Source organism: Littorina saxatilis, unplaced genomic scaffold, assembly GCF_037325665.1.
Source record: "Littorina saxatilis isolate snail1 unplaced genomic scaffold, US_GU_Lsax_2.0 scaffold_144, whole genome shotgun sequence".
Taxonomy (NCBI): Eukaryota; Metazoa; Mollusca; class Gastropoda; order Littorinimorpha; family Littorinidae; genus Littorina; species Littorina saxatilis.
Window position 1 is genome coordinate 210,001 of NW_027127561.1, and position 57,500 is coordinate 267,500.

General features: G+C 42.0%; 2 protein-coding genes across 2 annotated transcripts; one reads left to right on the forward strand and one right to left on the reverse strand.

Moving 5' to 3' along the window:
* Positions 1-27,598: 27,598 nt before the first annotated feature.
* Positions 27,599-28,486, reverse strand: LOC138955984 (uncharacterized). Its single transcript, XM_070327468.1, has one exon. It carries the CDS (start codon positions 28,484-28,486, stop codon positions 27,599-27,601), a length of 888 nt encoding a protein of 295 aa, XP_070183569.1.
* Positions 28,487-32,013: 3,527 nt separating this feature from the next.
* LOC138955985 (uncharacterized) lies at positions 32,014-35,119 on the forward strand. Its single transcript, XM_070327469.1, has 3 exons — positions 32,014-32,019; positions 34,020-34,236; positions 34,794-35,119. The coding sequence occupies exons 1-3, from the start codon at positions 32,014-32,016 to the stop codon at positions 35,117-35,119; spliced, it is 549 nt and encodes a 182-aa protein (XP_070183570.1).
* The last annotated feature ends 22,381 nt before the right edge of the window (positions 35,120-57,500 follow it).

Below are 57,500 nucleotides of genomic sequence, written 5' to 3' on the forward strand. Positions count from 1 at the left end.
ATCGGGATACACTTGTAAGCAACTGTTTTCAAGTCTGTTCGAAGGAAGAGTACTCAGTTAACACTCTGCAAATCTGCTAAATGATTAGGAATCAAAAGAAAACAAGTCGCGTAAGGCGAAAGTACTACATTTAGTCAAGCTGTCGAACTCACAGAATGAAACTGAACGCACTGCATTTTTTCACCAAGACAAGACAGGAAGTCGCACACTTTTCACGTGCAAAACGAAGGGAAAGCGACAAGTCAGAATAGCGCGGTAGCGTATTGCGTTGAGCAGGAAAGCGCGCTTTACTGTATTCTTTTTAATTTTCTGAGCATGTTTTAAATAAAACATATCCTATATTTATGTTTTTGCAATCACGAATGATTAAGTATCAGATGAAACAAAATTTGGATCGATTTCTAAAATATTATTCGTAGTACTAATTAACCTAATTTCGTTAATTGTGATCACATTTTAAGAGTAAACATGACATATGTATATATTTTTTATTCAGAATTTGATAAAAAAATACGATGCAATCAACTTTGAATCTGTTTGCGAAAATTTGATGTCAATGACAACCTTAATGAGCAAACTCATGTATCAATTTGTAAGCCTCCAAGCTGAAATACAATACCACGTGGAAGATTATTTGACAAAAATGTCATCGAAATCGGTTAGAAAATGGGAGCGTGACAGTGCCGCCTCAACTTTCACAAAAAGCCGGATATGACGTCATTAAAGACACTTTAAAAAAAAAAGTCTGGGGAAATTATACTGAGGAACTCTTTCAGGCAGATCGGTTTAGTAGTTTTCCTTGAACCGATCTATATACACACACACACACACACACACACACACACACACACACACACACACACACACACACACACACACACACACACTCACACACACACATCACCACAACCCTTGTCTCGATTCCCCGTCTCTATATAACTTGACTAAATGTAAAAAAAAAAAACCAAAAAAAACCAAGAACGCGTCGCAGGGGAAAGGGCTTTTTCCTATTAAGAGTCACATACGCCATCAGGTAAAACAAAATAAAAATTGTAAAAGCATAATAAATATTAGAGTTATTTAGTCATTGTTGCTAAAGGTTACTCGGTCAGAAATGAATTTCTCGCATACAATTACTAAAGCAGAACTCAGCAAGGACTGTTGTTGTGATCGGTCACTATTTTGTGACAAGCATTAAGAAACAAGAAAACATCGCCAAAACACAGCAACTTCCCTTACTGTGTTCTGCCGTTGTTTTTAACAAACTTGAGTTCAAAGAAAACTCCGGCAGAAGACAGTAACGTCCCTTACTGTGTTCTGCCGTTGTTTTTAACAAGCCCGAGTTCAAAGAAAAACTTGGCAGAACACAGTAAGTCCACTAATTGGCTCATAATTCTTTAATCTTACCACTATTTTTGAAATAGACTAAAGCTATACAGTCAGAAATCATCCCGACGCTTTATTGCAGTTAAATGTCCAGCGAGAATGCTTTTGTTTTAAATATAGAGCAGAGAACAGAAAACCGCGTTTTTCTCAAGTTCAAGTTTTATTTATTCCAATAAAAACCCCGTGAGGGTACATGGAAAATTAAAAAACACAATAAAAACACATTTCATTCAACACCAAATAAAAGGAACTAAAACAAAAAGAAATCAGACTATGTACAGAAAAGGGAGTTGAGGGGTGAGGGAGAGCAAAAACAATACAAGAAACAATTCAACAATAATAATAATAAATAATAATAATAATAATAATAATAATAATAATACTAATACTAATAATAATAAAACACTACCAGTGCAAAGTGATTACATACATTTCTTTACTATGGGAAATGGGGGGAAGGGAGAGGGGGGGGGGTGATGGGTGGGTTAACATAAGGACAAAAATACTATTACAAACAACACAAAACAGATAACGGAGTATAAAGCTAAAAGAGAATTAAATTTTACTCGCTTCTCAAACAGTCCATGACAAGTGTCATGAACTTTGCGAGTTTTAGCAATAAACTCTTTTTTGTAGTGGAAAAAAGCTCTCTGAATTTAACTGAATTGGGGCGGGCATAATAATAGCACCGTAACAACTGTTTTCTATAATTGGTAAAAAAAGGACATACAAAAATATAATGGAACTCGTCCCCAAGGTCACCTGATGAACATTTGTGACAGATTCTGTCTTGTCTGGGAATACCAAGAGTCCTACCTTTTTGTATGGGCAATTTATGATTCAGTGTTCTAAATTTTAAAACAGCGTTTGCTAAATTAACCGGCAGGATGGACAAGTACTTTTCAAACTCAAAATTCTCTTTATACATTCTATAATTATAATAAAACTCATTGTTATTTATTTCTGAATGCCAGGTTTGGACAAATTGGTCTTGCAGCCTATTTTTCATCAGTGCTTTGAAAGTATTAAAATAATCACCATCCGTTACATTATTGATTGTTTGATTGTGCCAAAAATCACTAAAAACGTGATTGTTGGACTTACTGTGTTTTGTCAGAGGAGGGCACTACTGTCTGTATGCATTGACTGACCGGATGGTGTCAGTATGGAGTGAGAGAAGGTGTTGTTGAAAACTGGTTCTATGTTACTGAAGAAACGGAAGAAACTAATCGCCTAAGCTGTTTAAGACGAAGGTGTGATGTGGACCCGATTAGGTACGCCGATCAAATAGACAGACTGAAGCAACACATCGAGGCGTGTTGCCATGTCATGCTAGACTGCAGTGACTGTCGCGTTTTATAGAGTGTTTCATAATTGAATGAGAAAGAAATGAATAATTCCCATGATCTGGAGCAGGTTAAGAATAAAGAAAGAAAAGACAAGAATAATCACTCGATCATATTGCACTCGCTTTTGTTTTTTTACTACTAAAAAAAATACCACTGGTTAATGATGGATGATATTTATTACAGATACGATGAAACTTGTGATGGTAAGATTCTTATGATTCAATATAACGTCTTATCTGTAACTCCACAAAAGAAGTCTTGATGTTAGAATTGCGCAGTGGTCAGACTCCTGGGTTGATGAGGATTATGATGTATCTTCCAGGTCCTCGTTGGTTTCAGAAACAGTTCTCCAGAAAGTTCAGAGTAAAAGAAAAGAAAATTCTTTCCTCCACAAAAGAAGCAGGTCCTCGTTGGTTACACAAACACATGTGTCAATAATGATACGATCGGTTTAGAAAGGTACGACGATAGGTTAGTTAAAAAAAAATCCGTCCTTCTTGCTACATGGCGTCCGCTCGAATAACGTTCCCCACCCTCGACCGACCAATCGAAGGCACAGTTCATCAACAAGCCATGGTAACCCGAAGAAACGATCCATGGCGACTCACACAACTTATGATGAAAAAGAACAAACACAGACAATGGCGGAACACTACGTCAATAAACCGAACGACGTCATTGAAACAATGACGCGTAAATAAAACACAGGCGTAGGGAATATCGCGTATCGCGACAGTGACACACAGTGAGGGCGAGCCGGCCACGCCTGCACGCATGACGCTGCTGACGGACACGTACTTCACGTGCCACCAGGAACACGGACTTTTCTTCGCTGACCCAGATCTCTACACTACACGCTTTGTTGAACTATCCCAAATGTGCTTTCGTGGAAAGATATCGAGAAAAAACTCTGTTGCCAAACAATCGGACTATGAACAATAACATGGCACACCATATGCTATTCGACTCACGGTACACATGTTACCGTTGTCCCGTCGCGTTTCTTTAAAGTGTTGTTTCTCATTATTACATATCTTTTTGGTCGTGTTTATTGCAACACATTTTTTTTCAATTTTTTTTTAGAATTCATGTTACCCTAGGTTTAAAAAAAATATATTGACTTGACTTGTTACACTTTCCACAGTGCGAGGATCAACACGAGCATCACATGTTTTTTTAGCAGACAACCATATGCGGGTGAGGGGTCTGCTGCTTGACTGCTGAAGCGAATCTATGTCCCAAATGTTCCCATTGTTTCCAATCCTGTTTGTGCTCTGTCGGTGATGTGGTGTGTGTTTGGAGGGTGACGAGGGGGGGAAGGTGACACATGAACCAACCTGTCCATAACGTATATAGATACTGACAGGGAAACATGTTAAAAAAACGGTGTCTTTCATTGATTATTTTTAACCAGAGTGGAACCTCAGTTGGGTCGGACACGTCCCCGACCCTGAGTCCTGACGCCAGCGACACGTCAGACCTGTCCAACAGGACGGGGTGGTGTTCGTCATCATGGACCATGCCACTGACCTCTGGCACCTACAGCTACGTCGTCGTCGCTTCACCTGGAGGAACACGACAATTTGCTGGCAGCGTGAGCATCGGTGAGTTGTTTTAGCACGCACTACTTGGGTATTTTCTCTCTACGTTGCTTTAAGGAGGTGGGGGATCTAGAAATATGGTTATAACCTAAACCATTCTATACTACCCGTCATAAAAAAAAACTATACAGATGCGGGACTGGGTGGCCGAGTGGTAACGCACTTGCGCTCGGAAGCGAGAGGTTGCGAGTTCGACCCTGGGTCAGGGCGTTATCAATTTTCTCCCCCCTTTCCTAACCTAGGTGGTGGGTTCAAGTGCTAGTCTTTTGGATGAGACGAAAAGCCGAGGTCCCTTCGTGTACACTACATTGGGGTGTGCACGTTAAGGATCCCACGATTGACAAAAGGGTCTTTCCTGGCAAAATTGTATGGGCATAGATAAAAAAAAAAAATGTCCACCAAAATACCCGTGTGACTTGGAATAATAGGCCGTGAAAAGTAGGATATCCCAGCCAGCAAGACATTAGCGGCCGATAGTCGGCCGAACACCCTTCAAAAAGTCGGGCCGGTGACGTCAAAAGAGACGATGCGGGTGTTGGCCCGACTAACTTTTGCAAAGAGGCAACGAGGCGGCCGACAGGCGGCCGAACACCTGTACTATGGCGGCACGCATCCGGTCCGATGTTAATCGGCCCGATGACTTATTGGACCTGCGGCCCGACACCTTATGCCGACATCGAGAAGATATCGATTTCAGCGGGAAGACATCGGGACGATGTCGGCATAAGGTGTCGGGCCGCAGGTCCAACAAGCCATCGGGCCGATTAACATCGGACCGGATGCGTGCCGCCATAGTACAGGTGTTCGGCCGCCTATCGGCCGCCTCGTTGCCTCTTTGCAAAAGTTAGTCGGGCCAACACCCGCGTCGTCTCTTTTGACGTCACCGCCCCGACCTTTTGAGGGGTGTTCGGCCGATTATCGGCCGCTAATGTCTTGCTGGCTGGGTGCAGCTACAGATACAGCAGTGTGTACAACCCCCCCCCCCCCCAAGTGTAACAGTGCAAAATTCACTTACAGCTACAGCTACAGCAGTTCAACCCCCCTCCCCCCAGTGTTAAAGTGGAAAACAAACCTACACATACAGATACAGCAGTATGTACAACCCCCCCCCCCCCCCCCAGTGTAACAGTGCAAAACACATCACCAGCTACAGATACAGCAGTATGTAGAACCCCGCCCTCACTGTAACAGTACAAAACACACCTACAGCTACAGATACAGCCGTATGTACACCCCACCCACCCCCCCCCCCCTCAGTATTACAGTACAAAACACACCTACAGCAACAGATTCAGCAGTATGTACAACCCCCCAAGTGTAACAGTGCAAAAATTACTTACAGCTACAGCTACAGCAGTATGTACACCCCCCCTCCCCCCTTAGTAACAGTACAAACAAGAAGGGCAAAGCCCATACGACTCACATGCTTGACCTTTACATGACCTTGACCTTCAGCTAAACCTAGCAATGACATCATACACTAAGAACTGCTTTACACATTGTTCCTACCAAAATACATGTGACCTTGACCCAAGGTCAAGGTCATCCAAGGTCATGCAACACAAAGCTGTTAATTCAAGACATAGGAAGTACAATGGTGCTTATTGGCTCTTTCTACCATGAGATATGGTCACTTTTAGTGGTTCACTACCTTATTTTGGTCACATTTCATAAGGGTCAAAGTGACCTTGACCTTGATCATATGTGACCAAATGTGTCTCATGATGAAAGCATAACATGTGCCCCACATAATTTTTAAGTTTGAAACAGTTATCTTCCATAGTTCAGGGTCAAGGTCACTTCAAAATATGTATACAATCCAACTTTGAAAAGCTCCTGTGACCTTGACCTTGAAGCAAGGTAAACCAAACTGGTATCAAAAGATGGGGCTTACTTTGCCCTATATATCATATATAGGTGAGGTATTAAATCTCAAAAACTTCAGAGAAAATGTGAAAAATGTGAAAAATAGCTGTTTTTTAGACAACATTTATGGCCCCTGCGACCTTGACCTTGAAGCAAGGTCAAGATGCTATGTATGTTTTTGGGGGCCTTGTCATCATACACCATCTTGCCAAATTTGGTACTGATAGACTGAATAGTGTCCAAGAAATATCCAACGTTAAAGTTTTCCGGACGGACGGACGGACGGACGCCAGGACGGACGGACGGACGGACGGACGGACGACTCGGGTGAGTACATAGACTCACTTTTGCTTCGCATGTGAGTCAAAAACCTACAGCTACAGCAGTATGTATACCCCCCCCCCCCCCCCCCCCCCCCCGAAGGTAAAAGTGCAAAACACACCTACAGCTACAGATTCAGTAGTATGTACAACCTCCCCCCCCCCCCCCCTCCCCCAACCCAAGTGTAAGGCACAAAAAAAAATAGGTCTGTTTACGGTAACATAGGGTGAAAAAATAGGGTCGGAAGGTCGGCTTTATTTTTCTTCATTTTTTCATTTTTTCTCTCTTTTTTTTCCCCCCTCTCTATGATGTTTCAGAGTTCATTTCTTCTCATCAATCCCTCTTTTTGCCCAACATAACTAAGATTATTGTTCAGGAATTTATAGCTGTAAGTGTAACTGTTTTAGTTTGTTTTAAAACTTTGAGCTTACCTCCCTTCTGTCGTCTGCTGTTTGAGCGCAAACAGCTCTATTTTGGATGCGGGTTGTTTTTTTCAGACGATCCAAAAAAAGATTAGGGTCGGGCCTAAAAACTAGGGTCGGTCGGGTTACCGTAAACAGACTTTTTTTGGGGGGGCCTAACAGTGCAAAAAACACCTACAGCTACAGCAGTATGTACACCCCCCCCCCCTCAACTGTAACAGCACAAATCGCACCTACTGCTACAGATACAGCAGTGTGTACACCCCCCCCCCCCCCCCAGTGTAATCAATCAATCAATCAATATGAAGCTTACATAGCGCGTATTCCGTGGGTACAGTTCTAAGCGCTTGTCGAAGAGTTTTCAACACAGGACTAACAAAGAAACAAACATCTACAGACGGACACGAACCCTATCACACACTAGCAGTGACAGTGTAACAGTGCAAAACACACCTACAGATACAGATACAGCAGTATGCACAACCCCCAACCCCCCCCCCCCCCGCCCCCACTGTAACAGTACAAAACTCATTTACAGCTACAGATTCAGAATTATGTACACCCCCCTCCCCCCTCCCCCCGCTGCCACCACTGTAACTGTACAAAACATACCTACAGCTTCAGATACAGCAGTATGTACAAAACTCCACCCCCTTCCCCCGTGTAGAGTGCAAAACACACCTAGAGCTACAGATACAGCAGTATGCACAACCCCCCCTCCCCCTCCCTGTGTGCAAAACACACCTACAGCTACATATACAGCAGTATGTTCAACCCCACCCCCCTCCCCCCTACTGTAACAGTACATAACACACCTACAGCTACAGATACATCAGTATGTACAACCCCCCCCCCCCCCCCCTGTGTGCAAAACACACCTACAGCTACATATACAGCAGTATGTTCAACCCCCCCCCTTCCCCCCCCTACTGTAACAGTACATAACACACCTACAGCTACAGAGACATCAGTATGTACAACCCTCCCCCCCCCCCCCCCAAGTGTAACAGTACAAAACACACCTACATCTACAGCAGTATGTACAACACCCCCCTCCCCCACTGTAACAAGACAAAACACACCTACATCTACAGCAGTATGTACAACACCCCCCCTCCCCCACTGTAAGTGTAAACAGGACAAAACACACCTACATCTACATATACAGATACAGCAGTATGTACTCCCCCCCCCCCCCCCTCACTGTAACAGCAAAACTAACATTGAGAGCCAAAAAAACCGAAATCACTTACTTGCTCCATCCGTCGGTTGTCCTCCACTGTCACAGCTGATTGTCACTGCCAAGATGCTACACAACTATCACTGCCACCACGTGGCACTGGGACCAGCACTCAGATTGAGATCCCGAGGCGACATTCGTCTCGGATAACATATCATCAATGTGCTGTCCAACATTCGCAAGAATGTCTCTTCTTTCGATATTAACTTGAACTAAGAAAACAAATAAAATTCGCTCACGCGGGAAAGTAGCAGCCATGTTCAAAACTCAATCTTGTTTACCGCAAGGAAAGCTATTTCAGTATTTTGATGGCGTAATTTTAAAATGTAAAATTCATGGTTTGAGCTCATGCTGTATTTGATTGCAAATATACAAACAAAACTTACAATTAATTATCCTACTCCTATGTGAAAAAGTCAACAAATATGAATAATTTAGTTTCGCATTTGCAGGGTCATGTCACATCGTTGATGTCCCGACGTTTGAACAGGGGACGTAACAAATGTTAAAATAATGATAATAAATTTGTTATCTCCCGTAACTCTGCATATTTTTATCGACAGCAACATTGCGTCGGGCCGATGTCGGGGTTTATTACGTACATTTGCCGAGTTTTACACACAGTCAAAACGATATCGGCGGGACAACGGACGACGACACACGACATTTGACGACGTCACCCGACTGAAATCGTCAGTCGGCCGACGAAAGCTTGCTAGCTGGGATGCGCCGAAATGGTTGCGATCTGCTGGTCGATGTGAATGCGTGATGTATTGTGTAAAAAAAATTCCATTTCACACGGCATAAATAGATCCCTGCGCCTTGAGTCCGAGTCTGGAGATACGCGCGCGATATAAGACTTCATATAAAAAAAAAAAAGTGTGAAGGCTGATCTTTCTGATGAGGCTGTTGGTTGTAAAACCAAGTATATGACTGGAAAGTCCTTTGATTTTCCTACCTTGTTCAGAAAACAGATTTAGTTTACATGACGTAGTGTCAATAGAGTGGAACCTGCAACACATATAATTGGTTTTACGATAAACGGCCTCATCAGAAAGATCTGCCCTTAAACGCATCTGTGTCGGTGTTTTTTTTATGACGGGTAGTATAGAATACTTCAAGGATACTGTATTTTCACTAACGCCATTAATTTTTAAAAGGAAAGTGCTCTCTTCAAATCCACAGTTCAATGTCACAGTGCAATTTTCTGTTTTTCAGCGAGACCCGCCAGTCCGTCGCTTGGAAGCGGGTGTCCAGTTGACTACGTGCCAGAGTTGTCTGCCGTGACGTGTACCTGTATCACGAGCAGCCCGGGCTCCCCGCCAGGTGTCATCGGCTGGTCCCACGACATGTCATCCTCCGTACTGACCTTACCTAACGTGACCAGGAGTGACCACAACACCACCTTTACCTGCGACCTCAAATGGAGTTCCTCAACTCAAAACACTTCTTTGAACCTAAAAGTAGCCTGTGAGTTTGATTGTACCTGTTCATTGTCAACTTAATATTAGCTAAGCTTGTTGTGTGGTCACAAATGGCTGTATCGCATCTACATGCCACCCTGTATTTCTTTAATAAAATCTTGTTTAAACCAACGGACAACGTCAGTTCTCTTGAATTAACCGTATGAGATTAAGGGCAGAGATGGCACGGCAATTAAGATTTGGTTCTTTTGGCAAAATTGTTCATTGTTCAAGGTTCTTGATGACAATCAAAAAGTGTAATTTTCCTAAAATGTGATCATTGAATGAATTATGGGTCAAAATGGCTTTTTGGGATAAAACATGTAGTTTTGGGGAAACATTCATCTTCCATAAGATAAATAAGATAGAACTTTGAAGTATGTTTTATATTACTCTAAACAGGTCCATAGATGCAACAAGTCTTTCTATTTATAGATTATACATCTTTAGATTTTGTTTTCTGGGTTGTTATCATGCATAGGCAATTTTGTGTATTTTGACAGATTTTCTAAAACGATCCCTTGGTAATTCTTAAAATTCTCTCTGTAACTGCATAAAACACTTATTACTGGTGAAAATACAAAAAAAGAACAAGAAGATTAGACAGCTTGTCTGGAAGATGAGTAGTTCCGAATGAAGACACTGATATTCAAAAGGCGATTCTGAGAAAACAGCGTCAAACAGTTTTCAAAATGGTGTCTGATGTTAAAATAAAACACTTTGAAAATGATCGATTGATTGCAAGAAAGAGGTTGACGATAAATAAAATTACATCGCACAATGTTAAAAGTACCTAACAACGCTTCGAGCCCAAAACACGTTTTTGGACCAAAATTTCGTACCATCTCTGGACTTTAAAGATAACTTAATCAGGTGTAGTTAGCATTTATACTGAACTGCACATTGACTGTTCCTGTACTTTCAGATGGTCCTGACCCCGGCACTACCACCATCTCTAGGGCTGACGTCGATAACGCCGTCTTTGACACGGATGGATCACGTGACCTTCAGCTCACATGCAAAACTCGAGACAGTGCTGTCAACCCTGCACCTTCGTACAGCTGGACACAGCCCGCTGGGTGCAGAGGTCAAGGTCAAGGGTCATGCAGCTTTCGCCCCCAGCCTCCACAGAATGTCACAGTGAACTGTACAGTTACCAACCAGAAAAACTCGAGGAAGATGCAGACTGTAGACAGAACTTTCATACTGAACTGTGAGTTTTGTGTATATATGTGTGTGTGTGGGGAGAGAGAGAGAGAGAGAGAGAGAGAGAGAGAGAGAGAGAGAGAGAGAGAGAGAGAGAGAGAGAGAGAGAGAGAGAGAGAGAGAGAGAGAGAGTAATCTTCAGTCTGAAGATTGCTTTGGTTAGATGCATACAATCCATCTTGGTGCATAAACTGATTTTTGTCTTACATCTTTTTATCTATTTTTATTATACATACATGAAAGAGACCACCCATTAGATAACTAAACCATATACCCACACGTGTGTATATCACGTAAATGAGGTCGTGTCAAACATCTGGCAGGGACCTAATGTTCCACTGCTCGTGAGGTCAAAGTCACCGAGACAACGCAACGAAGTCAGTTACGAATAAACCGATTATGCAATTCGCATTGTTCGTAATACTGCTCTTACACTGTGCCGAATTTCCATTGCGAATAGAATTCGCCAATAATTCGCAATGACCGGGACATTGTCGCAAGACATTCGTAAATGTTCTTAACCAATCGCCCCCATTCGTCTCTTGTTGCGAATATTAGCAGCATGCTCCCAATATTCGCAAGGAAGGCATATTCGTAAGCCATTCATAATAATTGTAAAGGTATTTGTAGCGCTCGCAAGGCATTCGCAATGATCGGTAGACATTCGCACGCACTCGCAACCATTCGTAAGAGATTTTCAAGACATGTGTATATGAAAATGTTGTATTAGGCAACAAAAAAAGACGAATAGACAGAACAAATATTTACCATTCGAAGCCTTACGAATCCTTGCGAATGTCTTACGAATGGTTGCGAGTGCTTGCGAATGTCTACCGATCATTGCGAATGCATACGAATCCATATTCGCAAGGATATTCGGCACAGTGTAAGACAGGCATAACGAATGTTTGCGAATGCCTTGCGAGCGTTACGAATACATTGCGCGCATGCGATGTTTACGAATGTTCGCAAGGATATTCGGCACAGTGTAAAACAGGCATAACGAATGGTTGCGAATGCCTTGCGAGCGTTACGAATACATTGCGATGATTACGAATGTCTTGCGAATACTTACGAGTACGTTGGGAAAAAGTTAAAAATATGACTTCCTTGCGAATATTTGCTATGTTCGAAACAAGAACGAATGGTGGCGAATGGTTAAGAAAATTTACGAATGTCTTGCGACCATGCATGTCCCGATCAGTGTGAATTATTAGAAAATTCTATTCGCAAAGGTAATTCGGCACAGTGTAAGAGTAGAAATTAGTACGGGAAATGTTACATTTTTGCGGGAGAAACCGCATACAGTTATGTAAAGTGATCTGTTCAATAGTTGTGTAAATGTGTTGACTGTTTATATCCTTATTTGTGACAACAAGACAAATCTTGAGTTGATTAATGCTCTGAGCGGAGCTGCATCTTTCAAATGCTCTTAGTGTGTTCTTAGTCGAGTATATCTAGATCTTAATAACCGTATTAAACAAAACACGATAAAAAGGAAAATAAATTGATGTTTGGACATAATATGCAGTTTTAAAGAGGATGTCATTCTGGTCTTTGTGTGAGTCTTGTTTTGAAAAGGTCAGCAATTTATCAACATCCCTCAAAACCCCTTTGTCCGTATGCAGACCCTCCTACCCAGTCGCCAGGCATCAAGGGATACACAACAGGTCACGTGCTCTACATGAACGACCCTCTCAGCTTGACGTGTGACGTCACTGGGGGTTACCCTGAGGTCAGCCAGGTGACCTTGAAGTGTGACAACCGCTCCGACAACGTGACAGCCGGACAGCAAGGAAAGCTGAACATAGCGACCCTCACAGCCAGTGATCATCGGTCCACCTGTACCTGTAGCGCCACCTGGAAAGTGACGTCACTCTACACACGGACAGGCAACGTGTCTCTCACTGTGCACTGTAAGTGTGTTATGCAAAATTGTGTGTGTGTGTGTGTGTGTGTGTGTGTGTGTGTGCGTGTGTGCGCGCGCGTGTGTGTGTGTGTGTGTGTGTTTGTGGGTATGTGTGTGCGCGCGCTCGTGCGTGTGTGTGTGTGTGTGTGTGTGTGTGTGTGTGTGTGTGTGTGTGTGTGTGTGCCAACGTGTGTGTTTGTGGGTATGTGTGTGTGCGCGCCTGTGCGTGTGTGTGTGTGTGTGTGTGTGTGTGTGTGTGTCAACGTGTGTGTTTGTAGGTATGTGTGTGTGCGCGCCCGTGTGTGTGTGTGTGTGTGTGTGTGTGTGTGTGCGTGTGCAGGGCCGGACTACCGAGGGGGGGGGGGGGGGGGTTATGGGAGTTGCGCAACCCCCCCCCCCTAGCCTAAACATGTACCTCACTTATTTAAAACATTTTTCATTATTGTTTATTTTATGCCGTTTCATGCAAGGAGCGACCATTTTTCTATCTCAGAATATGACCTACCCATCAGCTTCAGGGGGGTCGAGAAGTTTCAAATGGAAGTGTTCTGCGCGAACTTAGAATCCGGTTTCATTCTAGAATGGACCGGGTCCAGGTTGGAATTCTAACCCTGCGCAAGTACAGGGGTGCCATTCTAGAATGAAACCCTTGAATAAAGGGGGCCGTAATGTTTGTAGGTAAGACAGAGTTGTCTTCCCTTGAATTATCTCCACCTGCACCTTCCCTTTGATAAAATGGGGCTGATTTGTCTACCCCTGAAAAAAATCCTTTGGCGATCTTGCGATGTCATGTCATGTCAAGAAAGTTGACACTCCTGAGTACGCAATAAACAAAGGCAGACCATAGCAAGGGGGACTACCAGGGCGGTATTGTTTGCAGGGCAGTTGTTTTTGTGATGAGAGCCGGTTGCGGCCGCTTGCAATGTCAGCGCTGTCTCCCTCTCGGAAATGTCCGGTTTTTTGACAATTTTTTTGACAGACACTCAGACAGACAGACGGTCAGACCGACTAACCGACAGACAGACCAACAGAAGGACAGAGTGAGTTATAGAGCTGTTGTCACAGGTTTAAAAAAAAGTTGACATTATATCTTCACAATTCAGAAGACCAACTTCATGTAGGCCTATATGAATAAGATTAAAAGTTACAAGCGAGATCGGCAAAACACTGTCAGTCCGGAAATTTCCGTTCGTAGCGATCAGTGCTGAGTGTCTCTCAAAATCGTAATCACTTTCAGAACATCACAATCCCAATTCACGATGTCTTTGAGTAAAGTGTAAAAAACCCGAATAAAAACACCCAACCAAACACACAAAAAACAAAAACAAACAGAAAATCCACATTTGTGGCTTTGGCTGTGTGATAGTCTAACTGAAATGACTATTCCAACTTGGACCCAAATTCCAACCTTGCGCACGGCCGATTCTAGAATGGACCAGCAACAAGGGTTTCATTCTAGAATGGCACCCCTGTACTTGCGCAGGGTTAGAATTCCAACCTGGACCCGGTCCATTCTAGAATGAAACCGGATTCTAAGTTCGCGCAGAACAGAAGCATGTCAATGTTATTGTAATTCAATCTGACGACGATCTCTTTCCTGCTTTCATGCGGTTGTAAACAGACCAGAATTGGTTCTGTTCTGTTCACATACTACTGTCCGTCTACCTACCTGCAAGGGTCAAGTCCCAAGAAACATATTTCTGTATTCCAATGTTATCACTCTGCTCCTTGTTTTATTTCTTTCACATATATTTTCCCTTCTTTTTTGACGGGTTTCTAGACAGCAAACTCTAAACAATATCTTTTTTCCCAAAAGCGATCTTTGGAATTGACTGACGTAGTCTGAAAGAATACATGCATCAAGTTACGTCAAGTACAATGTATTCGACGTCATCACTTCACAACTTATGGTCTCGGTATTTCGTAGGCCTTGCATATTTTTTACTTGTAAAACGACCCTCAAAGCTAACCAAGACTAGTTGAGGCTGTGTCAATGCGCCTGGCCAGCAGTTGATCATTGGTGTTTGTAACTGGTGTTCATCGAGAACTTATGACCGGTAATGTGTAATGAGTTGGGGCATTCTGACCAATCATAGAATATGTTTGATTTGAAACGCCAACTTGAATTACAATTACACTTGTTTTATGGTCGTTACGCGGACAGTGTTATGTAGAGGACAGTGATGTCAATCATAAAACTAAACTTGGCCAAACAATTATTGCAACAAATTTCGCACCCTCAGAAAAGCATTCAAATGCAATTCATTTTAGTTGAACTTTACATGCTGAAAAAGGTAATTATGTCAGCCGTACATGTCATTTGTCCGATTGATGGTACTTTGTATAGGCATCCCGTGACAGCCTGTCAAACAAGGCCACCCCTAAAATCGACCTGACAAAAAACATAGCCCCGCATTTTAAAGTCTGAAAAAACCCAGACTATGCACAAACCAAACACTGCTCACTACCACTGGAAAGGCCATTCCATTTCCTTCAATTTAGGGGTGACCTTGTTTGACAGGTTTATCGTCCCTATTGTAAAAAAAAAAAGGCCTAGCCTCAAATCTCATCTCTCTCTCTCTCTCTCTCTCTCTCTCTCTCTCTCTCTCTCTCTCTCTCTCTCTCTCTCTCTCTCTCTCTCTCTCTCTCTCTCTCTCTCTCTCTCTCTCTCTCTCTCTCTCTCTCTCATGTTCGCTGCAAGTGTCGTCCGATTACCGTGCACAAAAACAACATACAAGTCGCGTAAAGCGAAATTAGGACATCGCTCACTTTTCACGTCCAAACGGAGTAAAATTGACAAGCCAGTACATGTATAGCGCGGTAGCGTATTGCGCTAAGCAGGGAAGCGCGCTTATCATTAATTTTTTTATAACTTTCTGATCTTGTCTTTAAAGGCACAGTCAGCTTCCCGTTAACCATCACAGACACTGTCAGGCTTTTACACACAGTACAAACACCCTTTCGTTTAAACACTCACCGCTTGAGAACATCCCAGGTGCCCTCCGTAAAGAGCGAGCATTTTTCAAAGAATTTATTTTTGCGTGGCCAGCCGGATTGTCTAGTACCACAATCGGACGCCTCGTTTTGGCGCTAGAACTAACTTTTAAAATCTAAATAATAAATTGACAGCTTGTAACACAAACATTCTTAAATCATAACAGATTTCTTTTTTTCATCAAGACAAGATCAGTACAGTTCGAAGTTTTAAAAGTGTTAAAAAAGGGAGCCTGGAAGCAGACCACGCAAAGTCATGTTTCCCCAAGCATACGGATTTTTTGCATGTCGCTACCTTGAAGCCAACCGCCGCCGAAAAGTTCGTTTGACTCGCAGTAGTTTGTTGCATTTTTGGGTTCAGAGGTACACAATTACGTGCTATTGCAAATACAGCGAGTCGCATTGAAATCACAAACTAAAAAGAAAATTGTAAAAAAGGAAAGTGTGTGACACGGGTCCACGATGGCTCAGGGGTAAAATAAACCACGAAATCTGGTGTGTGGTTTACGCAAGCTAAATAACCATTAAAACGAACTGTGCCATTTAATGCTGTTAAATGGTATTGCAAGTGTGTACCATACGGTTAGAACTGCTTTTTTCGTGAGAAAATTTAAATCGTTCTGTAAACCATTTGAGGCAGACTGGGCCTTTAATATAAAAAAAAACACCATACTATATCTACATATTTTTGAAATCGGGAAATGGTACAGAATACGATGACATCTTTTTGGGATCGATTTATAAAATTTTAATTGTTGTTCCTAGTTAACCTAATTGCGGTAATTGTGATCACATTTTTAGAGTAAACATGACAAGTATATATTTTCAGATTCAGAAGGTGTTGAAAAATACTATGCAATCAGTTTTAAATCTGTTTGCGAAAATTCAATTTCACTAACATCTTTAATGAGCAAACCCATTAATTAATTTCACTGCTTCCGAGCTGCAATGAAATCCTATAGTCCGGACTTCGTCGAAAATTGCTGGACCAAAATGTGAACCAATTTGATTGAAAAATGAGAGCGTGACAGTGCTGCTTCAACTTTCACACAAAAATGATTATGACGTCATCTTAAACATTTATCCAAAATAGGAAAAACAATCGACTGGTGATCATCTTTTCTCAGGAACTCTCATGTAAAGTTTCATGAAGATAGGTCCAGTAATTTCTCTGAATCACTCTACACACACATACACACACACACACACACACACACACACACACACTTAAACACACGCGCGCGCACGCACGCACGTACGCACAAACGCACACACACACACACACACACACACACACACACACACACACACACACACATACACCACGACCCTCATTTCGATTCCCAGTCTATGTTAAAACATTTAGTCAAAACACACTTATATTCACAGCGCCCCCCTCAGCCCCGTCCATCAGCCAGGTGAGCCCCGCCCAGTTCCCCTACATGGAGGGAGACACGCCCACCCTGACGTGTAGAAGCAGCAATCCCGGCGTCCCGCCAGCTACCTACACCTGGTCTGGTCACATGAATCAGGACAACGTAGTTACCTCCCCTGGTGTAAGCCAGCTGAGGATGGCGCCACTGACCCGTCACGACAACCACCGCAGCATCGTCTGTAACGCCACCAACGACTACACTCAACACCGTGGTGACGTTACGCCCACTATCCACAACATTACCGTCTACTGTAAGTGGGAATTTTTCATTTTCTGCTCTCTCAGATGTGCAAATGTTGTGTTAACCGGCGGCCTCCCAAACAACCCTTTGACGGGGACATTATAGCTAAAACAAGACAGGTCGCGTGAAGCAATATAAAACACTGGCAACCAGTCATCGCCAAGACTACATATGATGAAGCTTGGCTAGCCGAAACCTGAAGAGTAGCTGACACGGGTTGCGCTCGTCTCCGTAATGGCGGAGTCACACCAAGACAACGAAAGGCCAGCGCACTGAAAATGAATCAAAAATGGAAAATAATGATCAGTGCGTCGTTGTGTGACCGCGGTTTTGTAGAAGCACATTTTTTTGCATGCTCAAAAAATCCCAACGCACACAGCGAATGACAACGAATGCATTGCGTTGGTCTAGCGCGCTCGACGAACAAGTAACGCATATTGACGCACACCCAGCGAACGACAACGCACTGGCCAAAATCACAATTGTTCGCGATATTTTCAGTGCGCTGGCCGTGCGTCGTCTTGGTGTGACGCATGCGAACGAAGTACCTAATTTGCATAAACCGATTTTCATTATTTACGAGCAAACTTTCAGAGTGGACATAACGTATTTATATATATCCAGAATTGATAAGAAATACAACGCAAACCTTCCTAAATCTGTAATTGAAAAAAATATTTTATGACAACTTTAATGAACAAACTAATTAGTCGGTTGTTAACCTTCTGAGCTAAAATGCAATCCATTAGTCCGGACTGTTGGATCATAATTTCAGTGGATGTGTTTAAAATGGGGTTACCACAGTGCGGCCTCAAATTTTCCAAAACACTGCATGTGAAGTCGTCAAACATGCAGAGTTTCATACAAATCTGTTGATAAGTTTTCTATAAATCGCTGTTCACACACAGACACACACACACACTTACACACCCACACCCACACAAACACACACACACACACACACACACACACACACACACACATTCACACACAGACACTCTCACACACATATGCACACTCACACACGCACTGGCCAAAACTGCGAGTTTATCAGTGCGCTGGCCGTGCGTGTCGTGTATGTGTGACTCCCACATAAAGGAATGCCTTATGCGGGAGTCACATATTCCTTATGCGGGAGTCACACATACACGACGCACGGCCAGCGCACTGAAAAAAATCGCAATTTTGGCCGGTGCATTGTCCTTCGCTGGGTGTGCGTCAATTATCGTTACTCGTTCGTTGAGCGCGCTTGACCAACGCTATGCATTCGTTGTCATTCGTTGTGTGCGTTGGGATTTTTGAGCATGCACAAAAATGTGCGCGGAGGACGCCAGAAGGACGCCAGACACGCGCAGAGCGCGCTAGACCAACGCCAGACACACGCGGAGCACACGCTGTATATTCGTTGTCAACTCGCTAGTGTCAGTGGAACCCCTCTTTTACGATCTAAAAATAATATGAGAAAATCGGGTCTTAAAAAAGAGAGAGTCTTAAAATTGGAGTAAACCTACAGAGGATTTGAACAGAAAATCTTAAAAACAAAGGTCTTAAACGAGAGGAAGTGTTAGATTGAGGGGTCTTTACACGGGGGTTGCACTGTAATAAACAGCGACGAAAGTTGGGCGCACTACAACGCACTGATCTTATTTTCCATGTTTGGATTAATGGCAGAGTCACACCAAGACAACGCACAGCCAGCGCACTGAAAATGAATCAAAAATGGAAAATAATGATCAGTGCGTCGTTGTTGTGCCCGCGGTTTTGTAGAAGCTAGCGAGTTGACAACGAACGCACAGCGTATACAGAGCGCACATCCAACGAATGCATAGTGAGTTGCTAGCATGCAGAACGAATGCACAACCAGCCGCGCAACGGCAGCGGTCACGTGACTCGGCGGCTTGTCTTGCTTGCTGTCATTTCAAAGTAGAGCAGTGACGAGTGAACAACTTAGCTGTTCAAGATGCCACCCAAGAAAAAGAATCCGACGTCCCCGGCGAACCCCGAGGGTTTGAGGAGAAGTCATCAGGATGTTGCGAGCGGGACCCGTTTATATACCCCATGGCGACACGCTGCGTACACGCCAAGTACACGCTAGGAACGCGCTAGAAGAAAGCTGAGCGCGCTAGAGACTCGTTAAGCACTCGTTCTGCACGCTACATGGTCGCTGGGTATGCGTTAGAAGCACGCTAGGTGTGCGCTAGGTGCTCGCTAGTGTCGCGACCAACCTGATAGGTAGGACCTTAACTTCTCACACAGAAGGAGTCAGGAACTCAAATGGTAAAGTTCAACAAAACGAAGACTTTATTGCTGCTAGAAAATAAAGGATGAGTGGATGAGAATGAAAGGATGTTGATGAAATGATGGGGAAATGAACAGGAACTGCTGGGCTCTGCTCTGCTGCTGCACAAAGAAAGTTAGTGATGATGATGATGATTGATGATCAGGAATGAAGGGTGGCGGCAATGATGATGAGGCAAAACATCATGTCAACACAATTGCACATCAACATACATGTGGCTATGGCAACGACATACATATGGCCACGCACACATGTGAGAAAGCAAAAATAAACAACACAACTGTCACTTTTGTCAATGAAATACTAAGGTAGCTGAATGTGCGTCAATGCCACACGTACGGCCTTAAAGGTAAGTGCAAACGTGCTCTTCACCAACGTATCTACGCCGAACTTGGGTTATAAACCCTCGAGCAATGACTGGCGCTTGTTCAAGCTAGAACGACATGTGAAAGTTACTTCCCTTTAAATCAGCCAAGATGCGAATGGGGAGTGTGACGAACGCCAACTAGATGCTTGCGCTGATGACACGGAGTGAGTGCGAAGATGATGATCTCCCCTGCCTACCCCCTTACTTGCTTACTGCAAGCGTTGAGCAGTAACGTTGAAAGGGGTTAGACAGACGAACAGACGATGAAACATCTCCCCCTCCTTCTACCCCTTTACTGCAGGCGTTGAGCAGTACCGACGAAGGGGGAAGGAAGACGAACAGACGCTGACGATAGACGATGGCCTCCCCTGACCCAGTGCGCTGAGAACGACGAACAGCCTGCACTGTCAGGGAAGCAGTGACGGCGATGATGACAGACGAGTAGATGACGACAGATGACAAGACGATATCGGCGACGGCGAGGACGGCCCACGACGGGCAGCGGGACTCCAGACGACAATCTCGCCCTTGTGACGAAGCTCCACGCAGGCACCCTTTTCAGTTTGCAGATGAGGCCGTGCTCGACAAATAAATGAAAGAAAACCACAGGCCTATAAGGCCATAATTAGAACACATGGTACTCAAATGCGAAATGATTCACAAGGCAAAAAGAGTTTAGCCAACAACCAAGAGGTCACTCCATAATATTTACACAAAAGCTAACTGGAGTGTGTGACCAAAAATCAACCTTACTGTCACTTGCAAGTCTTGCAACTTTAGACTCATTTCACAAATTCATGTAACATTTTCCAACCAGAAAAACACGCTCATTTCAGAGCATGGAATGATAACCAAAATGAGCGTGAATGACAATGAAGGGGGAATGAAATAAAGTGAAAAGGCCATGAGCTAAATTCTACCTCCCTTTTACCACCCTCCACCCGACCTACAACACAAACTAGAGACCAAAACCCGTGGACAACAGAAGACATTTACACACACAAAAATACTCACATGGAAGAACCTCTATCCTTCCCCTGGTGAATATTTCCCTTTTCACGGCAAAGCCGACGTCAACAATAATGTTGAAAACTTGACCGGGTTGACATGAGTCACACCACGTACTTGGGCCGACAGCAGTCGCGCCACATTCCAGAACACACAATCGAGGTGTTACTGCTTCCAAAGTTCTTTGGCTTCTGCCCCGAATCCCGTTCAGCGCTGAGCGCAGACGACGGGTGAGCGCTAGCGACGCACCAAATTCACGTGCTCCCCGCAATGCGGTCACGAAACGGACACACTGCACACCGCGGCTGGCGGTTTGTCGATTTAGAAACTACCCGCAACCCATCTCGCGACAGCTAGACTTCAGCCGACTAACGTACACCGTATACCCAGCGTGTGTCTGGCGTTGGTCCAGCGCTCTGTGCGTGTCTGGCGTCCAGGCGTCATGCTGGCGTGTACATTCACGCGTCGAGCTCCGCGCACATTTTTGTGCATGCTCAAAAAATCCCAACGCACACAGCGAATGACAACGAATGCGTAGCGTTTGGTGTAGCGCGCTCGACGAACGAGTAACGCATATTATAGACGTTGCGGGGAAGACCGGACCGACAACGACGACTGAACCGAGACAGGTGTGTTGTCGTTCGGCATCATCGCTCGTGCTGACAGAAGTAGCGCTTTGCGGGGAAAACGAGCGCCAGTGGCCTGAAGAAGAAAACTCCTGGACACCCGAACGACGTGTAGAGGCGGAGCCCCTCGGGGCATGTTTTGGGTGGTGCTTGGGGAACACGCATTTCAGTAATATGAATTATTCGTCTTGCACCTGGGTCTTCCAGGTGTGTGACCTAATAAAAAAAACCAGCTGTTGCGTGTTAGCCCATACATTTTATGTGTGTGTGTGTGTGTGTGTGTGTGTGTGTGTGCGTATGTGTGTGTGTGTGCGTGCGCGCGCGTGTGTGTGTGGTGTGTGCGTGTGCGCGGGTGCTTGTGCGCGTGTGCGCGCGCGCGCATGTGTATGTATGTATGTTTGTGCCCCGCGATTTGTAAAATGTTTTACAAATCACGTAAATGCGCCCGATATTTAACTCATCATCTCCAAAGTGAAGGGATCGACTGAGAAAAGAAATGTCATTACTTTTTTGTCCCATCGCTTGGAAATTTGGGTCGCTTCCTCCTAGTGGAAAGCTAGCAGTAACAGAGTCACGCTACCCCAAAGTCAAGAGATCTATTAGTCCCGTTTCGCCGTTATCCCCGTTCACCCCATCCCATTTTCGCGACATTTCACAGGCCAAGTGTCATTTTACCACCATATCATGTACCATTAGCTCCACATCCCATTTTGGCGCAATCTCGTTTCGCCGTTAGCCCATTTTGCCCCCATCCCATTTTTGCGACCATTTCACATGCCAAGTGTCATTTTACCACCATGTCATGTACCATTAGCTCCACATCCCAATTTGGCGCAATCCCGTTTCGCCGTTATCTCATTTCGCCCCATCCCATTTTTGCGACATTTCACAGGCCAAGTGTCATTTTAACACCGTGTCATGTACCATTAGCTCCACATCCCATTTTGTCGCCATGCCGTTTTGCCGTCATCCCATTTCGCCGCCATCCCTATTTCGCGACATTTTGGATTGTGGCAAAAATAGGATTTCGCGTAAACGGAATGTCTCCCTAGTTGAATAACGCAGTATAGTAGTATAGTGAGGCTTGGCAAGAAGAATAAATCAAAATGGGATGGCGGCCAAATGGGATGGTGTCAAAATGGGATGTAGCGCTATTGTTATGACACGGTCGTAAAATGACGCTTGGCTTGTGAAATGTCGCGACAATGGGATGGGGGCGAAATGGAATGGCGGTGAAACAGCATGGCGGCCAAATGGATATTGTGTCAAAATGGGATGTCGCGCTATTGTTATGACATGTTAGTAAAATGACGCTTGGCTTGTGAAATGTCGCGAAAATGGGATGGGGCAAAAAATGGGAGGGCCGCAAAATGGGATTGCACCAAAATGGGATGTGGATCTAAAACCACTCAGCGTAGAGGCTCTAAACAACAAGTATTAATAATAATAAAAGGCATGCATTACTTTGTGGAATGCGATATTTTTTTAATTTTTACATTTTTACCAATCGCGGTTTTAGGTTCGACGTGATTTGTAAAATGTTTTTACATTTTTACAAATCACGGGTTAACACCGCCAGGCAGCAGAGAAATATGCCCAGCATATGAAAAACATATCACATGGCATGTGGAAATCATATAGTAAAACCATATGTCAGTCACAGATAAATTGCAAATGGTTTTGGAATGGCTACCATATGGTTTTTAGGTAAAAATGACATGTCAAAAACACTAGTTTGCCACATCACAAGTGACATTGTCAGATGAAAACCTCATTTACACCACATTACAAGTGACACTGAAATATGAAAATCATTTGTTTGCCATATCACAAATGACATTGTCATATGAAAATTACATGGTTGCCATGACACAAATGACATTGTTTGCTATATGTCATATGTTAACTGTATGAATGACATGTCTTCTTCATATGTTTGACCGATACTTCGCACCTCACAGACACACACTCAATCACACATTTACACAACAAAAGACAAAACAACAGTCTGAAGATCATACTTTATATTCAATATCATAATAATAAGCCAACTTGTATCTTTTCTCCGTAAGGAATCAATGAAACAAAGTCACAGCAGGAATAATACTCCCAAGTCAGCCAAACACACATGCACATGAAGGGAAAAAAGGCTTTAAAGTATAGTTTAAAAAACAAAAACAAAAAAAGTACCCGCAAACGCTTATAAAACATAATATGAAAACTATTTAAAAACAAGAGGCGAAGCCATCAAGGCTCACCTAAGAAATCGACAAACAGTAACACAAACTCAATCACTCCGTCACACATACACACACACACACACACACACACACACACACACACACACACACACACACACACACACACAGAAAGAGCATAGGTGAAACTGTGCAAGAAAGTGAGACACTAGATCTAGATCTGTCTGTCTGCATGTAGCCTACTTACAGGACACGACTGCCAACTAGTCTCGGCGCGCTCAAAATAATAATGACCGAGACTTTCAGTACTTCCTTCGCGTGACGTCTAACCCTCTTACGTCATAATGTGACGTCAATGTAATGTGACGTCTTCAAATGTTAGAGTTTCTACCACAGACATACACACACACGCACGCACAAACACACACACACGCACAAACGCACAGACAGACAAAGTTACGATCGCATAGGCTACACTTACGTGAGCCAAAAATTACAGGAGCACATAAACAAGGATTAGAATCTCACAATACAGTGATTCACTTCTGTGCATTCTCCTGTTGCTGCATTTGCAAGAATTGAAGTTTCACAAAACTTCACATCTACTTTCAAAGAGCTCTCACTTTCTGCATATAGTCACATACAAAAGGTCAATATCACTTGGCACATAAAAAACGTCAAAATCACTGGAGAGTCACCTTAATAGTGCCCTATCATGTAGCTGCAGTGCTAGAAGTATCACCACAAAAAACTCATTACTAGCAAAGTGCTCTTATATTTTGTACATACCATTGTATACAGTCACATAAAAAAGGTCAAAATCACTAGAAAGTCACCTTACAGTGCCCTATTCTGTAGCTGCAATGCTTGAAGTATCACCAAAAAATACTCAGGGACTAGCAAAGTGCTCTTATATTTTGTACATAATTATATACTATACTGTATAGCCATAAAGGTCAAAATTCCTGAGCACATAAAAAAGGTCAAAATCACTGGAGAGTCACCCTAATCAATCTAAATGAACATGCTGACAAACCGTTTGTAATTGAAATAAATCAGTAAATCCTCTCACTGATCAACAGACAAGCAAATTAATTATTTCATGTGAAATCAATGGGAAAAAGTAAAGTGAATGCCTAGGGTATCTCAAACAAAATCATGCAAAAATAATTTTCAACTTCAGTTTGTCTATTTGGAGTCAAATACACTGTGATACCCAGAGATGCATCCGAGAGCTTTGAAACTTCCTCTGCCATCACATCTCTTTATTTATTTTTGGTAAACAGAGACACACACAAAACGCATGAAGATTTTTTACTAATAAAATCCCCATATACTAAAACAAACAATACTTCATAATTATAATGCCTAAACCCACTATTCACTGGTTCCCTCTAAAACAAAACCAGTATGCAATGTGAACCCACTTCGATCTACATAAACCTTCACACACGCACACCCCTCTCCTCCAAAAAAGCGCTCTCTCAGGCGCTCTCTCTCTCTCTCTCTCTCTCTCTCTCTCTCTCTCTCTCTCTCTCTCTCTCTCTCTCTCTCTCTCTCTCTCTCTCTCTCTCTCTCTCTCTCTCTCTCTCTCTCTTCGTACTGGTACGGGTCACAATTTGTGTATGTAAGTTGTTTAGTGTGTGTGCGTGCGTGCGTGCGTGCGGGCGTGTGTGTGTGTTTGTGTGTGTTTGTGTGTGTTTGTGTGTGTGTGTGTGTGTGTGTGTGTGCCTCTGTGTGTGTGTGTGTGTTTGGAAAGTGAGAGCTAATCGGACATTTGTAAATGCTCGACTGTCATCGCATCGCCGCTGGTGTGCCTTGCTTTCGTGCTTGACTGAATGGTTAATTACGCCTCAGCGTTCTTGTTTTGTCTTGCATAGTGTCTCCAGCCTTTCAACAAGAATGCAGAACACAGAGTTAATTGTTCTATTTTGGCCAGTCAATACCATAATGGGACTGTCCCGAGAACATTGGGATTTCTAGTTTGGTTTAATATGTCAAAGAGTCGCAGAATGAAATAATTCAGGTAGGTGGTTAGTTCTTGTACTTAGTTAAAAAAAAAACCAAAGGAATAATGTACTCACCAATACAAGAACGAGACAAGACGGTACAAATTTTCGCTTATGGAAGCTTCATCAGGAAAAACAAGAATACAAAAGACAACAAAAAGCAGACGCAACACGGAACGAACAAGGTTTGAAAGAAAATGGAGGGGAAACACGCAAAAAAGGGAAGGAACTCTAGGAACGGAAATGAATGAAAGGGGAGAGAAGTGGTTGGATGATGTCATGGGCACAGGCATACTAGACTAAAAGTGATACACATTCATAAAAAGGGGGGGGGGGGACAGAGGGGGAAAAAAGGGGGAGGGGGGGGAACAAACGTACACACGCACACATACACACACACACACAACCAAAAACATGAATACACACATAAACACACACACACACACACACATTCACACACAAACACACGTACCGTAAATCCACAGTATGTTTGGGGAATACAAGTACATCACATTTTCGCATTCAAACCGTAAGGTGTGGATGTGCCCAGGGATAATATGAAATCGGACTCTACTTGTTTTCTGTCTGTGGAGGTGCTGTACATTTGCCAGACACCTTTCACACGTGCATCCAGGGAGGTGTGGTTGCTGCTGTTGAAATGTTGGGCAACAGACCTACAGCGGCGATGCCGAATATCTGCCAGATGTTCGGTGAAGCGGGTAGAGAGGGTTCTTTCGGTCTCACCAATGTAGAGTACTTTGGGGCATTTGAGACAGGATATGGCATAGATGAGATTGCGGCTGGTGCAAGAGAACGTTCGTTTAATGTTGAAATCTTTTTGGGGGCCGGTCAGAGTGGTAGAATGGCAAATGTGGGGGCAGGTGTGGCAACGAGGGTTCTGGCATGCGTGTGTGCCGGGTTGTAGGGGAACTGGCGAACGAAGAGAGGATCGAACCAGGGAGTCTCGAAGGTTGCAGTCCCGTCGGGAGGCCAACAAGGGTGGCAGGCTGAACGTTTCACCAACAGAGGGGCTAGACTTAAGGATGAACCACTTGGTTTTCAAAATGTGGCGAACAGGTAGGTTGTGGGGATGGTGGGTCAGAACTGCCACAGGTCTGTCTGATCTGTCTGAGGTGGATGATGGCTGCAGAGCTACTTGTCTCGGTATGCAGCGAACTTTATGTAAGGCCACATTCAAGAGGCTGGATGGGTAGTCACGTTGAAGGAAGAAGTCAGACATTTCTGCTGCTTTTTCTTCAAAGTGATCTGTGTCAGAACAGATGCGGCGCAGTCTGAGAAACTGGGAAAATGGAATGCTCCGGATGGTGGAAGAAGGGTGAGAGGAATGGAAAGTAAGGTAGGTGTGGGCATCAGTGTCTTAGTAATGAACACTGGTGGAAAGAATGCTATCAGACAGGGAAATGTTCAAATCCAGAAAGGCGACTGCGGAAGGAGAGATATCAAAGGTGAATTTGATGGAGGGATGGTAGTTACTGACAAAGTGTATGTAATCAGTGAGGTCAGACAACGAGAGAGAGGTGGCACCGAGGCAATCATCGATGTAGCGTTTGCACAGTTCAGGCTGAGGTCCAGTGTAAGTGGAACGAATCTGGGATTCCAGGTGGCCCATGAATAGGCAAGCATAGGAAGGTCCCATTTTAGTGCCCAATCATGGCGACACCACTTATCTGATGAAAGACTTGACCATCAAACTCAAACGTATTGAGCGTGAGGACAAGCTCCGCGAGACGGAGGAGGATCGGAGTCGGTGGGTCGCGAACAGAACGATTGTCCAGGAAGAACTGAAGTGCTTGAAGTCCGTCGGAATGAGGGATGGAGGTATACAGAGAACACACATCCATGGTGAACAGAAGGTTGGGATGAAAAGAAGGGTTGTTGTTGATTTCACCCAGAAGGTGAAGCGCATGAGTGGTGTCTTTGATGTATGAAGGCAGTGTCTGAACGATTGGTTGCAAGAGATGGTCGAGGTACTGAGACAGATGCTCAGTGGGGCAACTGCAAGCGGACACAATAGGTCTGCCTGGAGAGTCAGGTTTGTGTATCTTGGGCAAGAGATACAATTTGGGTTGTTGAACTTGAGACTTGTTCAAGTGTTTTGCAGTAGGAGGAAGCTTGTTTTGTGTGACAGCAGTTTTAATGGTCTGGGAAATGAGTTTTTTGTCTGACAGAAGTGTTGGTTCCGTTAGGGATTGATAAGCAGTAGTGTTGTGGAGCTGCCGATTGGCTTCTTGGATGTACATGCCGCGGTCCCAAACCACAACAGCCCCTCCTTTATCTGCTGGTTTTATGACGATGTCAGATCTTTGTTGTAAGGACTTGAGGGCGACACGTTCTGATTCAGAGAGGTTGCTTTGCTTGATGGGTTTGGGTTTAAGAGCTTTGATGTCTGCCTGACATTGTGAAATGTACAGTTCAACATGGGCAGACTTACCACATGGTGGAAGGTTGCGGCTGCCTGGTTGGAAGAGTTGAATGAAGATGTCCTGTGATGTAGGAGGTCTAGGGACTGAACCTAACACAGCCATCCATCTGAGAGTACGGAAAAAAACCGCTCACAGTCAAGGAGTGTTTTGTACTTGCTTGTGGTTTTGGTTAAAGGAACAAACTTGAGTACTTTGGACATGACTGAGCGTTCATCCTCTGATAAAGTAAGTGTATCTGGGATACAAACTACGCGCGGGTTGGGATCCACGTTAGCAGAGTGGACAGACGCAGACGATGAATGGGGGGATGAAGGCTGTTGGGCAGAGGCAGGTGTAGTGTCTTTGAGTGCACACAGTTTTTTAGTCTTAGTGTTTTTGCAGTTGTTGAAAGTCATCTGGTTGTGCGTGTGAACAATCTGTTTCACAACATGAACAGTGGGAGGAGGAAAGAAAGTGACTAGTTGTCGCTGAAGGGTGCATAGTTTGACCGTAAGACCACGTAATTTACGATCAAGCGCTTTGATCTGAGCAGAGATAAGGTGTTGACTGGCAGCTGCGAGGCAGCGGTTAGTGTCATTCAGCAGTAACGAGTCTGAGCGATCAGCCGGAGAGTGAGTCAAACGAAACCCCTTGGGGATAAGTTTAGCTCGCTGACAGTCTCTCAGAAAAGTGAGATGACTGGAAGTAGTTGTTTTGCCTATTGTCATCCTGCCATAAGAAGTGGTTGGATGATGTCATGGGCACAGGCATACTAGACTAAAAGTGATACACATTCATAAAAAGGGCGGGGGGGACAGAGGGGAAAAGAAAACAAGTCGCGTAAGGCGAAAATACAATATTTAGTCAAGTAGCTGTCGAACTCACTGAATGAAAGTGAACGCAATGCCATTTTTCAGCAAGACCGTATACTCGTAGCATCGTCAGTCCACCGCTCATGGCAAAGGCAGTGAAATTGACAAGAAGAGCGGGGTAGTAGTTGCGCTAAGAAGGATAGCACGCTTTTCTGTACCTCTCTTTGTTTTAACTTTCTGGGCGTGTTTTTAATCCAAACATATCATATCTATATGTTTTTGGAATCAGGAACCGACAAGGAATAAGATGAAAGTGTTTTAAAATTGATTTGGACAATTTAATTTTGATAATAATTTTTATATATTTAATTTTCAGAGCTTGTTTTTAATCCGAATATAACATATTTATATGTTTTTGGAATCAGCAAATGATGGGGAATAAGACGAACGTAAATTTGGATCGTTTTATAAATTTTGATTTTTTTTTACAATTTTCAGATTTTTAATGACCAAAGTCATTAATTAATTTTTAAGCCACCAAGCTGAAATGCAATACCGAACCCCGGGCTTCGTCGAAGATTACTTGACCAAAATTTCAACCAATTTGGTTGAAAAATGAGGGCGTGACAGTGCCGCCTCAACTTTCACGAAAAGCCGGATATGACGTCATCAAAGACATTTATCAAAAAAATGAAAAAAAACGTATGGGGATTTCATACCCAGGAACTCTCATGTCAAATTTCATAAAGATCGGTCCAGTAGTTTAGTCTGAATCGCTCTACACGCACACACACAGACAGACAGACAGACGCACATACACCACGACCCTCGTTTCGATTCCCCCTCGATGTTAAAATATTTAGTCAAAACTTGACTAAATATAAAAACGTACGCACGCACACGCACACATGCACACACACACACACACAACCAAAAACATGAATACACACATAAACACACAAAATGTACTTAGGTCAAAAAAGCCGTTAAACACATCCTTCACTTCGGTATCGAGTCTGATTTGTACATCCATCTTGCATTGAAAAGCACTCTTCCGACAAAAAGAGCAACTTTGTTACGGCGTAGCTTCGCATGTCAAAACTTGCGAAGCAAAGTACTTTGCCGCAGCTGCGGGTTTCTGATATGAAGACTTCAAGACGCTTTGGGAAGTCGACTTCGGTCTCAATTAAAGACAGGCTTTACCAACAGTTTCTGGTTGTGCTAGAGAACATTCTGGCTGCTCTATATAAAGAGCTAGCATTTTCAAAGAATTTGATTTGTGTCGACATACCAGTGGAAATGATAAGCGTCGTTATGGCGCGAGATCAAACTTTTGAAATCTAATTGACGGCTGGTAAGACAAACATTGTTTAAAAAGGAACAAAAAGTCTTGTGAGTTGACTGGTGCATTTTAGATGCAGTTATATTCACTTGATGACGGGAAATTAAGCTACCGAAAACCATGCAACTTTCCCTTGTTACTATTCTAGTCAACTTGGATTTCCATGCATTCGATACGGTTTGATCCTGTGAATATGTATATTGAGTATTGGGCGCATAAAAAACGTACTGCCCGAACAAGGCTACCATCACACATGCACACGCACACGCACACACACACACACACACACACACACACACACATACCCACCCACCCACACACACACACACACACACACACACGCACACACACACACATTCACACACACCGACTGTGTTTTTTGGCATGACTAGGTAAACTTACAATGCTCTGCAAAATGGTTTTATTGAAAACTTTGCAATGCCAAAGAGATCAATATTATACTGGCATGGGTATCGGAAGTGAATGTTAAAGCAGCATGTCTGAATGATAAATAAATTGTTTAAACACACATTCATGTTTGAACACTCGTTGAACTTTTTGTTCCCACGTAACCTTGCAGTACCGGTTTTGTGTGTGCATTTTAGAACACTCATTCCTACATTATCAATTCAGAAAGGTAGAATATTGAATATACCGCATGATGAGAGAGTATGTGTTAAATGCAAGTCTGGTGATATACAAGACTAATTTCATTAAATGTGTCAATGTACGTTTTTGAAAGTTTAGGATAGAAGTTAGTACCTGTGTATTTTCGGAGGAATTCAAACGCACTAAAATGTAAAGATTTATTTCAATAAACAAAGAAGCGATTGTTTTTGAATTCAATGTATTCTATTAAACACATAATGAAACAATTCAGATTTTTGTTTTCATGATGATTTATTTTACCCATCTGGAAGAGGCATATCTGACATAGTCTCAGCGTCGATCTTGTTGTAGCTTATCCTCCTTTCTGAAACAAAAGGCAAAATGCGATTAGTTGTGATGACTACAACCTACACAAATATAAACAGTGTTTTGATACTGAATGGTCGGGTTATACAAGCCACTTTACCTATGCAGCATGGGAACCCTACAATATGCGAAACATATCAACTGACTGCAGCAGCCTGGTTCTTAAAATAATTCTGACGGTCAACACAGTCAACACACTATTCACAGTCCATTTGTTTGGACGACTGTCGTTGTCTCAAAACTCGCATTCTACCTGCTGTCCAAAAGAAGCTAATCTTACGTTGTGCTGCCTTGAAAGAAAATGCCAACAAAGACAAGGAAGCTGTTGCAATGTAAGTTTACCAAACGTTAGCGAATCATGATAGTGCGTAAACAGCAAACAGTACAATCAAAGAATGAAACGCGATGCAGATTTATAGATCTAGCATTCAAAAACTGTCTTTCAAATTTAAGGAAGTTGTTGCAAGGTACCAAATTTTACAGACAGAACCTTGACAAAGCATGTTTTGAAGAGGGTCACCATGGGGGTCTGTGCACGTGCACGTTGAGGCCAAAAGTGCCACGCACGGTGCACGTTACGAAAAAACTCCATGCACGGTGCACGCCGGTGTAGCAGCCTATTTTGAAGCAGACCAATTTTGACCCCCCTGCAAACTTCAAGAATGAGTACATTAAGACCTTTAGAAACAATAGTTATGCATATATGTATATAACTACATAATTATCCTCCCGTCAAAATCAGCTAGCCCAGAATGACCCCCCCGTCAAAACTGACTAGGCCAGTCAGTTTTGACCTCCCCTTCAAACTTCAAGAATAAGTACTTTAGGACCTTTTTAAAACGAAATATGTACATTTCGTTTTAAAAGGTCCTAGTGTACTTATTCTTGAAGTTTCAAAGGAGGTGTCAACATATTTTTTTTACTTTTTAAATTTTGTTTAGATCATTTTTCCAGCAAATATTGTGCACATATACATATATTTCGTTTTAAAAGGTCCTAGTGTACTTATTCTTGAAGTTTCAAAGGAGGTGTCAACATATTTTTTTTACTTTTTAAATTTTTTTTAGATCATTTTTGCAACAGATATTGTGCACATATACAAATATTTCGTTTTGAAAGGTCCTAACGTACTTATTATTGAAGTTTGAAGGGAAGGTCAAAACTGACTGGGGGGGTCAAATTTGGCTAGCCCAGAATGACCTCCCGGTCAAAATCAGCTAGCCCAGAATGACCTCCCGGTCAAAACTGACTATGTGTCAAAATGGCCTGTTACACCGGACCTCTGTGCACGGTGCACGCTACGAGAATTTCCCCATTCCCATGCACGTTACGTCCAAAAAGCCCATTCCCGGTGCACGTGGTAAAGCATCGCCCCCCTCTTTGAAACTGAGGCAAAATCGTAATAATTTTGACTTTGAGAAAAGATTCTTTCCGTTTCCTTATATCTGCATGTTCAAATAAATGGTATTATCAGTAAGCTTAGGTGATACGTTGTAAGAGTGGGAGACACTAGATCTGTACTGTCTGTACTTACCGGGGACACGGCTGCCAGATCGACACTGCGCTTTCGACAGCTCTTCCTCGCGCAGACACTGGAAAAACGCTGTGCAGATCAAACTGTAGGAAATCTCCTTTGGTATCTTCTGTATCTGTTTTTTTCTGGAGCTAAGAAACCGAACAATGTGAAATCGTCTTCCCCGAATCGGCGAATGCAGAGGTGAGAACTGAAAAGTGAATCTAAACCACAATCCTTCACGCGACCTGACCTGATCTTGACCCTTGACCCACCCGACACAAACCAGTCGCCTGCTTTTACCCCCCAAAACGGTTAACCCCCCCCACCACCCGTTTTCTTTGGATAATTATACACTTTAACTACACACATGCCGACGAAATGTTGATCATTGCTTCAATACTCTGAAGATGTTGCTTGAATAACTACCAGGTGAAATTAGTATTTCGGTGTTCAGTAAAATGTTAAAGTTTCTATCACATACACACGCACGCATGCACAGACAGACACAGTTTACCATCGCATAGGCTACACTTACGTGAGCCAGAAAAAACACAAACAGCGATATAGTCCCCATGGTTAAAGAAAACAAACTTGTCATACATTTACAATAATTCCAAATTATTCTTTTGCAACAAAGAAGGTTAAGAGACATTTACAGAACATAGAGCTTGGTTGATAAAGCCGAAATATCAATGTACAAATTGGATCACGTGGCTCCGAACAGCTGGTTGCGGAAAGCCCACTCTACCTGTGAAATTATGATAACTGCGCGTATATAATTATATACAACTCGAGGTAAAAACACCACTATGTCGTCATTGCCTAGTTATCTTATTTTCCGTGAGTTTCAATCACACAATTTGATTTTTGACATATTTATTTATTTATTTTGCAGATTTACCCAATTTGAACTTAACATCGTCTGCTGACAACAACTGCACCTTCCAACGTGATATTGACCGTGGTCAGCGAAGCTGTGTAGTACATGAAGGTCAACCAATCAGATTTCAGTGCAGCGCCAGCAGTAACCCGACGGTCGCCAGCATCACGTGGACTTCTCCATCAGGATTGGCCAACGGACAGGGTGGTAACGGACAACTGGACATCCCGTCTGCTGACAGACACACTCACAACACACAGTTCAACTGCACGGCCACCACAGGAAACTCCCCGTCTGACTCGCGTCTGCCCCTGACAAACTCCACGTCTCTCCGTGTCTATGTGACCTGTGAGTGTGGCCCCTTGACAGTGTGTGTGTGTGTGTGTGTGTGTGTGTGTGTGTGTGTGTGTGTGTGTGTGTGTGTGTGTGTGTGTGTGTGTGAGTGTGTGTGTGTATATATATATATATATATATATATATATAAAACATCAGAAATTGTGAAAGAAACAATTGAAAGTCAGCAGAGACTTTCTTCCGAGATTTGTTAAAATCTCTTAGCAGAGATAGAGAGAGAAATAAGTATCCCTTCACAGACAGCCTATTGGGAGCATCAGACCCTCCTCAAGGGGGACCGAGATTTACAGAGCAAAGTCCCTTTGTGGGGGACGTATCGCAAGGTAATCTAGTCCTGAGGAGGACCATTGTATTTGTACCTAGACCAAACACGTGTTTCGACACTATTGTGTCTCATCAGTGGTCAGGTGGTACTGATGGCGAGATATATATATATATATATGTGTGTGTGTGTGTGTGTGTGTGTGTGTGTGTGTGTGCATGTGCGCGTGTGTGTGTACACTGATTTTGTTTGCGAACATGCACACACTTCCTGGGTTTGTTTTGTCAAGACCCATCACGTTTATTGGCCTTGGAACTGAACAACCTTGCCACCAACCTTACGGTGGATGAGAGTGTCACTTCCGTCAACGTCACGTGTCGCTCTGACGGGCGTCCGACTCCCAGGATGCAACTCGTCAGAAAGCATGACGGGACGGTGCTGAAGACGGTGACCGGGGGCACGTACACAGATGTTGATGACGACACAGTTGTGGATCACGTGATCAGCCCTGCAAGGTGTGAGGACACCGGGACCTATATGTGTGTCTCTGACAACCAGCTGGGACCAGAGGAGCGGAGGGCACTCAGCTTGTTTGTCAACTGTAAGTGTTGCTAGGTATTCTTTTGGAATGTGTTGACACAGGTTAAAGGCACAGTCAGCTTCCCGTTAACCATCACAGACACTGTCAGGCTTTACACACAGTACAAATACCCTTTCATTTAAACACTCACCAATTGAGAACATCCTAGGTGCCCTCCATAAAGAGCGAGCAATTTTCAAAGAATTTATTTGAGCGTTGTTTATCTTACCCCTGAGCCATCGTGAACCCGTGTGATCCAGTTTCCTTTTTACATTTAGTCAAGTTTTGACTAAATGTTTTAACATCGAGGGAAAATCGAAACGAGGGTCGTGGTGTATGTGCGTGTGTGTGTCTGTGTGTGTGTGTGTGTGTGTGTAGAGCGATTCAGACTAAACTACTGGACCGATATTTATGAAATTTGACATGAGAGTTCCTGGGTATGAAATCCCCTTGTCGGTTCCTGATTCCAAAAACATATAGATATGATATTTTTGGATTAAAAACACGCTCAGAAAGTTAAAACAAAGAGAGGTACAGAAAAGCGTGCTATCCTTCTTAGCGCAACTACTACCCCGCTCTTCTTATCAATTTCACTGCCTTTGCCTCGTCGCGATATAACCTTCGTGGTTGAAAACGACGTTAAACACCAAATAAAGAAAGAAAGAACTGCCTTTGCCATGAGCGGTGGACTGACGATGCTACGAGTATACGGTCTTGCTGAAAAATGGCATTGCGTTCAGTTTCATTCTGTGAGTTCGACAGCTACTTGACTAAATATTGTATTTTCGCCTTACGCGACTTGTTACATTTAGTCAAGGGGGAATCGAGACGAGGGTCGTGGTGTATGTGTGTGTGTGTGTCCGTCTGTGCGTGTGTGTGTGTGTGTGTGTGTGTGTGTGTGTGTGTGTGTGTGTGTGTGTGTGTGTAGAGCGATTCAGACTAAACTACTGGACCGATCTTTATGAAATTTGACATTAGAGTTCCTGGGTATGAAATCCCCGAACGTTTTTTTCATTTTTTTGATAAATGTCTTTGATGACGTCATATCCGGCTTTTCGTGAAAGTTGAGGCGGCACTGTCACGCCCTCATTTTTCAACTACATTGATTGAAATTTTGGTCAAGCAATCTTCGACGAAGTCCGGACGTATTGCATTTCGGCTTGGTGGCTTAAAAATTAATTAATGACTTTGGTCATTAAAAATCTGAAAATTGTAAACAAAAATAAAAATTTATAAAACGATCCAAATTTACGTTCATCTTATTCTCCATCATTTTCTGATTCCAAAAACATATAAGTATGTTATATTTGGATTAAAAACAAGCTCTGAAAATTAAATATATAAAAATTATTATCAAAATTAAATTGTCCAAATCAATTTAAAAACACTTTCATCTTATTCCTTGTCTGTTCCTGATTCCAAAAACATATAGATATGATATGTTTAGATTAAAAACACGCTCAGAAAGTTAAAACAAAGAGAGTTACAGAAAAGCGTGCTATCCTTCTTAGCGCAACTACTACCTCGCTCTTCTTGTCAATTTCACTGCCTTTGCCATGAGCGGTGGACTGACGATGCTACGAGTATACGGTCTTGCTGAAAAATGGCATTGCGTTCAGTTTCATTCTGTGAGTTCGACAGCTACTTGACTAAATGTTGTATTTTCGCCTTACGCGACTTGTTACATAGAGGGGGAATCGAAACGAGGGTCGTGGTGTATGTTTGTGTGTGTGTGTGTGTGTTTGTGCGTGCGTGTAGAGCGATTCAGACCAAACTACTGGACCGATCTTTATGAAATTTTACATGAGAGTTCCTGGGAATGATATCCCCGAACGTTTTTTTCATTTTTATGATAAATGTCTTTGATGACGTCATATCCGGCTTTTCGTGAAAGTTGAGGCGGCACTGTCACGACCTCATTTTTCAACCAAATTGGTTGAAATTTTGGTCAAGTAATCTTCGACGAAGCCCGGACTTCGGTATTGCATTTCAGCTTGGTGGCTTAAAAATTAATTAATGACTTTGGTCATTAAAAATCTGAAAATTGTAATATAAAACGATCCAAATTTACGTTCATCTTATTCTCCATAATTTTCTGATTCCAAAAACATATAAATATGTTATATTTGGATTAAAAACAAGCTCTGAAAATTAAATATATAAACATTATTATCAAAATTAAATTGTCCAAATCAATTTAAAAACACTTTCATCTTATTCCTTGTCGGTTCCTGATTCCAAAAACATATAGATATGATATGTTTGGATTAAAAACACGCTCAGAAAGTTAAAACAAAGAGAGGTACAGAAAAGCGTGCTATCCTTCTTAGCGCAACTACTACCCCGCTCTTCTTGTCAATTTCACTGCCTTTGCCATGAGCGGTGGACTGACGATGCTACGAGTATACGGTCTTGCTGAAAAATGGCATTGCGTTCAGTTTCATTCTGTGAGTTCGACAGCTACTTGACTAAATGTTGTATTTTCGCCTTACGCGACTTGTCTCACAATTTAGTCGTCAGTTTTTGATTTCAATGCGACTCGCTGTAAGCTTATCTGCAATAGCACGTTATTGTGTACCTCTGAAAACGCAACAAGCGGCTGCGAGTCACACAAACTGAGCGGTGGCAGTTGCCCGTTCAAAGGAACTGGCGCTATGCAGAACCATCGTCTGCTGCGCGAAACACGTTTTGCGTGACACGTTTCCGGGCTTTTCTTTTTTCAAACTTTCAAAACTTCGAATTGTACTGATCTTGTCTTGATGAAAAAAGAATTCTTTTATGATTTAAAAATATTTGTGTAACAAGCTGTCAATTTATTATTGAGATTTTAAAAGTTAGGTCAAGCGCCAAAACGAGGCGTCCGATTGTCTGATCAGACAATCCGGCTGGAGACGCAAAAATAAATTCTTTGAAAATTGCTCGCTCTTTACGGTTAACGGAGGGCACCTAGGATGTTCTCAAGCGGTGAGTGTTAAAACGAAAGGGTGTTTGTACTGTGTGTAAATTGAACCAGTGGAAGAGGCCTTCACGAATCACTGTAAAAACAACAACTATACTTCATTATAACATGATATCCCATGAGCTGCTTCTTTGTCTCTGTAATACCACTATGGGTATATATGTTGTATTTTTTGGCTTCAATAAATACATAATGGCCTCAATAAAATACATCATAGTACCGATTCTGGTTTGGCCGAGGAACTATACTTCTGCCTACCCTTGACCCTGCACCGAACATGTTTCAGTGGATTGAAAAGCATTGCTCACATGGCTAAACAAAAGAAAACACAACATTCACAGAAGACAAAACCATGATACGTATCTGAGGTACGCGATTCAATAAACAAAGCGTTTATCTTTACACTTTGGGTGCAGGTCGAGTCAAAAAAGAACAAAAGCGAAGAATCAACTGATAGTGACAGCAAACGAACCTCGCTGGTCTGATTGGAGGTGAAGCTAGAGTAACCTCCCTTCCACGAACACGGCACTACTGATCTAAAAATGCACACTGATCTAACAAAACAAGAATTAAATGGCACGTTAATTTCACTGACACAAGGTGAATCAATGAAACACTATGCAAGACTGAAAATGAAGTGGAAACAACTCTTAACTGCACAGCGGGTCGAGTTCTCCAAGCACATTTTCATCTAACCTTACGAAACACAAAGTTCAGTGTAAACAGAAGCACAGAAGATAAACAAGAAATTCCTCCGATAGGAAAAACACCCCCGTCAAGGGAAATAACCTTCTCAGTTGGTGGCAGTGAGAATGGTTATTTCCCTTTGACCAACGGGGGTGTGCCTCTATAAGTCCTTGTATAATTTTAATCCACCAATAACTCCCTAACCGTGTGTTTGACTGGTCCCAATTTTTGTAAGGACCGTCTCAGAAATGTATAGATCGAACCTGTTCACCAAGTTTGGTGACGATCGGTCCGTTCATTCTTGAGATCTACTTGCGAACACAAACACACAAACACACAAACACACAAACAAACACACAAACAAACACATCGAGTGAAACCTATACACACCCCTATACCGGGGGTGTAATTAGCTTTTCTTGTGTAGCGAGCAGCGTCTGCAGAACGCACTCACACAAATGTCAACAGCACTGATTCTAAATCTACATTGCAACCTTAGGTAAATTCAGCGACATGTAAACAAACAATATGGTGCACACATTCAGTCAGGATTCACCCATCAATAGCAACAGCCTCAGTGCAGAACTCAAGACGTCTGCAGCAAGCACTTCCATTCTTTTTATATTTAGTCAAGTTTTGACTAAATATTTTAACATCGAGGGGGAATCGAAACGAGGGTCGTGGTGTATGTGCGTGTGTGCGTGTGTGTGTGTGTGTGTGTGTGTGTGTGTGTGTGTGGAGCGATTCAGACTAAACTACTGGACCGATCTTTATGAAATTTGACATGAGAGTTCCTGGGTATGAAATCCCCGAACGTTTTTTTTCATTTTTTTGATAAATGTCTTTGATGACGTCATATCCGGCTTTTCGTGAAAGTTGAGGCGGCACTGTCACGCCCTCATTTTTCAACCAAATTGGTTGACATTTTGGTCAAGTAATCTTCGACGAAGCCCGGACTTCGGTTTTGCATTTCAGCTTGGTGGCTTAAAAATTAATTGATGACTTTGGTCATTAAAAATCTGAAAATTGTAAAAAAAAATAAAAATTTATAAAACGATCCAAATTTACGTTTATCTTATTTTCCATCATTTGCTGATTCCAAAAACATATAAATATGTTATATTCGGATTAAAAACAAGCTCTGAAAATTAAATATATACAAATTATTATCAAAATTAAATTGTCCAAATAAATTTAAAAACACTTTCATCTTATTCCTTGTCGGTTCCTGATTCCAAAAACATATAGATATGATATGTTTGGATTAAAAACACGCTCAGAAAGTTAAAACAAAGAGAGGTACAGAAAAGCGTGCTATCCTTCTTAGCGCAACTGCTACCCCGCTCTTCTTGTCAATTTCACTGCCTTTGCCATGAGCGGTGGACTGACGATGCTACGAGTATACGGTCTTGCTAAAAAATGGCATTGCGTTCAGTTTCATTCTGTGAGTTCGACAGCTACTTGACTAAATATTGTATTTTCGCCTTACGCGACTTGTTTTTCTTTAAAAGGCCCAATATCCAACTACAGCATCAACATCGTTATCTTTCCCACACAAGCAAGCTCCACAGCTACAGTCACGCACACAGAGTAACATTGATCAACAGAGATTCCCCAACCCCCGAAAAGGTGTGTGTGTGTGTGTGTGTGTGTGTGTGTGTGTGTGTGTGAGGGTATGTGTGTGTGTGCAAGCTATTCTGAGCGTGCAATGGCACGGGCATTGTCGGTGTTACCCAAAGGCAAAGGGGAAGAACCCTATTATTACTGGCCGATTACCTTGAAGCTTGATTAGACCGTTTAGATCTGCAGCCAGAATACTGAGACTATACCTTCTGAAAAGTTACAAAAAATTAAACACATGATGTACGCTCAAAATCAAATCAGACCTTTTTAATTTGACATCCAACCTAAGCAATTCCCTCGAGCGCACGCGCGCGTGTGTGTGTGTGTTTGCCTACGGGCGGGTGTCTGTGTGTGTTTGTGTCTCTCTGTGTGTTCAACAAACAAAGATGCACTGCGTTAGTGTACCTTTTTCGCTGGCCGGTTCGCTTCGTCATCCAGATATCCTTGGCATTCGTTGTCATTAATCCAACAAAATAAGGGCACAAATTTGTGGCCCACAAACTGCAAATGTGCCTCACAAATTTTTGGGCTTATTTTTATGGGACACATTTTGGTTTTGTGGGCCACAAACTGTATTTGTGGAGCATAAATAAGGGGCACAAATTAAGCTTCATACAAAAATAAGGACACATATTTGTGGGGCTTAAACAGTGTTTTTGCCCCAAAAAATGTTTTGGGCTCTTTTTTTTCCTCCTTATTTTGAGGGCCCCAAAGGGTTTAAAATCGTGATCGTGATTGGCGATTTTTGACCTTTCTGTGACCGTGATTGCCGAAATTTCCATTTCTGTGATCGTGATGGGACTTTGCCCGTGATCCGTGATGACAAAGAAATCAAGTCTCGTGATCGTGATCGTGATTTGTTTTCGTGATCGTGATGGGCATTATTGCAAAGCATTTTATTTTCAACGTACATTTTTCACAGCTGTATCACTCTATGATCCTCTATTCGTCAAGGTGTTCGTGATCGTGAAAACAAAAATCAAGGTAACTGTGATCGTGAAAGCTAAAATTTCCCTTCCCGTGATCGTGATGATACCCCCCCTTTGGGGCCCTCTATTTTGGACGTTGAGCGTGGTTTTCAGACCTACTGCGTTTCGGTTTTTAGTTAATGGCGGATCGAAGGCGCTTGCTACAGATCTCTGGACAGAATCTCCAATGGCAATGATGTTTGCTAAGTAATGCGAGAGAATTGGGACGGGCGAACCTTTGCATATTAACCAGAGGTAAGTTTCCATGTTTCGTTTCATAACTGAGAGTCGGTTTATGGTAGTATGTGTTGCAACATGTGTCATTTGGACTCACTCGAGTCACTGTCAGTCACTCAGTCGAGTCAATGTCACCGTGTCAGTCCACAGGCGGAAGGTATCGTTCACTGGACAACTACTTCCATAGAAAGACTGTGATAGTAGTAGTCCAGTGAACGATACCTTCCGCCTGTGGTCAGTCCACAGGCGGAAGGTATTGTCCACTGGACTACTACTATCACAGAAAGACTACTGTGATAGTAGTCGTCCGGTGGACGATACCTTCCGCCTGTGGTCAAGGTATCGTTCACTGAACCAACACGTAGATAGCTGCCCTGTACAGGGATTTTGTCATTAATTTGAAGAAGAAGATTACCACTACCACGTTTTTGCAGCATTATTTTCAAGGTGCATTATCATAATATTTTATAAATTCCTTTTGTTTTTAAAGATTGAGTCTAACTTGAAATACTCAAATAGGCAACTTTCTGATCGGTTCCCAATTATTTTATTGCAGGTTGGTATCAATCAGAAGAGAGCTAGAGCTACATGTTCAACTTCAAGGTCTCCTCTCAGCTGAAAAAGCCAACCGATTGCTGCATGATCTTGAGGCTGTCACTGACAGAAGTAAAATATTTGATGCCACTGCCGCAAATCAGGTAAGAGTAAGGCGAAGAGGTTTTATTATGTACAACTGCCAGTGTTATGATGTACAGTGTTTTTTTTCCTTCCCCTCCCTCACGAGTCACATTCTCAAGTTCTGGTCAGAATAACTCATATATGGAGGTGTGTGTGTGTGCATGTGTGACTGTGAGCAAGACTGAGAGAGTGTTTTCATTTTATTTTTATAATTCATGTTCAGGGATAATAATAAAATAATGAACACCTACTGACTTAGAGTCCAAACCACTGAACTGCTCGAAGCTCTTAGCTTTATTTCACCAGTATGATGATCATGCAGTTCCTCCAGTATTAGAATCATTACTAATACTAGAAGCGCATGACTTTCATAAAGTATAATGTATTGCTGTAAACAGTCACTCCCTCACTGTCAGGATATATCTCATTCTCAGGGAAACTGTGTGTCAAGTTCTATTATTGTTTTCCTTTGTGCTCTACACACATGCATACATGTTATACATACATATAATATACATATGTTATGCACACATCAACTTGTCTACATTGTATGTCTGTCACTCTATCAGTCTATGTGAACACATTCAGTTCACTGATTTAGTCAAAACTTCACTAAATGTAAAAGGACTTATAAAATTTTATATTCTAGAAAGATATCAATGCCACTGTCCCACAGTATCATAAGAATCAAGCGTTAATGTTGGTTTGGTCATCTGTTGTCTTTTTATATTTAGTCAAGTTTTGACTAAATATTTTAACATCGAGGGGGAATCGAAACGAGGGTCGTGGTGTATGTGCGTCTGTCTGTCTGTGTGTGTGTGTGTGTGTGTGTGTGTGTGTGTGTGTGGAGCGATTCAGACTAAACTACTGGACCGATCTTTATGAAATTTGACATGAGAGTTCCTGGGTATGAAATCCCCGAACGTTTTTTTCATTTTTTTGATAAATGTCTTTGATGACGTCATATCCGGCTTTTCGTGAAAGTTGAGGCGGCACTGTCACGCCCTCATTTTTCAACCAAATTGGTTGAAATTTTGGTCAAGTAATCTTCGACGAAGCCCGGACTTCGGTATTGCATTTCAGCTTGGTGGCTTAAAAATTAATTGATGACTTTGGTCATTAAAAATCTGAAAATTGTAAAAAAAAATAAAAAATTATAAAACGATCCAAATTTACGTTTATCTTATTCTTCATTATTTGCTGATTCCAAAAACATATAAATATGTTATATTCGGATTAAAAACAAGCTCTGAAAATTAAATATATACAAATTATTATCAAAATTAAATTGTCCAAATCAATGTAAAAACACTTTCATCTTATTCCTTGTCGGTTCCTGATTCCAAAAACATATAGATATGATATGTTTGGATTAAAAACACGCTCAGAAAGTTAAAACAAAGAGAGGTACAGAAAAGCGTGCTATCCTTCTTAGCGCAACTGCTACCCCGCTCTTCTTGTCAATTTCACTGCCTTTGCCATGAGCGGTGGACTGACGATGCTACGAGTATACGGTCTTGCTAAAAAATGGCATTGCGTTCAGTTTCATTCTGTGAGTTCGACAGCTACTTGACTAAATATTGTATTTTCGCCTTACGCGACTTGTTGTTGTTGTTTTATGGGGGAGGGTGCAGTGTGTAAATTCATCTGGTTCTGTGGACCGTGTGTTTGTTGTTCCTCCACATAGGTAAATATCATACTGCATGTAGCTACTAATACTACTTGTCCTGTCAACTAACTGTTTTAAATTTGGTGCTCAGAGGAATGTTACTTCAGCCAATATTATATATTACAGGTTGGCATCGATCCGGCACAGTGGAAGAAGCAGATTGATTCCTTCATGATTCGGAAGCTGTCAAGACTCAAATGGGAAATATTTCACGCTAATGGCAATTCAGGTAAGAGTTTTGCTGCATGATCATATTGTGTTTTATCCTCCCAGTCTCAAGTTCCGGTTACATTCTGACTGTCGGTGTGTGTTTGTGTGTGAGAACCGAAGTGTGTGTGTGTGTGTGTGTGTGTGTGTGTGTGTGTGTGTGTGTGTGTGTGTTTGATTTTCCCTGGCCAGTCAGGAGAGCTGCCAGACATTAATAGTAATAATACCTGCAGATGTTTCTAGCCCTGCAGATTGATGTTACACACCTTTGCTTTGCTTTTTGAATTTGATAGCAAGCGCTGACTGGGAATGTGTCTTCTATATTTCATATATTTTAAATTGAAGTAGGCATTAGAACTTGTCTTCCAGGGAATTAGAATGTTTACGCTCTTGGCATTTATGTGGGTTTAGTGTGTGTGTGTGTGTGTGTGTCAGTTACAAACACAATTTACTCCTTACTCATACTTAAAACTTGTTCTTGTCATTGTGTTTGGATTTAAGATCAGTTCCTTTGTCATTCATTTGTCAGTAGGGACAGAAGATGACGAAGACCTGGCCAGTGAATGTGGATGAAAAGCAGTGCTATCCAAGTCCAGCTGTGATCGATGGGGAAACTACAGCAACAGCGGCAGTAAATGTCCACTCAGTATTGGTTGTACTGAGCATTACAACTTGTTGCTATTGTAAATTTGTGTCAATGTTTTAAAGGCCCACTACGCCTCATTTAAAAAGTTGTCCTCACCTTTAACATGGGATAAGACCATCCCTCCACCAAAAATCAACACTTTGACTGCTTTCTGTAGTGAGGTAGATGTTTTGGTGGTTTCGGTGAATACATACCTTAATTTATTCTTTAAAAGGATACCACTCTTCATAGAGAGCCTTGAGGCATTTCATTTTTGGTATGCAACTATTAGTGCCCGTATGGTCTTATTTCATGTAAAAGCCTCGGGGATGTCGTCAGGCGTCCGACATAGACGGATTGAAAGGCTCAAATGTCTGATTCACATAGCCGCATGGCGGTCAGATGTCCTATCGTTTTGAACTGAGCGCTGTCATTGTCCGATAAGAACTCCATTCCTTCGGACAGCGCACTATTCTATATTTTTCTCTCAAGATACACATTTTCAAAAAGCGACCGAGCACTCTCGCGTACATGTGCACTGAAGTTGTACAGTGCGGATCTTGTGTTTTCAGGAATTCCAAACCGTTTGTGAGATGGGCTGTTTGGGTACACCTGTCTTCACATTAAAGTTAGGAGTACGGGAGACAACTCCAACTGACCATAAGTCTTGCGTCTGCTTTTGGTTTCAGTTCGAGACATTTTGACGAAGCGCATTGAATTATGCCACCGAAATAAAACTAAGGCCTGTCCACTTACAAAAACTGCTCGGTGAAAGTACAATCTTACATTTTGTTAAGGAAATATGCGGCAGTAAAATTGAATTTGGAGAATACATGGAATAACCTGGTTTTCTGAGAAGTGACATAAAAATAAATAGAACAATTGTGAATACTTCTTCTTCTTCTGTGTTCGTGGGCTGAAATTCCCTCGTACACTCATGTTTTTGCACGAGTGGATTTTTACGTGTATGAACGTTTTTGCCCCGCCATTTAGGCAGCCATACACCGCTTTCGGAGGATTGTGAATACTGATCGACATAGAGTGCCGTTGCTATGGAAACAGTCGTTACATTGGATTGCTAGGAAACAGTTTAACAGCGACATCATACATCAGAAATTCCTAATATTTGGCACAAAGATGCACATGTATCATATCTACAATCATATAGAACGATATTTTTACAACAGAATACAGTTGAATTTTAATATCTTTTGTCAAAAGAATGAACGAATTTCTCATTGCATATTCATTACACTAATTAATTTAAATTCAACTGTAGTTGTTTAAAAAAAACACACGTTCTATATAATTGTAGATATAATACATGTGTATCCTTGTGCCAAATATTATACATTTCTGATGTATGATGTTGCTGTAAAGCCGTTTTCTAGAAATCCCATATGACGCTGTAAATGCTAGCAACAGCAGTCAATATTCATCCACAATGTTTTCATTCATTTTAATAATATAAGTCACTTCAATAACTACCCAGAAAACTAAGTTATTCCTTGACTGTATTCTTCAAGTTTAAGTTTGGTAATTTTACTGCCGCACATTGCCTTAAGTCATAAATAAAGGGTTCCAGTAACATACCATTCTTCTTTAGTTATTACTAGATGATTACCCGCTTCGCCGTGTACCGGCTTTGCCGGAAAGAAGTAGAGCCGAATACCAGGCTGCGCCTGGGACCCGGCTTCGCCGGGTGTACGCCGGCTTCGCCGGCGCACGAAGGAAAGGAGATAAACGCGCAAAACACTGGAGACCTTCTAAAAATAGTAACGTGCAGTGACCTTCTAAAAATAGTAACGTAGTAACGGGAATATGGATTGACGCCTAACGGAGGAACGGAGATAATCGCGGCTGAAAACACTTGAGAAGATAAGGAAGAGTTACTGGTAGTGGATCCAGACAACAACAAAAATCGGTTCAGCGCGCACAGCGCTGCGCGCTGAGAGCACGTGTTGAAATATCTCATCGACCAGGTTGTGTCCCGGGTGTACCTGAATATGCCCACCAAATTTGAAACAGATCCATCGAGAACTTTGGCCGTGCATCGCGAACAGACAGACAGACAGACACTAGTCGTATATATATATATACTAGAATGAATACCCGCTTCGCCGGGTAGCCGGCTTCGCCGGGAAGAAGTACTTAGAGCCGTACGCCGGCTTCGCCGGGTCCGAACAATGGACCCGCCAAGCTTAGGTCCCTCCCAGATTCGTGGAATGGGAACAGCACGAAAGTGATTCAGTGGCCATAATGCCATTCCTGACCATATCGAGTCCCATCCTTGTCGACGAATGTAACCGTGTTAATCACCTTTGGAGGCGAACTCCACTCAAACAGGATTGAGCAATTTATAGCTTATCTGTAAGCCCTTTTGAACTGTTATGGCTTTTCAAAGGAAGGCCAGTACATACAAATACACAAAAGCCGCCAGACCACATCACAAACAGAACTGAACAATCCCCAGGTGTTGCTCACATAGAGAGACACACACACACACACACACACACACACACACACACAAACACAGAAAAGCCGTATCTATAGAGAGATAGATGACAGTGTATTTTTCGCGTGGCTATAAATTGATTCGACCTTTGCACTTTTACAGTGAGGATAATTTACGGGTCCAATTTACGTTCTGGACACTTTGGTGACCTTCTAAAAATAGTAACAGAACGCCGGGAATATCCGAACACGCCCCACTCATACTATAGTGCACCATACGAAGGAAGGGAGGTAAACGCTGAAAACCTGGAGAAGATGAGAAGATAAGGAAGAGTTACTTATAATGGTGAAATGAACACAAAAACCAAAATCGGTTCAGCGCTGCGCGCTGAGAGCACGTGTTGAAATATCTCATCGATGATATTGTGTCCGGGGTGTAGCTGAATACGGTGTCCAAATTTGAAAAAGATCCACCGAGAACTTTGGCTTTGGTGTGTCGGTATGGGGGCCCGGGTAGCTGAGGTGGAACCAAAATAGCTGAGGTGGAACCAAAATCGGTTCAGCGCTGCGCGCTGAGAGCACGTGTTGAAATATCGACCAGGTTGTGTCCTGTCCCGGGTCTACCTGAATATGCCCACCAAATTTGAAGCAGATCCATCGAGAACTTTGGCCGTGCATCGCGAACTCACACACAGACACACACACACCCACACACACACAGACAGACACAAGTCGTATATATATATATAGATATAGATGAACTTTGGAAGGTTAGATGTTGGATCTGTTTTTAAAAAATATTTCCTCATAGAAAAATATGCCTTACAGGGAAGCAGCTAGCCGGTTTGTGTAGAGGTTTGTGTACATGTGTTTGTGTAGAGGTGTTCTTATTGCATGTTCAAGCCAGGACAAATGGTGACCTGAAACATTTACACATTACATATGTATGCAGGACTGCTACTTTTAAGCTTAGGTGCAAGTGTGATGATATATTTGTTTGACTGATTATGGGCATTAAAATAAAACTGCAAAAAGAATACTTACACTTGAGATCTGATTTTGTGTGTGTCTGTGTGTGTGTGCGCATGAGGGTGTGTGTGGGCCGTTTGACATACTTGCAGAAGAAACAAACAGAGGTAACTGATAAACTGCATTTATTAACACAAAGATGTAAACAAAGTGAGTTCACACATTTCACAAAAGTAAAACAAGGCAGTCTCACATGCATTCACAATATTTAGTACTCGCATGAATGGCCAAAGATTATAGGCTGAGAATGCAAGTTCTAATTTGGCACATTTGTACATGTAGCTGCATCCGCTAGACATATATAACCATCTTACAATAAAAAATAACAAAAATAGTGGTTAGGACGTCGGCCTGAAAATCTAGGTCCTAGGTTCGAATCTCTGCAGAGGCATTTAATTTTCCCCTTAGTTGAAATAAAAATGCTCAATCCAGAGAGAGCAACCGTAAAGTTACCAGGGTAAAAGTAAAGCGTTGAATGCAGCTATGAAGGTAATGCCAGCAGTGTGGGTCAAGATTCAGGCCGCCTTCTATGCACAGATTTCTGTGTAGGATTCTCAGCTCTATCTTTACAAACACATAATCCCCAATAACCATACAGTGGAACCCCCCTTTTAAGACCCCCTCCATTTTAAGACCTTGTTTTCTCAGACTTTCTGTTCATAACCTCTGTAAATTTTAAATTTTACCTCCATTTTAAGACCCACTCCTTTTTAAGACCTGATTTTCTCAGATTTTTGGAGGTCTTAAAAGGGGGGTTCCACTGTAGCTGTAAGAAATAATTTTGTTTAAAACACTTATGCCTTTTGGGGAAAATAAATTAATAAGAAAAGACATCACCACACTAAGAAGTCAGGGTGCTGACTTTTGCTATGTGACCAAGTGGAAGGATTTTCTTATCCCATGCAAAAAGCCTGATAAGGTCTGACACAGTGAGGCGAAGTGTTTTAATGAGGCAGAGCAGGCCTTTAAAAAATAAGTTCACCACATCCAAGGGAAAGACACAATCTTGGCAAACTGTATTACAAAAGCAACATTTCAGCACAACATAAGAATGAATTGAACCATCCAGGATGCACCAGAACGACCCAAAAACAGAATCAATGAAATTTTAAACAAGATAAAGTACTGACTAGGATTCAAAGGAAGAAACATTCATGGGTTAACACATTTCATGTGCATAATGCAGTTAAAAGATCTAAATTCTAATATTGCAAACAAAGTCTATACATGAACACGCATTGACCGAAACATACACACACATCTCCCAAAGCTAAGCCTGTGTGTAAAATACTGCCTGTGAACAGCTTAACTTAAAACACTCAAACAACATAAAAGGTAATACCACTTTATGTAGTAAAAACAAACAAACCGCTGTTTGCTGTAAGAAAATATCTGCATACCAAACACTACCTGTATTTAGTTGAATTGACAACTTACATTTATAAGTCAAAATGTACCCTTGATCCACATCGCACCACGCATTATTTGTGTAGACTGTTATTGTTAATGTGTTACATGTTCATTTCACCACTAAGGCAACAGAAAACCTCTGTAAGTGTCAGCATCTTCAGATGGACTATATTAATGCAGTTCTGGTAGCTCCGTCAGCACAGAATGGACTGAATCTGATCATCATCCTCAGCAAAGCCAGGCACTACTCTGCAAGCTGCCTGCACGTCATATCTCGGCACCTCACTTCCCGGAAAATAAAAAAAAATGTATTACTGACCACATCCAGACTTTGCTGTGCACTGATGGGGATATGTTTTGGGTATCGAGAAGAGGGTGTGTGTTGGGGGTGGGGGTGCGGGAAGGTAGGCAGGAGGTAATACTTGTTCTTCACAAGATCAGTGGGATGGAGAATGGTGGGGGTGATGCTGACAGTGACAACTATGAACTAAACTGTAAACCTTATTCTGTAATATTACAGGTGCCATCATTCCTTCCTGTGAAAACCATTTATTTCATGGATATATATATACTTTCATCATTAAAATTGAAAAGATAATTTTTCATCATTAAAATTAAAAAGACTTCCTCACAAGAACCTTTCTAACAACATGATATCTTGTTATGCTGCTGATGTGAGCAGCTTTTCTGGAATGTGATGGAAAGTTACTATTTTTTTAAATTCAGCATGAGCCCTCATCCCACACACATTCTATATTTAGCGTTGACTGACACCTTACAGTTTTGTTGAGAAATGTGATGGGATTTCATTCAGAAAATTCTAAGTCTGCGTAGGGGCAGTCAGGGTGTTGAATGTAGAAGTAGGTATCCAAGTACACAGGCGGTATTACAATTTACATTTTAACTCTTATTCCATGTACAAAAAAAAATAATAAAAAAAACCTGGCCAGATCTGTGATTGTGAGCCAAGGAAAGGACTGACTGTATTTACAATAATTCCAGTAATGAGTAACTCTTTCATTCTAGCTATTTCATGTTTTACTTTCTTGAATCACAATAGTTCAATGTTCATACAAACAAGTATAATGCACTTTATGAGTATAGGGTTGCAACAAACTTTAAAATGGGAAGGAGAGAGAAAATAAAGATATGTGTACCATTATGTATATATAAAAATATATATATATTTATATATATATTTATATATAAAGTACATCATACCAATTACCATGCACAGTATTACTATGCATCTTCAAATACATGTATGAATAATGTCATCTACAAAGTACTTGTTATTCAATTTACAAAGAACAAAAGACTGCTGAATGATCTACATCAGTACATGTTTATAGCTTCAGACTACCATCACCAATACCTAATGTTACATATATTTTACCATACAGATTTGACAAGCATTAAGCTGTAAGTGGTAAAGAAATGTGTAACTTACTCTTCAGGAGTAGTCTGTTATGTAAAGCACCACGCCAAGTCATCCTGATATCTCTCCAGTACATGTATAATAATAATAATTGTCAGTAAGTACTGGTGTCACATGACTGATGTGAACCAGTTGATTGGCTAATGGCGATGCGCTAAAACTGAGCGTATTCTTCCGCCCTTTGCCTAAGCGAGACTGTGCTCTCATCCTCAGAATTAATTAATGACATGTAGCTTATATTCTCCACAATACCAAATGACCATAAATTCCCTGCTTCTCAATTAAAGCAGAAGTGTTTTTTTCTGACAGATTGTATGTGCCTGTGCCAGTGCCAGTGATCTAAAAATAGAAGCCGCTGTGTTTCATCTAATTTTCGCCGACTTGCATAGATTCTTCTCATATGCCGTGTTAGTGGCATGTAGCTTATCATCCACATTACCAAATGATGAGTTAGTATACAATTCCCAGCGGCTTACAGAAAACACAAGTGTTATTCCGATAACGTACCAGCTAGACCAGTTTGGAGGACTGACTCGATCGACTCTGTAGCAGACTACACAGAAATACGACTACATCAGTTCAGTAAATGAATGGTTTCCGAATTATTATTTCAAGGCAAGAACAATCGTAATCGAAAACGTGTAAGGTTCAGAACGTTCTTACCAAGACTTATTACCAGCGTGCAGACTCAGTGCAGACTGCAGTGGTTCGATTGCCCAGGTACCCTAGCAGACGACATTAACCCCGCTCAGCAAATTAACATGTTGGGCAAATGTGAACGAAAAAAACGATGGGGATATAATACGTGTAGGGTTCAGAGCATTCTTACCGTCCATATTTAGTAGGCAATGGCTATTTTGCCGGTACCGGCAACGTAGCCTGTAGGCTCAATTTCTCTTGGAAATCAAAGTTGTTTTCTGCAGCTAAAGAAGCCAATTGTTGTCCGAGGTGGAGTTAATAATAAAACTCAATATTGCTATTTCATATGTTACGTGTATTTCCATTGGTCAATTGGGCAAAACTGAGCTCAGTGCAAAAGTGATATCGACGACATTTCCGTCGATATCAGTTTTGATATCGACGACCTCTTTATTGCTTCCCCACTTCAAAACCAAAAACACCTAAATCTAAAAACAAACAAATATATATGAAAATGTAATTATTCCAGAATTTAGTTGAGCAAGTGACTAAAGACTTTTTGATAGGAAAGACATTTTAAAATACTGAAAAGTACAAGAAAAGAGTGAACAAAAAGAAATAATAATCAGAGGGAGGGATATGGAATAGCCAAAACTGAGACAAATACTTTTGTAATTTCTTTACAGTAAATACAAAATGTCCAGAGAATTAGCAATATATCTAACATTGACTGACTGTGTGATGATATCTTCTGCTATTGGTCTGTTTCGACAGTGATATCAAAATCTCGACCTCCGGTCTCGATTTTGATATCACTGTCTCAACAGACCATAGCAGAAGATATCATCACACAGTCCGTCAATATTGGGTACTATAAAAGTTAAAATTTGTCAATCAGTGAACACTTCTCTCCCCCAAAGAAATTCCCATCAGAAACTGTCATTTATTGGTGAGTATTTAATCACAGGTGGTAACTTTCACTTTCACAGCTTCAGAGAGAGAGAGAGAGAGAGAGAGAGAGAGAGAGAGAGAGAGAGAGAGAGAGAGAGAGAGAGAGAGAGAGAGAGAGAGAGAGAGTGAGAGAGAGGAGAGAGAGGAGAGAGAGAGAGAGAGAGAGAGAGAGCCTCTACCGGCAAAATAGCCTCTACCGTAACATATCGTTATTTTGCCGGTACCTGTAGGCTACGTTGCCGGTACCGGCAAAATAGCCATTTCGTATTTAGTATCAGACTCCCCGATGAGTGAAGATACAACACGAGAAATATGCCACATTTGTTTTGAAAATGTGCGAAACGTCGAGTCATTCGAGTCAATTCAAGGGGAGTCACTCCGCACAGTCAATCCGTCGAAGCTCGACTGGAGGTTTCGAATCGCAAATCCTTTCTCCGAGTTCAAATGAGGTCTCTCTGAAAGATCATCACTGTTCAGATTAACGCTACACTGGAATTTACCAACAGAAATTAAAATGCGTGTGACGAAAGCACGACACACTTGAGACACCCCACACAAAAGTAGATCTTTACTGTACACGACCTGACCACACAGTTATGCCTATTCAAATGCGCGTTGCAAAATGTGCGTTTGGAATCTTCTTTTTTCTATGGCGGTACTGACAATATCGTTATTGAAACAATCCCAGTGCACTAAGGGATTTATAGAGCAAATCTCGAAAATAATTATTGAACTCAGCGCTATGCGCTTCGTTCAATAATGAATTTTCTCGATTTGCTCTATAAATCCCTTAGTGCACTGGGATGTCTCAATAACTTAAATAATAATAGTGGCAAGCTTATATAGCGCGAACCATGGGGTTAACCCACGCTCTCCGCGCTAATATATCCATGTTTAAAGGTAAACTGTTGGAACTGGAAGACAGGAGCTGTATGAATGATGCACATCATCTCTGGTTTCTCGGGAGGCCTGAAAAAAAACATAACAATATTATCATAACTATTAACATGTCTTGAAAATGAAATAAGTACTATTTCAACTTCACTATCAGACGATTCAGAGCCAAATCACTCACTAATTCAGTAATTGTTTTGTTTATTCTTTTACAACCATAGTTCATACACTGATACAGCAGCATTTGATTATGTGCATACAGATTAAAGATCAAGCATTTTCTAAACTTGAGTAAAAAAAGAACAGAACAAGCACACACTCTGTGACTCACACTCACAGTCACATCCAGTTACTCAGTAACACACACATAGGCCTACACAACAGATAAATCTTGCTCAGTTCTATAAAGGCCACGTTTGCTATGGTCATGTCTTGGATTTTAAAAACAATAACTTACCTGCTTGTTGATCCAAACCGATGATTGAAAATCAGTGAGAGTAGTGTAGAACAGTGCGATTCATCACCAGCCTCCCCATTCAAGGCAGACCGTGTCCAAAATCAGCTGTATCATTCACATCCCGATTGAATTCTTTCAAAAGGGCAGTCGGTGTTTCAACTTCTTTGTCGGTATATTTCTCTGGTGGACGTGTTCAACTGCCAAATATTAGATTGTTTTCAATAATATATCAGTCACGACGGCCGCCATGTTTTTCGTCATCAATACTATTCATGTACTCCACTAAGGAAGAGCGTTTTATTGTGTCTTAAAACCGACTTCTCGGGAAAGTGATCAATCGAATTTTATGGTCCACAAAAACTTGCTTCATATTTTATTTAAGGACTACTTTTATTTGCCTTTATTTTTATGGCGCACATTTTGTGCCCCACATTTTGTTTTGGCCTTCATTTTGTGGTCCACAAACTGGAAATGTGCCCCACAAATTTGTGGGCTTATTTTTGTGGTCCACAAACTGGAAATGTGCCCCACAAATTTGTGGGCTTATTTGTTGGATTAATGACATCGAATGCCAAGGATACCCAGCACAGGCTGTTTCATCCATTTTTCGAGCATGTCCAACTGTTTTGCTTTACACTGCAGTAAGTTCATGGTTATATGAAGGTATCCAAGAGCTCAGCAAACGTGTATTTCATCCTGATGGAGTAAAATCCGTCCAAACGGCATTCAACACGCAGTTTCAAGGAGCGGCCATGATACAGTTTTAGACAGAATTGACAATACCAGTATTAACATATATATGTACATCATTAATATATGGGTTGATCAACGCAAGCACGATCGGACAAATTAACTCAGAGAGATATTTCACGTACATTAAATGACTGGTTAAATCTAAAGAAAGTTATTCAGTAAAATGTTAGTTTCTTTTCACACTCCAACACAAAAATTAACCTAGAACTGGGATCCGAGTTAGCCAAACCGGTTTTGCCAACCGTAACCTGGAACTGTGACCTTGGACCGACTCAGAACCTAAATCAAAACTGTCTTTGATTCAATGAAAACTTTCATTGTGTGTGCTTTCTTTACTATCTTGAAACTAAAATGCATTCAAAAGCAAATCGAACATTTCATTTCTTCAACGACGTGGCTTTAGCATGGGGTTGTGAAAAGGAACACACCTTGCTGGCTCACCTATATTACACACCACAGACAACTACAGTGCTTTGTTGTGTTCAACGTTGTCTTTGGTGTACGCATGGGATATACAGGTCACATTTGTGATTTTGTATATGGCTTGTATTTCAGTCAAGACCCAGTGGGAATATCATCCGGATCCAATTGCCAGAGGCTCGTGGATCTCTATGATATTCATCCGCTGGGTCTTGACTGAAATACAAGTCACATAAAAAAACCACTCGTGTTGTAACCTATACATACAACTTAGTGTGCAAGTCAGTCTAATTCAAATATGCTTTAGGTTTATCTTTTTGTTTTGACGGGAACGTTTTTTGAAGCACAACAGGAAACTAAAGGAACTGATCAAAAACAGACAGAAAATAAATGAAATATATCAACTTCCACGAAAAGAAGACTATTTGTTACATTGTTTTTAAATCTCAAGAGCTGGTCAAAGGTTCATAATGAATGAATGAAACCAGCCTTTAGCTTTTATTTTATTTTATTTGTTGAAGGTGGTCTATATTAGGGGACATATACGCATACTGTGAGATTTTGCTATTAATTTTTGTTTGCAGTAGAAACTCGGGGTCAACACTGCTAAAATGTAACAAATACGGTCTTAGCTGTCATATATGCCACAGTGGAAAGTGGAATGCAGAGGAATCTGAGATTCCCCTAGAGGAAAGTAGAATTCCAGTTTCCCCTCGAGGAAACTGGAATTCTACTTTCCTCTGGATTATTGCCAGATGAAACTGGAATTCCAGTTTCCTCTAGGGGAAACTGGAATTCAATCTCTAGGGGAAAGTAGAATTCTACTTTGCCCTAGTGGAAACTGGAATCAGACTTGAAAATTGCTTCATTTTGTGCCAGATTTTACTGAACTTTAGAACGTAGTCCTGCTGACCGACTCAGGTTTTTTTTTCAGCATGTTACCCAAAACATATGTTTTTGCCTTGCGTATGTAGTGGACTCGACAATGCTGAATTGAAGAGTGTTGTGGACAGATGTCGTGACTATTTGTTGTTTGTGATGGAAGAGTTAACCAAGCCAATTTAACGTTCATTCATAATGTATTGCACACACACTCACATCTTTAATTACACGATATGGTCCAACAACTTTTCCAGTTTTGTCAATCTTGAGGGGTTCTGGGACAATCCCTCCTCCCCCCCCCCCCCCCCCCCCCGGACTTCACCCCTCTGGACTTTTCGCCCCAGACAATCCCCCCCTGGACATTTCCCCCCTAGGACTTCTCCCCCCTAGGACTTCTCCCCCCTGGTCAATTTCCCCCCCCCCCGGACTTATCCCCCCGGGTCTATTTCCTCCCCGGACAATACGTACCCCCCTCGGTATTCATTTCATACAAGTTTCTTCATGCATCATCGTTGTTATCACACTTGAAGAGTAAGGCGCACGTGAGCTAACATTTTTTTTTTTTTCAGTGGCTGTGGAAAGTTGCATTCCCCTGCGTGAAAAGTGTGCTCTTGTTATGCTTTCTGTAGTGTTGTTTTGCTTCGTTCGCCTCTTCCATATTGTCAAAGACGCAAATCACGTCTTGTTGAGGAACAAAAGCCAGGGCAGCAATCTTGCGTACTGCCAGATAACTTCACTGCCCTCAACTTCACAATATCACCTCTTCCTCGGTTTCTAGAATGGTTGTGGTCATTGATTTTCTTATGCAGCTGTGTTTCTTGTCCGTGAATCTTCGCCTTACATCCATGATCTCGCCTCTTTTCACACTCCCAACATTCTACACCTTTGGTTAAGTCTTTTTGTTTTACGTAGACATGATTTCCAAACAAAATGCAGCGAGCACCTCTTGTTGTCAAACTAAACTCCATTGTGTACTATTCTGAAGCAAAGTAAAATAATCCCTTTTATATAACACTGAGCTTTATAATACTGATTTATACTCACAGATGAACAAAACCCAGCCAGGGCAGCAATCTGAGTTCTAAAATACTGATGAATGCTCACTGATGATTTCTATGATCCGCAGCAAGGGAAGAAAGTTAACGATAATAATCACTTGTGAAATTGATTTGTTTTGGGGGGGGGTGGAAGGGGAGACGGAGGGGGGGGTATTGGTGTGTGTGTGTGTGGGGGGGGGGTTGTCCTAGGGGGGTATTGTCTAGGGGGAAATTGACCCGGGGGGAGTTATCATAGGGGGGGGGGTTGTCCTAGGGGGGAGTTGTCCAAGGGGATTGTCTGGGGGGAAAAGTCCAGGGGGGGTATGTCCGGGGGGAATTGTCCTGATACGGTCTTGAGGGTTCTACGTAGTCAAAAGGAAGCACCTCAGTTTTGTTCAT

Coding starts and splice junctions, on each gene's coding strand:
- LOC138955985 (XM_070327469.1), top strand. Junction 34,237..34,793: donor TCTCCGTGTCTATGTGACCT/GTGAGTGTGGCC, acceptor TGTTTTGTCAAG/ACCCATCACGTTTATTGGCC.
- LOC138955984 (XM_070327468.1), bottom strand. CDS start 28,486: ATGGCTGTGTTAGGTTCAGTCCCTAGACCTCCTACATCACAGGACATC.